We start from the raw sequence: 71,119 nt of genomic DNA, 5'->3' as shown, positions 1-71,119 counted from the left end.
TCCATATGAACCATAAGTCTGCATCTTTCAGGAGCCTGCTTTCCAAGCAAGGTTACAAAAAGGCACAGATTCAAAGTCAGAATAGCAAAGTTCATTAAAAAAAAAAAAGCAAAATTGAAATGCAACCAAACTAGAATGTGTCAATCAATGTTACTAATTATATAGAAAACAACCAGTTCCCAATATTCTCTCTCTTAGCATCACATCCCGTCTCTAGTATCACACTAGCCTGACTGAGAACCAGAAACTAACGTGGGACTATGTAGCTAGAGATGGAACTATGCAGATAAACATGACCTCAGCTACCAATAGCTCCCACTGAGTTCTATGGAAGAAAGAAAAAAGACTGCAGTCCATGATGATGTTGTGAAAGGGGCATAACAAGATCTGTTCTCTCATAACAAGAGAGTAGGATCACCAGGGGCCAGTTTAGTCTGCACCCCAATGATATCTTTGAGCACACATCTTTAGTTCTTCTTGTGTAAAATGCTTGCCTGCCCAGTGTCATTATGGGGCAAAACTGTAGGAGAAGAATGGCAGTTCAACTCCCATTAGCAAAGCAAAGCCAGTTTGGGGAGAATTCAGCCAAGCAAGAGGTCTGGAGAATTCTTTAAGTTTGAAGAACTACAAGGATTTGTTTAAAGAAAAGGTTACAAACTAATGTGAAAACGCCTGCAGCTTAATTTCAGCTGTAGCTCATGGCTGAAGAGAGAGACCAAAACAAACAGTCATTTTTGGAGAGACAAAATGGAGATTAAAACTGGAAGAACAAAGAGGTGAGGAGTCAAGCACTTTTATCCATGACCCTAACCCAGCCCCCCCCACCCCCAGTGGTCACTATGAGACCTTGCAGCAGTGAGCTGATGCTGCCAGGGTCCTAGCTCCAACAAAAACTTACCTCAACACTGTTGAAGATGGCCTGTTCTGAAAGGAACTGCTTAGAAAGTATGTGTGTGTGTACACAGAGCCAGAGAGAGCCCTGTTTTTATAAGCATCCCTCCCTGCATTTTGCTGATCTGGGTACTCAGTCCTATCTGCATCATAATGCTCATCTAAGCTCTATGGAATTGGCTGGATGCATCTTGTGATGCAGATGCGGGTCCTCATTCAGAGCCAACAGGATGAATGACTAGTTGCCCATGATCCAGCTGGATTGGGGACCAAGGAGAACAAATGGCACCATTATATTGGTCACTAGAAATTGTTAAGAGAGAGGTGAAAGAACACAGAAAAGCTACAGAGGAGAGGAGAGGAGAGATTTACAACAATGATAACATTCTCCTTGAAGTTTTTGTCATTTATTTTCATTAAGCCAACTTGTAGAAGGGAATCTTCAGAACACCTGTACTTCCTATCAGTTCTTTTTCTAATGAGCAGTTGCAAAAAGGCCAGGCCCCAGGGGGTACGTGAATGTCTGAGGGTACGTAATCCAGCCACCTTGCTGAAGCTTAGCAGGTGTGGGTCTGTTCAGTACCTGAATGGGAAACCCCTTGGGAAATCAATTTAAGCTGCTTTAAGCTCCAACATGGACGAAAAGCAGGAGATCAGTATAAACCGACATATACATTAAAAACAGGATCCAAAAAAGATTTCCTTAAGACATAACAAGCAGATCGTGGTCATATAATCCAGGAATGAGGAAGACTAACCCAGGACATGAAATGTATGCAGACTTCCAGCCCAGTCAAAATGTAGGCACATAAGCATATGCCTGTGCATCATTTGATGATTGCAGCAAATGTGATCACTTGTGAATGTATCACCACAGATCAAACTCTATATCATCAGATGAGACTTACATATCCTCTCACAACCAAAAGTCTTTTCATCAGAGTCAGTTCACACATTCTGCAAAGAGGTTTTGAATGATAAAGGAATGGAGAGGCATGTGTGAACGAGCCCTGAAGGTGTCCTAAAAAACAGAAAGGTTTTATCACTTCCTGGAATGGGTGAGCAACAGAAACATACGGAACCCAGAGTACTGTACATGGGTTTGTTTATTCTCACCACAACCCTGTGAGGCAGGTTAGGCTGAGAGGTAGTTCACTGGCCCAGAGTCAACCAGTGAGTTATATGGCTGAATGGAGATTTGGCCTTGGGTGCTGTAGCACTTGCTTGCTTGAATCGTGTTGCCACTGCCAGTATGGTACGCCGTGCAAGAGCTGGTTTCTGTGAGATTGTCGATTCTGTTTTAGGAGCAAACTAGATGGCCTGTTCCACAATGTGTGATTATATGGATCCCTGCCTTGAATTGTACTCTTTTTTAGGTTGCCATGCAACCAACATCCAGTACCAGGTGTGGTGCAGGTACTGATCTTCCGAAACGTTTTGTTTTACCTGCAGCAAAACTGAAGAGGTAGCATTAGCAAGAGCCAGGAGGAAGTTTCAGGGCTGTGCATGGAAAGAAAGCGAGAAAGACCTTCAGAGGTGCACCTAAGTAATTTTGGAACCTGGACCCAAAGGCCTTTGGAGCCCCCCCTCCCACCTGCTGGAGGCTCACACACACACACACACACACACTGCAAGTTAAGCATCATCCCCCCACACACTCACTGTGATACACGCAGTATTTTTAACACGTGGGTTCTTGAGGGAACAAACAGCAACAGAACTCACAAGAATGTAAGAATACAAAACTGGTATATTTATGCAAATATGCATTAGCGGAAACGTTTCAACATACAACTTAACGTATTTCCATCCTGCATATTTATTCCTCCTCCTCCTCTGCCTCTAAAGCAGAGGTCACGCTTGGCCACCCAGCGCCTTGCGGGCCAGCAGCACAGGATAGCGACCAGAACACCTGGGACAAAGAGGATTGGGGGGGCCCCCAGGGGGTGTGGAGGCCCTCGACTTTGGCCCCAAAGTCCAGCGGTAAGAGTGCCTTTGAGGACCATTATAGACCCACTCTTGTACATCGGTTATTATTGATGTTATTTATCATCATTTATACCCTGCCTTTCTCAAAAAACAGTACAAAGCAATGAACAATAAAATCTCTGCAAACATTACAATATCAAACCATAAAAACAGGTATCATGAGTTTAAAACGCTTTATTAAAACAAAACCTTCAAAAAACAATGAAAATGATTAAAACGATGACATGTTTTACATATTTCATCGCATATTTCTAATGCAATAAGTGTATCAGAGAGCGAATATTAGTGCTATTCTTCTTCTTTTAAAAAAAGTATAATGCCATCAGATAATGGTTGTGTCACAATGATGTCACAACCATTATCTGCTGGCACCACACACCATGCCCCCCAAATGCATTTAAAGATTGTGCCGTTGAGTCGGTGTTGACTCCAGGTAACCACTGAGCTCTGTGGTTTTCTTGGTAGAATACAGGAGAGGTTTACCATTGCCTCCTCCCATGCAGTATGAGATGATGCCTTTCAGCACCTTCCTAGATCGCTGCTGCCTGATATAGGTGTTTCTCATTGTCTGGGAAACATACCAGCGGGGATTTGAACTGACAGCCTCTTGCTCCCTAGGCAAGTTTGTTTGTTTGTTTATCACATTTTTATACTGCCCCAAATGCAAGTTCTTTGTTGCTTCCCTGCTGCACCATTAGGTGGCTTAAACCACATTTAGACACTGGTTATTCAATGCAAAGCCACCTAATGGCACAGCGTGGAAGTAACTTGCCTAGCAAGCAAAAGGTTGCTGGTTCAAATCCTCATTGGTATGGGAAACACCTATATCGGGCAGCAGAGATATAGGAAGATGCTGAAAAGCATTTATCTCATACTGTGTGGGAGGAGGCAATGATAAACCCCTCCTGTGTTCTACCAAAGAAAACCGTGGTCGCCAGGGGTCAACACCTACTCAGCAGCACAACTTTTATTCAATGCAAAGAAGAACCACCATGCTCAGAAGGTTGATTCAGCCTCACAATCCTGTGGGTTCATTCATTAAAAAATGACACATGCATTAAAAGGGAAGGGTGATCAGTTTGAGTTTGGTTGAAGTATGATGTTACACTCATGTTTGTTTCCCCAGCCCAATCATTCAATACGTCGTATGATGCCAATACATCTGTTTCCTTGGTTTCCTCCTCTTGTTCACAAGATCTCCCATTTTCCTTTTTTTTTTTTTTTGGCCTGCTCTCCTCCATTTCCGTCTCTACTGTCCCAATCTGTTGGTTATTTTCTGTGCTTTTTTGTTTTCTTCTGTTTGCAGGCCACACTTGCCCACTAGGGTTGCCTGTTTTTCTTGGCAGAGCTTCTTTGCCTTTAACACTTACAAAGAGACAAAAATTCAGCAGATATATTTAGAAGTACATGGTCGTTGATATGACTGCATATTGGATCTGTGTATAATTTGAATGACATTGTTGCTGGAACATGGAAAGGGGATAGATGTGTGGATGGAAGAGTGAGGGATGGGTGGGAGTGAGAGACTATAAGATTGCATTTTTGAGGTATCTTGTCTATATGCTTGGAAATTGTTACGCTCTGGAAGTTAAAAAAAATGTTATCAATAACAAACATAAAATGTATCTTTAAAAGTCAGCAACATTTCAATTAAATTGACTGGCAATAGATGCAGGAACGGTAAGAGAAATTACTACTTCAAATAAAGCATAATTAATTTATGAAATGCACTGTCACACAATCTGGTTAAAAGCCTTGGCTAAAATGGTTTTAAAGGGTTAGTCCAATTCACGGAGGACAAGTCTATCAGTGACTACTCTAGTCATGATGGCTAAATAGGACCACAGGCTGAATGCCAGATATTACCTTCAAGCCTTGCTGTGGGCTTCTTGGAGTCATCTCGCTGGCCACTATTGGAAACTTGGTCTGATCCAGCAGGACTCAGCTTTTGAGCTTATTATGCCTTCCATGCTTTTTTAAAGGCACAGTGGCCTTACCAGAAAAAAGCAGGCAACCCTACCACCTTCCCTGGTCCTCCGCTTTCTCTAATGTAAAACACACTCTCTCTCTCTCTCCCCCCCTCTCCCTCTCTCCATACACTCTCAGTAGCCATTCAGTGGGGTGTTATGATACATGTGACCTACTTATAGGGCAGGGAGGTCTGTCCTAAAAGGATATATTGGGACAAGAGTGAGGAAAAGGTTTTTAAAAATGACAGATATATTTTTATGAGTAGATGCCTGTTCTGTATGAATGTTCTGTATGTAGATGCCTGTTCTGTATGTCTATTCACCACTGTCACTGTTGTCTCCCTTACAAGGAATATATAAGAAAGTTGTTAGAGCAGGATTGATTTTGTCCCATTGCAAAGGGCACAGCCTAATATGGCTACACAACCTGGGCCTTTTAGCAGGGGAACATCCCTCCCCCCTCCATATCTCTCTCTCTCTCTCTCTCTCTCTCTCTCTCTCTCACTCACACACACACACACACACACACACACACAGCCTGAGCTGTGTACTGTAGAGAGAGACTGAAAAGAAAATAGAGTCTGTGGTGATGGCAGGTAGAAGGTGCACAGGACAGTTGTTTATCTGAATCCATCCATACTCCAAGAGAAGAGCACCAGGTTTCTATCTGAAGCACCAGGAACCTAAATGAAAATGTTACAGGCTCAGCAGCAGTGATGGTAAGATAGTGTAGCAGCCTGAATTAGGAATGAGAATTCCAGATCAGGAATAGAGTCTATTATTGATTTGGGACAGAAATGGATTCCTTGAACAGGGTCCCTTGATTGATTCACTTGGCCACTAACAGCCCCTAAGATTTAGCAATCTAACTTTCAAGGACAAGGATCTCAGACTGATGAACAACAACTTCTTAAAAGTCACAACATGATCTTTGCAGCAACAGCTCATCCACTGAACAAATGGGCTGTTTGCCCCAGGCCACAGTTCTGCAGTTACAGTGAGAAGCCAGTTTCCAGATGCTGTCCTTGGTTAGACTTCAAGCTATGCTGCAGCCAAACATTGTTTTAAATTTAAAGGAGGAAAAATTGAAACATCGGGAAACTAGACAGACAAACAAACAGACACACCCACACACCCCTCAAGTTGTCTCAACTACTTCCACATTAGCCTGGAGTGGAGGGTAGGAAGTTAGGTGGCAAGGTCCCAAGGGGTGGGGAAGCAGATTGAGGCAGGAATCATTAAATCAGGTACTCTCTGCATAGAGTTGATCCTGGATGTCAGAACTGTGGGAATCAGGGCTCCTGGGGTATTTTCACATACCAGGAAATCAATGGCTGACATTCTGACTAATGAAGCACCAGGGCTTCTGAAGAGTTCCACGAACAGTTCTACTGCTCATGCAGTGGGGGACAGGTCAAAAATTTAGACAACCTTCCCTTCCTCCATAAGCACTCTGTGATACTCAGAAATATGTCCCTGAGGGTTGCACAGTTCAGAGACATATTTTTGCATGACAGAACACTTCTGGAGGAAGGGAAGGTTGTCAAGATGCCGGTTCTGAGGCAACCACCCAGAATCCAGTATTCCTGAGACTTCAAATGGGACTATGAAAGATGGAGCTAGACAGACCACAAACGCTATAAATTAAAAAGATGGAGTTGGAAGCCCAAAGGGCCAAGAGAGAGCTGGAAGTCCAAAAGCTAGAGAGGGCTGAGAGAGAGAGAGAGAGAGAGACAGACAGACAGACAGACAGACAGACAGAGACAGAGAGAAATGGAGATCAGAAGGATGGAACTTGCCCATGAGGCTGAACTGGCCCAGATAAATAAAGGGCAAACAGAACCAGCTACCTTGGCCAATTCTGCTACCTCAACCACTCCAGGGGGAAAACTCAAATTTCCAGAATTCAAGGAAGGTGAGGATCCAGACAATTCCCTCTCCAATTTTGAAAGGACCTGCCAGGGTTATAGCATTAAAGAGGACTTGTATATGAGGCACTTGAGACCTCGCTTGACTGGTTCCCTTCTGGTAGGGTCAACAGAAATGTGAGTCAGTGACATGGAGGACTATGTGCTGTTCAAATGCATGGTTAAGTTCAGGCTAGGACTTACCCCCAGAAAATGCCAGGCATTAGTTCAGGAGTCTGAGGAAGAAAGTTGCAGAGTCTTATCAGACCTATGCCAACAAGTTAAAGAGGGCACTGTTTTCATGGTTGGAATGGGCGGGGGAGAAGACAGTTGAGGAAATCACGGAGTTGGTCCAAATTGAGCAATTCCTGACCTAACTGCCAGATCATCTCTTTGAGCAGGTCTTTGTTCAGGGGCCCAAGACCATTGAGGAAGCTGGAGAGCTGGCACAGAAAATGGCTGACTAAGACTAGAGGGACAGCAGAGTCTCAACAGGATCAGCTCAAGTTTGTCCCTAGGTGGGAGGAGCCTCAGTGTTTGCCCAAGGAGGAGTCCAGGAGTCCTACCAAGGTGAGCCCAGGAGACGCAAGTCACACCCCACCTGCTACACTACAAGGGGACAGATGGACTGAGCAGGCCAGCCCCAGATGTTTTTAGTGTGGGGAAGTGGGATCTTTAAAGAGGGACTGCCCCAAGCCTAGGGCCCTAATGAACCTAGTCCTCATTAGGAGCCCAGAGATGGCGACAGTGCCCCCTCCTTGTTTTGATGTGGAGACTGTTCTCCCCAAGAGGCGAGAGAGTGTATTGGTCAATGGCCAGCAAGACACTGCATGGTAGGACACAGGCGCTACAATCTCAGCCATACACCCTTCGCTTGTCAAGGCCCAGCAACTTGTCCAGGCCTCGTTAGTGCAGACTACCTGCTCCAAAGGCCGGGCAGAAATGCCCCTGGTGAAACTACCTGTCCGGTGGGCCAGCTGTAAAGAAGAATGGGAGTTTGTAGTGATAGGAGTGCATCCTTGTACCATGCTGATCGGAGAAGATTTAGCTGACCATGTTTGACAGACTTTCCACCTGGGTGAGAAGGAGCCAGTAATGGTGGAGTGGGAGAGGCTGATCCAAGCTACCGGCACCCAGCCAGCCCTAATTATTCAGACTGGAGGCACACCAGCAGACAGCACCATCGGCAGGGAGAGGCCAGGATCCAGCCCAAGTGCTGAGGGGCCCAGTAGAGGAGAAGTCCAGCTACGCTCAGGAGCAGAGGCTGATGCCCCCATCCCAGACCACCTGCAGCAGGCAAATGACCAGGAGGGAGGCACTGAGGAGGAGGAACTGGACCCAGCGGAGATGCCAGGAGTAGCCCCTAGCAGCACAGCTGAGGAGTTCCAGAGACAGCAGGAGGCAGCCCCAAGTTTGGTGCGGCTGCAAAAGGAGGGGAACCCCAACTCACCACCTCTCAGCGAACCGCTGAGTTCCCGGATTGTCATCCGAAAGGGGCTGCTGTATCATGAGTATATCCCTAAAAGTCACAGGGAAGGATGCAAACCTCAGAGGCAACTTGTAGTGCCTAAGAAACACTGCTTGTGCATCTTAAAGGTGGTGCATGCCCACCCAAATGGACACACATGGGAGGTGGGGAAAACCAAGAGAGTTAGGTCAAACATTTAATGGAATGGATTTGGCCAGGATATGGCTGAGTATGTTAAGTCATGTGATGTTTGCCAGCAGGTGGGGAAGAGCCGGGACAAGGGTTGTAACCCTTGTCTAGCCTAGGTACACAATTTCACAAAGTGGCCATAGACATCCAACCCAAGACCCCTCGGATAAAGCAATACATACTGACTCTAGGGGACTGTGCCACTAGGTGGCCAGAGGGGATTGCCCTGAGCCAGAAAGATACAAAGACTGTAAGTCAGGCTCTGCTGGACATGTTTGCCAGGATTGGTTGGCCAGGGGAAGTCCTAACTGATTCAGAGGCCAAGTTCATACATGGGGTGATGGAGAAACCTTGAAGCATCAATGGAGTAGAGCATCTCATCTCTGTGTCTGGCCAGCACCTGACAAGCGGATCAGTAGGAGAGGCCCAAGGGACTCTGGGGGCCATGATCCAGAAGTTCATTAAGGAACGTTCCAAGGTCTGGGACTTGGGGCTGCCACAGCTGTTGGATGCCTACAGAGCTGTGCCAGGAGCCATGCAGGAGCCAGCAAGGAAGTTTATTTCATGAAATAACTCTGAAGATTCTTGAGAGACAGGATTGCAGGAAGCTTGATTCTCATCAGGAGTTGTGTGAGTTTTCAAGGAAAAGGGAATTCAACATAGGAAACAGTTTGTTAGTCAGATTTTGCATTATATTTCTTATATTTCTTTGCATATGTGCTTTGCACATTCCTGATACTGTTCTATTATTGTTTACCTGCAATGAAATTAAAATAAGATACACTAGCCTATGCTCAACCCACCTAGGACGTTGCAAAAGACTCTGTAACCTTTTAAGCATGCCTAAATGCAACCTGAAACTGAAGCTTAAGACAACCTATTTTTGTAACCTACTAAGTATCTTTTTAGTGTATTTAAAACCTAAAAGCCTCAGACGGAAGCAGTCTGTTGTAATTGTATAAAACTGGGTTGTTTTGTTCTTTTTCTTTTTACAAGCCTTTCAAAGTTGGCTTTTAATTCAAGAAAAAGGGAGGGGATTTCTCTGGTGCAAAAGCATCCTCAAGCGCTCAGCAGCTATCAGTTTTCTCATCATGTGTGGGTCTACACATGGAAGGTTTTTGTACTTATCCAATAGCAAAATAAAGAGAGTTTTCCCTGTGGTTCCACCCTAAGCCCAGGGAGGTTCAAGCTCTGTCGATAAGAGGGGTGGTGGTGGCAGCATTTAAATTCTACTGGAAATATAGACTAGTTTTATGAGAAGCCCTGCCAGGCAGCTCGCCAGGGATGATTCAGCATTTCTCTCCCTCACATGAGCTGCTCTGAGACAAAGGCTTTAATCCGCTACAGGTGGTAAAAGAAGACATAATGTAACATGGCACCAACACTTGTATCAATCAAATTATCTCTGTGTACTTGCTTAATAACACACCCTCTTTTCTTCCTTGAGCGGTTCAAGATTCTTTATTGACAGCTATTGATGCCTAGTTTTGGACCTTTTAGGTACAATTAATTCTATTGTATTTTTCTTATGTCTTGGTTTTGATGTATAAGATCTTGTTTGTAAACTTGTATGGTTTTGTTGGACTCTCAGCGATGTAACCTTTCTGTTTCTATTTATAATACTAATAAAAATATATATATTTTAAAAAAAACCACCCTGGATGGATGTTATTAATTGATGAGGCATTGCCTCCTTTTGCAGAAGTTACATTACTATCCTTCAACGTCATGTTCATTTGCACTTTTAATAGTTCTATTATGGATTTTTTTAAAAAACCTAGTTTACCTGGGACAGAGGAGAGAGTGACAAGCCTGAACACCTCTTCTTGAGGACAACCTTTTTGAAAATTAGCTTCCAAGGGGAGAGCTGCTGTTGCTCCTGATACTACGGTCTTGCAGCACCTTGTTAATTCCAAGAGTTAGCTACAACTCTTGTTTTATCTTCTTCTTCTGAAAATCAGTTTTACATGGGCTATCTTACAGTCATAAGTTTATCATAAAGTTATGAAGTTAACTTTAATTATAACATACATCTTTTTGTAATTAGCTCTGCAGTTTTGCATTTGATCACCTAAAGGGATGTTATCTTATTATTTCATTTCTGAGTACATAATAGAGTATCCTTAACCATAGAGATAGACTACCAGATGTTGGGCAGCTAACAAGAGAAGATAGATATTACCATCATCCCCTGCTTCTAAACTGCCCTGTGGCACCTGATTGGCCAATGGTGGGAGATTAAACACTCAGCTAGAATGGCCGTTGGTCTGAGGCAGCATGGTGATCCTTATGACTTTGCTTTCAGGCCAGCAAGAAGAGCTTGAGGGAAACCATTTCCAATACTGTGTATGAGCAGACAAAGGCCTTCTTCTTCTTCTTCTTTTGCTTCAGAGTTATATCTGGCTGAGCAGTTGTGCAGCTATACTTAAAGATGGCCTCCTTTATGCTCCAAGTGAATACATAACATGGCTCAAACCTTCTAGAGGCACTTTAGAAAATGAAAAATATGATTTCTTTTGTGTGTGTTGGGGGGGGGGGTAATCTTGTCACAAAGATATCACCTGAACTATACACTAGTTTGGTACTACACTGTTGTGGCAATATCCAGTGGATAGTTTGGGAATATTTATCCGAATTTGATTGACATTATGCATGTTATGTTCTTCAAGCCCTATGTCTTCTTTAGCCTTCCATGAGAATGTGCTTTACCAACCTAACAATGTACATGAAGTTATTTGAGTCTTTTACTCCTCACCCCCATAAATGCCCCTTCCTTGTAGAAACTGCATCGGGGGATATCACTGCTTTCCCCAGGTGCACAAAGCTACTATTAGCAGCAATTGCACCAGTCCCCACCTCATCCCAGGCCAGGGGAGAGGAAAGTACAACATCGGTTCCCATAGAGACCAGCTCTGGCCTGTGAGGACTGTTGGAGCAGCCCCTCCCTCTCCTTCCCAGGAGAATGAAAAGACCTGTGTGTGTCCTGAGAGGCAGGCAAGAAAGGAGGCACCTAGGCCAGAGAGCTCTTGGCCTCAGCTCCTGAAAAGACCAACAGCCTGAGACAATGTTTTATTAATCTTCTGTAATTTGCTCCTTTTAATACTGTAAACCACTGTGGGTGCCTTTGTCAAGGCAGAAAGGTGGTGTTAAAATGTCGCAAATAAATAAATCTCAGACCTATTTGCATCCCTTGCAACTAGGATTGCCATGTCAGGTGCATTTCAAAACCTGAGCTTTCTGAGGCGGGGCCTGGTGACGTCACAAGACTGCAAACTTCTGAAAAAGGAGCAAGAAGGGAAAAGGTGTCAAGGCAAGGCCCAGCTGTAAAGCAGTGGGAGCCAGTAGAGTGCCCCCCCCCCAAAAAAAATGGCTGGAGATGCATCTTTGTTCCCCATCCACCTGAGAAAAAAACAAACTGCAAAAACAATGGTCATTCCTGTCAATCTGGCAAGAACAAAACAGAACACACCCCGCTCCAGCAATTAGCTATTTGTCCGCTTAGTTTTACCTTACCCTATAAAAGGGAGAGTCTGCTATGGCTGGCATTAGAATGAATGTGGATGCAAGACAGATGAGGAACAACCAACACATCTACTCCATATACATTCTCTCATTTTGAAAGTTGCATACAAGATGCAGAATAATTCAGGGTAAGGACTAGAACTTTCTTTGGGTAGGCTTGGGCTGGAGCAATATATTCCCTGACTAGTTAGTTGTGGGTAAGGATACAGCAACAGACATCACGCTCTTTCTATATCCAGTAGCTACAGTGAGTTATATTAGCAGTAGCCATTTGTGGATCCATAGGCCACATACAAGCAGTCCTCTAGCTGCCAAGGGATCATGGGTGGCAGGTTTCCTGCCCCACCTTAGAATGCTTAATGAGAAGTGAAAGTCATAAAGCCAAGTGTCTACCTTCTAATTACAGCTACAAGACAGAAAGCTGCTCACTAGTGCAGGATGGTTATGTTCAGACAGCCTGCAATTGCAAAAACAAGACTCCATTGCAATCGTAACATGGAGTCTTGAGTGTCAGTAGCCAAACTAGTTTTTGAAATAAAGTGTTCAAAGCAATCGGAACTGACTAAAAATGGTGTTAGCAAGAGATGGAAGCTAGCCTTCTGAAACCACATCAAGAATCTGTAACCTGTGTTCTTCAAGTGATCTGCTGTGCAGTTATGGGAACTGTGCTTGTACGGAGCTACCTTTAGAGTTTTCTAGAGCTTAAGCCCAAGAATTTTGTTGTGAGCCATACTCCCATATAAAGTTGGTGCCTGTCTAAGTTGACGTGGTCTTCTCGCTCTTCTTCAGTTCAAACAGAGCTTCAGCAAAAGATCAAGAAGGCAACAACAGAAAGAAACTGCTGTAGCGAGGAGTGAGGAGGAGGAATGAGTGTATGATTGCACAGATGACTATTCAAAGAACGCCAGTTACAGGTAAGCAACATGTTCTTCTTCATGATCTTTGTGCATTCACATCTATGGGATCCTTGCAAGCTGGCTGACCTGGAAGGAGAGTGCAGCTGTAGCAGGCAAACAGCAGAGAACAGCCCGGCTGAAGGTGGCATTGGAGCAGGAAGGCACATTGAGGGTATAGTGCCAAAGCTATGCAGGTGGCCGCTCAGCAGCATTCTGGGACCAGGACACCCTGTCAAACACTGTGGAGGCTGCTACTGTTCAACCAGTTGGTACTGGGCAATGGAAAAGTTGTTATGTGAGCTTGAGGGCAGATGAGACACAACATGAGGGGATACATGGCATCATCCCTAGCAGGCTCCGAGTGACAACGGAAAAGAAACAGCATCTGACAAAAGGGGAATGTCCTGTGTCTATAGAAGAACAGGCTTCACAAATGGTAAAAGGATGAAACCTCTTCTCTGTCTGAGGTTGGTGGAGGGGAGCATACAAGGAGGCCAGTGTTTTGTGCAACATGGAAAATAGAAACACGGACAGGAGATGCTGGACTGGAAGATTACTTTGCCCCAAAGAAATATGAGAAATGGAAGGTCAGATTACAGTGCTCCAAGCTCTCTGATGTGATGGGCTGAGGAGATAGGAGGGACATAACTATAATAGGGCAAGGGGAGACAGTTGCCTGGGAGGGCCACTGCCTTGCCCCCCCCCCCCGAGGCAAGTCACATGACGGACTCCCCCAGCTGCACACCTGCCCGGGCTTCCTGCAGTTGTATTCATGTGAGTATTAAGAACTGGAGCTACCAGAACAGCATGTCTTTCTCTACTACCATTAAATGATTTGCATCGTCCACAATTTACAAAACCTACTATGATTTTTGTTACCACTCTTCAGCCTCATTTAAGATTTCTTTACTTCATGAGCTGAGCTTCAATGAGGGGCTGCATTTTAAAATCTTGTCTCTGGGCCCACTCCAACCTTGCTACGTCCCTGGGAGATAGCAAAGAGAAAGGAGACTTTGAATGACAGAAGTCAGACATTTTGGGAAGCCAAAGGCTTAGACATAAGCTGGGTAAGAACTAGGAGTAGGTTCCAAGAGGGGAGTAGCTTCTGGACTGATAAGCAGAGGCAAGACAGACCCCTGAAGGAACACTTGATAACAGGGCAGGAAAAGAGAGAGCATGATGGCAGCAGCTGGTGAAATGCTGAGATGGTGGCTACTAGGTGGCCTTGGAGAGAGGATACTAAGCTCAGAATTTTTAGGGCAAGGAAGAAAGATAGGATAAGAGGTACAGGAGCTATGTCAGGAATGGCACCCTGGGCAGATTCAAAGGTCAAGAATCTAGACCAGTTATGGTCACAAGAGCAAAGAGTGAAGGTTTTCTGAACTCTAGAAACACTCATGGGAGATAGGTCAGTAGGGTGGTTAGTTTAAGATCCTCTATGCAGTGAGATAGCGCACAAAGCCATCTGGCTGTAGAATTTGGCCATTGTTTCTGGTGAGCAGGCATGGAACCAAGGAGTTATGTACACACTTCTTTTGAGAGATGAAGAACCATGGTGAACCAGGATTAGTGAGGGCACCATGGCACAATCAAGATGCAGTTTGTTTTGTCAGTGAGGGACTTCTTTTGGAGAACCCAAGGCAGGAGAGGAAATGGAAGGAAGAGAAAGAGGATACCTTGGCAGGGGCACTGGGGTGGAGGAAGGTCAACTGGAGAGAGAGGAGACTGTGCCCAACTCAGCTGCAAAAGTTGGCACTGAGAGTTGTTCCATCACTGTCACAAAGAGGTCAACTGGTGGAGTGCACCAGACTTGGAAGACGGGACATAAAGGGCAAAACCACCCACTCGTGCGGGGGGGAGATACCTGCTTAGCAAATCTGCAAAGATAGTCGTGTGCCTCAATGTGGATCACCAAGGGGGAAATGTCATGAGTGAGGCCCAGAAGAACTGGGTGAAGCAGGAGTAGGATCCTGAACCTCCTTGACAGTTTATCTAGCATTTAGTTGCTACCTTATCTGTCACAATTTGTATCACCCTTAACTTGAAGAGGGGGCAAAGGTGCACAGGGATCTGAAGACTGCCAGAAGTTCCAGGTAGTTGATGTGCTATCTAGATTCCAGTGGGGCACTGATCCTGAGGACAAGTAGAGAAGGAGGCATCAGTGATGACTGATAGGAGAGTCATTGGTTTGAAGGAGTTGCCAAAGGTATGTGGGAGTGAAATTGCCTCCAGTAGAGTGGAATGGATGTTCAGGGGAATGTGGAGGATTGGAGATTGTGGTTGAAGGGCCATTCAGAGGATTTCCAGGAACCACTGGTGTAGGGACTGCATTTAGAGGCAGGCAAGTGAACTGCAGCCAAGGTGGCCAACATGAGGCAAAGGAGGCATTGTACTGTGAGGGCAGAATAGTGAGGAGAGCTAATGACTTGAGTTGCAAGGCTCGCTGGCTGGCCACCATGAGGTCACATCCCATGGGAGGAATGCCTTTGTGGCAATTAAGTAGAGAACTCTCCTATGAACTGGATGCATTTGGCAGGGACAAAGAAAGTATCTTTCTGATTCACAAAGAGGCGAAGATAGTGAAGGTGGTGTAAGGTCTTTTTGATGTAGATACTGAGAAAGTGGTGTGATGGGAAACCAACAGCCAATTGCGATGTAGGAAAAGACCATAATAGTTATGATGGAGGTAGGGAACAACTATGGCCATACACCTGGTAAAGTTGTTGGGAACAGCGGAGATGCTAAAAAGCAGAGTCTTGTATTGAAAAGTGTTGGAGCTCACCCAGAAGTGTAGATATTTTTGGTGTTGGGTCTAAACAAGTATATGAAAGTAGGGTTGGTAAAATCAATGGATGACCCAGGCATCTAGGCGGAGGAAAGGGAGGATGGTGAGAGTTGAGATAAGCTGGAATTGGCAGTGGGAAATGAAAATTGACATCCTGGTGGATAAGAATGGGCTGAAGACCTCTGGAACCATGAAATAGCCTTGACCAAGTTGTAATTGGGGAACTGGTACAGCAAGATCCTTGTGTAACAGGGTGGTAATTTAATTTTAAAAAGCGCTAGTTTGAGGTGGTGTGGATCACATTTTGGGGAGGAATAGAACTCTGCCACATAACCAAGGCAATTAATTGTCAAGGGCCAGCTTTTAAGGTGACATTTTGCCAGCCTTGGAAAAATGAAGGAGTTTGTAACTGAAAGGGGTATGGCAGAGAGTCATGTTCATTTGGAGAAACCGGAGGGTCTGGGTCTTGAGGGGACAGACCATGATTTGGTAAGAGAGAATTGCTTCCTAGAGGTCAGGGATTAAAGGAGTGGTGCTCCCCACTGCAGTGATGTGAGTCCTGGGTTCCAACAGGCTGAAATAAGGGGTTTAGGCTTGGATGGAAGCTGGCACAGTCCCATAGAGCAAGGGGTGGATATTCACTTTTGGATGCATGCCACAGTGGTGTTTGTTTTAGCGCCAAAGAAAGCTTTTCCACTGAAGTGAAGATCTTCAATATGGGATCAGGCTTCTGGAGCCAGACCTGAAGAATGAAGCCAAACATGGCAACACCCGGCGGGGAGCACACATGGGGGCATAGCTCACACCAAATCCCATTTCTGGTGGGGGCTAAAAGTGCTCGAAGATTCCAGACAAAGCTCTGCCCAGGCTCAGTTCCCCCATAGGTGTGACTGCAGAGAGACCCTAAGGAAGAACCCATCTCCTGTGTTCAGAGACTGGATGGTGGCACAGGCAGGAGAGGGAGGTTCCCAGACAAATTCAACTCTATTGCCATTGATTTTTGTTTTTCATGATCCTACTTGCGTTATTGTTTGGTTTTTATGATGTTTGTAACCTCCATTGGGTATTACTTTAATAACGGAAAGGTGGGATACAAATGTCTATAAGAAAGAAACAAACTCTGCCCTAGAATTAAAGCCAAGGTTAGATGTGCGTTTAAATCTTAGCTTCACTACACTCCTGAGGATGCCTTTAGACAAGACTGTTTCCACCAGAGTCTCTTCTGCAAAATGGAAAGTGGGGGGGGACATGTTTGCTTGGAGATTCAGAGGGAAAGCGCAGCAAGTAAGAGTGGTAAGGCAGACTGCTTGCCACACAGTATAAAGGTGCCAATTCAAGTCTGCTCTGTTAGGCAACGCCCACCTCCCCTTCTCTTAACAATGCAACACGATGGCATTTTTTATAGTCTACATATACTGGCAAACAAGACCACCACTTATAATGCTCTCCACCCAATTCTTCTCAGCACTTTGAAACTAGCAGTATTCGTTAAAAACAGAAGCTAATTTAAAATGTCCAATAAGACTTTAGACACTTCTTACTGAAACTAGATTTCTGCTGCATACATGTCATTAATACACTGGGTGCCATTTCTTGGGCTTGCAGTTAGATAAATTAGAGTGTCTAATTCGCCCACCTCATACAGTTTGATATTTGGGACAACAATCCTAAATGAGTGATTTTTGTTCATAGGTACACAGAGGCTGCTTTATATTGAGTCAGACCATTGGTCCATTTGGCTCTATATTGCCCTCACCACTGGCTCCCAACCTGGGGGGGGGGGGCTGCAGATGTTGCTGAACCACAACTCCCATAATTCCAAGCTATAATTTATTGCAGCTGGGGATGATGGGAGTTGTAGTTCAGCAACATCTGCAGCCACCCCCCGCCCCAGGTTGGGAGCCACTGATCTACACTGTCCAATAGTGGTTCTCCAAGGTTTCAGCCAGGTTCCCGTCCCATCCCCTCAACACACACACCACTAACTGCAGATGCTGGGAATTGAAGCTGGGACCTTCTACATGCAAAGGATGTGCTCTTCTATTGAGCTATGGCCTCTCCCTGCTCCTCACCACTCAGCTTCCCTTATGAGTCTACAGCATACTTCATGTTAGAGTATTTTATAAAAAAAATTAAAAGGGAGGTTTCATTCAAGTCACTCATTGAAAATGTTTTGTTGGAATTCTTAGCATACATATGGTTGAGCACCTGGTTTGCAACCTTCACATGGGAGCAGTAAGTAGTTTTACAGATGAATTCACGAAAGGATGCTTCTAAAGCTTAACTGCATGCAGCTGACACTAGGGCCGGACTGGGGGCACTGAGAGGGCGTTGGAATGTACGTGGGGAGAGCGCCGAGCTTTGAGCAGAATAGGTAATTAAGGGTGGGAGTTGGGGCACAGGGGCGCCACATGGCTGGGGCGCACCAGGAATAGACCCTGTTGCCCTGTGGGCCAGTCTGAGCCTGCCTGACACAGCTAGTTAAATACCTTACGCATTCTGCCAAGGCACTTCAGAATGCAGCAGTTTCTCATTTGATACTGCTTTTTTGCTGTTCTTTTGTGTCGTGTTCTAGGTTTCCGTTTTTATGTGCTGGGATCATAGAGGGAGGCGATTTGTAGGCCATTTAATCAAACCTGCTCCTCAATGCAAGAAATCCAGAGAGGGAGCATCTCCAACCGATCCAGTCCATTCAAAGACCTCCAGGGAGGAGAGCTGGTTGTGTGGGAGCAAGCATGAATTGTCCCCTTTGCTAAGCAGGGTCCATCCTGCTTTGCATTTGAATAGGAGACTGCATGTGTGAACACTGCAAGATAGTCCCCTTAGGAGATGGGGCCACTCTGGGAAGAGCGCCTGCATGCTTGCGTGCGGGGAGAAGGTTCCAAGTTCTCTCCAAGATAGAGCTGAGAGAGACTCCTGCCTGCAACTTTGGAGAAGCTGCTGCCAGTCTGTGTAGACAATACTGAGCAAGATGGACTAATGGTCTGACTCACTATATGGCAGCTTCCTATGCTCCATGTAATTCGTCCTATTGTTGAACAGCTCTTGCCATTAAGACGTTTCTCCTAGTATTCAGTCAAACCCTACCCTCCTGTAACTTAAACCCATTTGTTCTAGTTTTGCCCTCTGGGCCAGCAGAGAACAAGACTTTGCCCTCTTCAATAAATTAATAGCAATAGATTACAGCTGGGGATGATGGGAGTTGTAGTTCAGCAACACAACCTCTCACATATTTGAAGAGTGCCATCATGTTCCTCTTTAGTCTTCTTCTGTGCAGGCTAAACATACCGAGACCTTTCCTCATAGGTCTGGTTTTCCAAATCCCTGGCCATCTTAATTGCCCTCCTCCCAACCCATTGACTACCTCACTCTTAAAAAGAGGCACCCAGAATTGGACATAGTACTCCAGATGAGAGGAACTAGTGCAGATTAAAGAGGAACTATTACTTCTCATGACTTGGAAACCATGGTTCTTTTAATGCAGTCTAAAATCATGTTACTTTTTTTGTTTTGTTTTACAGCTGTATCACACTGCTGACAAGTCCGCTATCTCCATCCTATAACTCCATCCTACAAATGTATGTGTTTGTTTATTCTGCCTCACCGTAGAACCGTTTGTTTAGTCTAGCTTTTCGTTCTGACAGGGTCATTTTGATTTTTATTCCCATCTTCTGAGGTGTAAGCTATCGCTCCCAGTTTTGGGCATCTGCATATCTGATGAGGAGGATCTCCTCCACTCCTTCATCACTGATAGAAATGTTGCAGCGCTACATGGGCCCTGGACAAAGCCCTACGACACTTGAAACCTCCCTCCCATTTGACAAAGAGCCACTTATAAGCGTCATTCAAATAATTTCCCAAACAGTTGTGAATCTATGTCACTACCCTGCATTTTACCAGTTTTGTATCACAGATAGCTTTGCAAAAATCTGTACTGAAATCAAGATAAATTATCTCAAGATCATTCTTACAGTGATCTCTAAGCTAGAAACCCAAAGAGAAGATTAGCTCAGCAGGATGAGTTTTTGACAAATCCATGCTGGCTTCTACTAATCACTGCATTATCAAGATGCTTACAGATTGACTCCTTTATGATCTGTTTTAGTATCTCCTCTGCTATCAGTCAGATTGATCACAACCTAACACATTAAACTAATGCCTTGATCATTTGTTTAACCACCTTGGAGGCCCCTTCTGATGAGGCAAAAAGGCTGGATATAAAAAGTTGAAGTAAATTTAAAGAGGGGCTTCTGGCAAGGCATAACATTTTGATATAAGGAAACAGCTTTGGGATACTGTACTCCTGATCAAATTACTGTAGTGTTTCATTTTTCTATACTAGGTTTTAGAGCACCACCTCCTGGAAAATGGCAGTAGTGCACACTGCAATACCCTATTAACAAGAAATTGAGAAAATAATATGGAAGTCTTGGATTTTGTTATCGTTCAGATTTATCTTCATAAAATCTAAAATAGGGTGAGGTGGACTGAGGAAATGATTACAAAACTAGCCACTAAGCATGCAGTTACTACACAGGAACTGTAACCCTTTAACAAATTTAGTCAGTACCTCATCACTACATTACCTATGTTGAGTTGCTTCCACGGTAATTTGCAGTTTGTGCCTTTAATTTCCATTGAAGTTACAACAGGGTAAAAAAAAATGAAAAGCCACGAATATGGATGGTTAATCTAAAGGGGGAAGTGGGCAGAGAGGCATTAGCTAAACAAGTGGGGAAAGCCTTATCAAACTCACAGCAAGTCCCAGACCTGAGACCTCGAAGCACAAAGAGAACCCATTTACTAGCACTGAGCATTGACCAAGGAAAGGAATATCAGGGAGACAAGCAGACTTGCAGGATCTCTCCAAGAGGCGAGAACAGGTCATGTGGCAAGTTCTCAAAGAACTTGCAAGTGAAACCTAGGGGTTTTTGTTTTTTGTTTTAGATTGAACAACCTAGGGATTATGCTGCTTTACCATCTTCTCCCTTGGATCCTTTCACTAACCACTTCCTGCATCCCAAGAAACCAGGATAAGATAGCCTGAGTTGCAGGCCAGGATGCATGATGGTTCAGACAGAGCTGCATGGCCAAGGAGAACTCCAGAGCAGTGACAGAGATTTGCAAATAACAGGATGTGCTGTAGTTCTGAAGGAAAATTCTGGTGAAGACACCTGATGGAAGCTTAAGCACACACTAGGTGATAGCAGGCTGCTGTTCTATGGAGAGCACCAGAGAACTGCGCATGGGGAAAATTAGCTAGTCTTTTCATCGGCATAGTGTTATGATTAAGTCACCTGCACTCCTCCCTCATGGGCTGTGGAAACCAGTTCCTACACCCTAAATGATGGAAACAGTAGTTAACAACTGCTGGAGAGCCAAGGTTCCCTACCCCCAACCTAAAGCAAGCAGGAAAGTATGATGGACAACTGGACTTCAACAGGACCCTTACGGAAGGAGCTGCATTGGTTTCACTCCTCATTGCCATGCAATCTACATGGGAATAAGAATCTCCCAGTGATCAAGAGGTGGCAAAATCCCACTTTGCACTTAGGTTTCCCTTTTAACTGCCCTAAACAAGACCTTTGCCGATGCACTAGGGTTCACAATCCTTGTCTTAACAGTTAAAACGCATAAGGTGCTGGTGATCATGCATGTTCTTAGATATACACAAACCACTGAGAGCGCAGTTTCAGTCACTGGGGTTTTTAACCATTTTAAGTAGCAAGCATCCCTGTGAAGGAGCTACAATCTGAATTGGAATTTGAGAAAACGATTCCAATTCCAACCCACCTTCCAAGTGAGTGGGCAAATGTTTTGAGGCAGTTGGAAGAGGGGGTGGAACTTCCAAGGAGTGAGTATAAAAAGGGGGGGGGGGACTTTTAAGTTGTTTAATAGTCTAGGAATCAACTATTATTGCTCATTGATTAAGACGACAATGTCCGTTAACCATTCAGTCAATAATCACAATGTTTTAAAAATGAGAACCAACTGTGCTTTTTCTATATTTCTGGAGGACAATTACTATAAAGTGTCCCTCAGGTTTGACAACTGAAGCTGAGGGAGCATGAAGACCCTAGACAGCCAACACCCACTAGAAAAGGGACAGCTGTGTAAAGGTTTCTAGAAGGGTATTATCCTTACCAGTATTATGTCTCATATTTAAATCTAATTGGATCTGGAATTCAGTATGGTGATACAAACAGCCTCATCTGTCCATTACATTAAATGCAGGGCTAACACTAACCCTATTAACAATAACCCTTACAATGTCAGGGGGGAAAGGAGGAAGCAAGGAATTCCTAAATCATGTACTTGTGTTGTGCGTAGAATAGATAAGAAAGAAGCCATAGGCCAGGCTTTCCAAGGCATTTGTATGCATTTATAGAAAGAGGAATACACATGGTATTAAATATATGTATGTACATACAAATATTAACTTTTTAAAAAAATTAACCTTCAATAAAACAGGTTGGGTGGTTACAGAGCTGACCACCCATGCTAAACCTTGGGGCCTAAACTGCCAGTTAATCTTAACTGATTTGATCTGTGAAAAAGTCCTGGGACATGTAGGCAAGCAGTGGGTGCTTGCCAAGATCAAGGAAGAGCAAACCAAGCACCATAGAAAGAAAGGAACTTGGAACTGATCTCTCAGAAAGAGTCCATTTGCATTCAGAGCCACAAGTGGCTGTTTGCTCGTTAAAGAAGGGGTGGTGCAGAATGTCTCCTCTCAGTAGTCTTGCAATGGAACCAGGGAACATCCAGGATTCAAAGTAGGAGGGGAAAGCCTGCTCGGCATAATCCTGAGTATCTGCACTGTCTTTGTGCAGCCCCTGTTAACAATAACTAGGGTGTATCTTCACCTCTTAACATTACTGCATTTGGAGTCTAGATGGGCCCTTTGCACATTTTCAGCAAGGATGCTGTACGTGGGGGAGAAGGGTACCTTAACCTCTTCTCATACAACTGTAGGACACCAAGCTTGGGGTGAAAGGATCCCTGCTGATCTTGCACAGCAACAAGGGGCTCCTTTCCTGCACACCTTGAAATTACCACAGGCCAAGGCAAGTCTGTTTCTGGGTGGCTAGCCACCCTATAAGGGCCCAGCTTTTACCGTAGCCCCAGCTGAGCTAAGGGCCTTTGATAGCAGGATAAGTAGGGCAACGCAGAAGAGGCTCCAATCCAAGCATCTTTGTGAAGAAGACTAACACCTTGGGTCCTAGCCATATTCCTGCTGAAGAGGGAATGCTGGACAATTCTAGAAGCATCCCTTGGAGGAAAAATTCACCTTACAGAGAGATCCCATGGTTCTGTATGGTCTGCACTGCCACCCTGCACCTGGCCATGTGTGCCATGTCTTCATGATGTCACTTCCAGGAAGCCATTCACGGGAGTTCTTTGGTATAATGGGATCTGTGTCAACAATTGCAGTGAAGAGGAAAATGGCTTTTTCCAGCCAGAACTTGCTGGATGATCCAGAGGTGCCTGAATCATCTGGATTTTTGACACTAGCAAGAATACACTTCCCCCTTTTTGAAACAGCCCTTTTACTACCTGACAAAAAGCCTGGCATCCAGCAGGCCTGGGAGATTTAACTCCCACTCAGTCACATTCTCAGCGCTGAAAGGGGCGTCGCACTTTTCTCCGACGTTTCTGTTTGGAATCTCCCTTCTGGGAGGTACTGTCCACTTTTGACGAAGGGGCAGGAGGGGTTGGCACACCCCCTGGTGATGGCGGCTGGGGCGTGCTGAAGAGGTTTTCGTTCGGCATCTGCCCAGGGTTCCCTTGGAAGATGCGACTGAAGAAGTCTTGCAGCTCTGCAGCTGAAGCAGGGCTTCTGTCTGGAGCAGCTCTTGATGGTGCAGAGGAAGGGGAGGAGAGAGAAAAGCATTAGAGCCAGCCATTAACTGCAGCAGAAAGAGATGGCAGGCCCAAGGGAAGAGTGGGAGCTGGAAGTTAGGCTTCAGAGCTCTTCACAATTGAGAAAGCCTCTGGGATCTGGCCTCTAGGTAGCTATATCACCCTTCTCTCTGGCAGACATAGGAATATATTCTACATTTCTCCAGGATCACATACTTTCAGATTCAAGTACTACCCTGAGCCCCAGATGTACCAGCCAGTCAACAAGGACACAGCTAGTCCACCATTCATGCACAAGAGTCAGACACAAGTTATCTGGAATCCTTTGTGACGATGCCTGACCAAGACAGTGTTCCTATTCTGAATGTTCAAATTAAAAGGGGGGCGGGAGAAGGGATGTTGGAGGAGTGTTCTTAGCACTCATGGCTGCAAAGAGACTGAGAACAGACCACAGATGGGTGAACTCTGCTAAATGCTTAAGATGAAGAGTGGTTCACTATGTGGGTGGGTGCATGCACGGGTATGTCATTTTACCACAACCATTACTACAAGGCCTGTTGTGGTCACACTTGCTGATCCCAACTCACAAATGCACAGTGCATCAGAGCCTAGATCCCCTATTAATTCCACACACAAGCGCTCTGATGCACGCCCTGGGCTTCCCAAGCCAGAATGGATCCTCCATTTATTTCAAGGACAAGGGCAAACCCGCATGTTATTCTTCTGCATGCACAGATCAGATTCCCCCCATGAAACCAACTGGAAATCTCAACGCGCACAAGGGCTCTGCAAATGTGCATGGACCTCTGGACTGGGGTGAACGGAGACGAGACACACTTCCGAGCTCAGACAGGACCCATCTGGGCCCACACAGCAGGGCAGGGTTTTTTGAAAAAGGGGCAGCATCACTCAGTACCAACCTCTGGCGTCCTCTGGAACCTCTTGATCCAAAAGTGATGTGATACGGAACCCGATGTGTATCTGGGGAGATTCCCACTCGCTGACAGCCAGCCCATTCTGCACAGTAAGACACACAGTCAGCCACGAGGTGGCAAGAGAGATACCTGCCTCTCCCAGAAGAGAGTATTTAGAATTGCAGCTCCCTCCCAGACAGTGGCAGGGACAGTCTGCAATCTTTGCAGTAGTGTGATTTATTATTCACATGACACTAAGTTGTATTTCAAATATCTTCTTTCCTCAGTTGTACACATGATGCAGCAAACATATTAACCAAGTAGACACTGGTGTTTCCTGATGCAAACACCTGTGGATATGTATCTGAAAACCTCAATTGGCTCCAAGTTCCTAGATACTTGCACACCGATATCGGAAGAGACATGTACACTGCCAACATTATTTATTGTGGGAAATGCCAGAGAACATGCAGCCATCACACTTGCTGCACAAGAATGGAGCTACCCAGCTTTGCCTTGAGGCCCAAAAACATATGCAGCCAGCCACTCAGGCTAAACACAATAGAAGAGGCCTCTTCAGACATCAGCACCTATTCTCTGAATGGTAAGTAACCAAGTTTATTGGAAGAAAAAAGTAGGAGAATTTCATTTGAAATCAGATGAAGGGATGAATGTCTTTCCCCCTCGCCCGGAAACATGAGGATTACAATACCTGTAATGTCATAAACCTTTCCATCCATCATGGCAAAATAGGTGATCTTCAGCCCGAGCATGCTGGATTCGGCCCAGAAATCACCTTCCTCAGCAGCATGAAGCTTGCTGCATTCTGCACAGTAGCGGGCATTCAGTGGGGCACGGTCCATCTCAAACCGCCTGCAGCAGCAGCAGCAGCAGAGAATTTATCAGATACCAGAGAACAGCAGTATATATATAACTACCAGAACTGGAACCCTAACTTTTTTCTACATATGCAGTTGCTTAATTCCAAAGGGGATTGTGGATTCTATGGCAAAAATGAATTACTGATACACAAAAAAGTTATTTGCTTAAATAAGACCCTAAGAGTTGAGTAACTACAGGCCTGTCTCCAACCTTCTGTGGCTGGGCAAGGTAACTGAGAGGGAGGTGGCCTCCCAGCTCCAGACAGTCTTGGAGGAAACTTATTATCTTGACCCATTTCAGACTGGCTTTCGGGCTGGCTATGGGGTGGAGACTGCCTTGGTTGGCCTGATGGATGATCTCCAATTGGGAATTGACAGAGGAAGTGTGACTCTGTTGGTCCTTTTGGACCTCTCAGCAGCTTTTGATACTGAGAGGGTTGGGAGTGGGAGGCACTGTTTTGCAGTGGTTCCGCTCCTACCTCTCGGGCAGGTTCCAGATTGTGTCCCTTGGACATTGCTGTTCTTCAAAATCTGAACTTTTGTATGGTGTCCCTCAGGGCTCCATATTGTCTCCGATATTGTTTAACATCTACATGAAACCGTTGGGAGAGACCATCAGGAGATTTGGTGCAGGGTGCTATCAGTATGCTGATGACACCCAAATCTATTTCTCCAAGTCAGCATCATCGGGAGAGGGCATAACCTTCCTAAATGCCTGCCAAGAGGCAGTAATGGGCTGGATGAGGGATAACAAACTGAGACTGAATCCAGATAAGATGGAAGTACTCATTGTGCGGGGATGGAACTCGAGAGACGATTTTGATCTGCCTGTTCTGGATGGGGTCACACTTCCCCAGAAGGAACAGGTTCGCAGTCCAGGGGTGCTTCTGGATATGAGCCTCTGCCTGGTCTCCCAAGTTGAGGTGATGGCCAGAAATGCCTTCTATCAGCTTTGGCTGATACGCCAGCTGCGTCTGTTTCTTGAGGTGAACGACCTCAAAACAATGGTACATCTGCTGGTAACCTCCAGACTGCATTACTGCAATATGCTCTATGTGGGACTGCCCTTGTATGTAGTCCAGAAACTACAGTTGGTCCAGAATGAGGTAGCCAGGTTGGTCTCTGGGTCATCTCGGAGAGACCATATAACTCCTGTACTGAAGAAGCTTCACCCGCTGCCGATAAGTTTCCGGGCAAAATACAAGGCGTTGGTTATAACCTATAAAGCCCTAAATGGCTTGGGCCCTGGGTATTTAAGAGAACATCTTCTTTGTCATGAACCCCACTGCCCATGGAGATCATCATCAGATGTCTGTCTACAGTTGCCACCAGCTTGTCTGGTGGCTACTCAGGGACAGGCCTTCTCCGCTATTGCCCCGAGGCTTTGGAATGCACTCCCTACTGAAATAAGAGCCTCCCCATCTCTGACAGCTTTTAAAAAGTCTTTGAATATGCATCTGTTCACCCAGGCTTTTAATTAATATTGTTTTAATGGTTTTAATGCTGTTTTAAAATATTCTTTTAAAATTTTTAAATTGTTGTAATGTTTTGGACTTTTTGTTTTTGTTTTGCCTAATGTTTTGCTTTCTGTTTTTATTTTGTTGTAAACCGCCCGGAGACGTAAGTTTTGGGCAGTATAAAAATATGTTAATAAATTTTTAAAAATAAAATAAATAAGTTATGTCATTTGTACATATTTTATCTCAAAAAATTTAACTTGGTTGGCAAGTAAAGTACCAGAAGGCAAGCTAGAGAGAGGCATGAATCAGAAGCCAATAGAAAGGGAAGATAACTAAGTCCCATACTAAAGCCTCGCCAATTAGAGTACTGGACACTCTGCCCAGCTGCTTTCTGCTGTCTTCGCAGATACTGCCCACATTTCCAAATTTTTCCATCAAACCACAACACTTAGGAACATTTTTCTTCAATACAAAGAGTGAAGCCTCAGTTCTCCAGCTACCAGTATTGAATGATATACTAGATGTTGTGCTTGTGTAGTAAACCTACCAAGGCCTAGGCACAACAGTTTGAAGCCTGGACTACAGATAACTGGTTTGGCCTTCCCCAGAAATAGATATCCACTCATCAACTGTCAAGACATCTCAAGGGGAGAAGGGTCTCTGCACTGGAGCCATCCTCAGAAGAACAAATGGCATAAACACAGGGCTGGTGACCAGCCCTTTGACTGCAAGGCATCCTAGAAGAAACAGCCAAGAGGCACTGGGATTCTGCAAATGCTGGAAAACTGACACACTCATACTATTACTGTCCTCAGGCTGACAGAAGAGCAGTGCCAGCGAAGAGCTAATGGCAGCTGGCCACCTACTTGTGCTTCCCCTGGCATTTGTTACACATCATTGTGTTCATGGCTTCTTTCAGGTCATCCTGCAGTTTGGAAAGGAATTCGTTCATTGACTTCAGCTCTGTCTGCGCCATACGCTTTCTGAAACAGAAATAAGGGAAGCCAGTGGTGCCAATATAAGAACAGAAGAGATCTAGGCAACGCCAGACTAAGGCTGCAGTGCCATGTACATTTACTTGAAATCAACCTTGTTTCTGTTTTTTTGAAAGAGCTAGAAATGTTATGATCCTTGTGAACACATAACCGGAGCACCTGCAAGCAAGAAGGAAGTAGCAGCAGACTCAGGCTAACCTGCAGATATGTCAGTTTCACAAAAATCTGAAAGAAAAAAAGCCTGGGGGCCAAACTCCCCACCACCACAAAAAACAAAACAAAACACCTGCCCCAGTGCAACTCAATAGAGCAGGATGTTTGTGAACTCAGAGGGTACTTAACAGACAACCAGGAAGGTGGAACTAATGGAACTCAGTGGTGAAGGGGAGAAGGAAAGCTTAAACAAGATGACAAAACTGGTGACCTGGTTTGGTCCCAGCCTCTCCCTTTAGGGTCCTGTTGACGAGCAGGTGAAAAGATGTGGGCAGGGAGATAGAGTGGCTGTGTTCTATAAGAGTATCATCTCCCTTACCATGATCCCTGTCAGAGAATGTGACTCTCTCAAGAGTGTGTGTACTTGAGTCTGGGGTTCAAGGATAGACTGGGACTTTTGTTGGTATACCAATAACCCTGCTGCACAACAGAGTCCCTAACTGAGCTGATGGACTTGGTTGCACAGTTGGCATTGGAGTCTCCCAGGTTTATGATGGTGGGGGACTTCAATGTTCATATGAGGAGCAATCTGTCTGGGGTGGCTCAGGAGTTCATAGCAGCCATGACAATGATGGGCCTATCCCAAGTGGACTTGGGACCAACACACATGGCAGGTCACATGCTCAATCTGGTCTATTACTCTGATCAAGGGGGTATTTCATGAGTGGGGACAATGTGATTTCCCCATTGTCATGGACAGCCCACCATCTGGTTAAGGCTGGACTTAAAATATATCCCATCTCTGCAGGGGTGAGGGGCCTATTAGAATGATGAGCCTAAGAAGGTCATTGAATCCAAAAAAATTCCAAGAAGCTTTGGAAGGATTTAGTGTTGGCTCTGCCCGTGATTCTGTTGACACCCTGATGGACAACTGAACTAGTGGACTCACCAGTAGATTTGATCACTCCTAAGCATATTCTTACTTCAAAATTGGCTCCATAATACTCAGAAGCATTGTGGGAGCTGAAGTGGCAAGGTAGACAGCTGGAGTGCAAGTGGAGAAAGACTTGACCCAAATGCGACAGATTACAACACAGAGCACATTCAAAGACCTATGCTCAGGTAATGCATGCAAAGAAGCAATTCCTTTCTGCCCACATTGCATCCGCAAGCTCACGTCCAGCAAAGTTGTCCAGGGTTGTAAAAGGGCTACATGCCCCTCCTGCCCTGAATCTGGAACCATTGGTTACCGGTTGTGATGTTTTAAATGAGTTTGTGTGTGTATAAAATATCTTGTATTCGGGCCGACCTGGATTCCATAATTACCACAGAGACTATCATGGAGGTATCCAACAACTCCTCTTATATGATGAGGTTGGATCAGTTTCAGTCTGTGACTCCCAAGAATGTGGACAAGCTGTTCGGGGCGGTGCAGTCCACCGTGTGTTCTCTTGACCTTTTCTGACATGGTTTTGGGTGGGCTTTGAGGTGGAGACTGACCTGGTCAGCCTGATGGATGATCTCCAACTGGGAACTGACAGAGGGAGTGTGACTCTGTTGGTCCTTTTGGATCTCTCAGCAGCTTTTGATACCATCAACCATGGAAGAAGCTGGGAGTAGGGTAGGAGGCACTACTTTGCAATTGTTCTACACCTGCCTCTCAGGCAGATTCCAGATGGTGTCATTTGGAGACTATTGCTCTTCAAAACAAGAGCTTCTGTCTGTCTCCAAAACTTTTTAACATCTACATGAAACTGCTGGGAGAGATAATCAGGATATTTGGTGCAGGGTGTTATCAGTATGGTGATGACACCTAAATCTATTTCTACATGTCAATGTTATCAAGAGGCATAACCTCCCTAAATGCTTGCCTCAAGGTGGTAATGGGCTGGATCAGGGATAGGAACATAGGAAGCTGCCTCAAACAGAGTAATACCATTGGTCCATCTAGCTCATTATCGTCTACAGACTGGCAGGGGCTTCTCCAAGGCTGCAGGCAGGAGTCTCTCTCAGCCATATCTGGAGATGTCAGGGAGGGAATTTGGAACCTTCTGCATGCAAGTGCTCTTCCCAGAGCAGCCCGATCCCCTAAGGGGAACATCTTACAGTGCTCACATGTAGTCTCTCATTCAAATGCAAATCAGGGTGGACCCTGCATTGCAAAGGGGACAATTTATGCTTGCTACACCAAGACCAGCTCTCCTCCCCTATAACAGACTGAGACTGAATCAAAATAAGACAGAGGTACTTATTGAGTGGTGTTGGAACTCAGGAAGAGAGCTGGTCTTCTGGTAGGAGGCATGAATTGTCCCCTTTGCTAAGCAGGGTACACCCTGGTTATATTTGAATGGGAGACTACATGTGTGAGCACGTAAGATATTCCCCTTAGGGGATGAGGCTACTCTGGGAAGAGCATCTGAATGCTTGCATGCAGAAGTTCCCAAGTTCCCTTCCTGGCATCTCCAAGATAGGGCTGAGGGAGAGTTCTGCCTGCAGCCTTGGAGAAGCCACTGCCAGCCTGTGTAGACAATACTAAGCTAGATGGACCAATGGATTGACTCAGTAGAAGGAAGCTTCCTATGAGACAACTTCGATCTGCCTGTCCTGGATGGGGTTACACTCCCTCAGAAGGAACAGGTATGCAGTCTCACAGTGCATTTGGATCCAAACCTCTCTCGTGTCTCGGGTAGAGGCAGTGGCCAGAAGTGCTTTTTATCAGCTTTGGCCGATACGCTAGCTGCATTCTTTTCTTGAGATAACTACTACCTCAGAACAGTAGTGAATATTCTGGTAACCTCCAGACATGACTCCTGCAATGTACTCTATGTGGGGCTGCTATTGTATGTAGTGCGGAAACTGCAACTGGTGCAAAATGAGGCTGCCAGGTTGGTCTCCAGGTTACCTCAGAGAGACCATATCACACCTATATTAAAATAATTACACTATCTACCAATGTGTTGCCAGGCAAAATACAAAGCACTGGTTATAATCTATAAAGCCCTAAACAGCTTAGGTCCAGGGTATTTAAGAGAACGCCTTCTCCATTATGAGCCCCACCACCTACTGACATCATCTGAAGAGGTCTGTCTGCAGTTACCACCAGCTCATCTGGTGGCTGCTCAGAGATGGGCCTTCTCTGTTGCCGCCCCGAGGCTTTGGAATGCACACCCTCAGAAATAAGAGCAGAGATGGACAACAGGGATGTGAACAAATGTTCTGGTGGGGCGGAGAGGGGTAAAGCAGGTCCTTACCTGATCCTCTGTCACCCCACCACTTTTCCAGGTGCACTGCTGCACCGCTCAGAAGTCTGCACATGGCTGCAGGGCTTCACCCAGCAGCCTGCATGCAGTGGTGGGATGCACATGGCCACCGCGCATGTGCGGTGGACATGTGCGCCCCGCACCCATACGCAGGCTGCTGGGTGAAGCCCCATGGCCACACATGCTTCTGAGTAGCACAGTGCCGTGTTTGGAAAAGCAGCAGGGTAGTGGCAGAGCAGGTAAGGACCTGCTTTACTTGTACTTAAAAAGGTATCACTCCCTGCCCCACCGAAATGATTTGGCAGGCCGCATTGAATCAATTCAGCACATCCCTACTGGACACGCCAAATTGATTTGCGCACATCCCTAGTGGACAAACCTGGCCCTTCAGCTGTGGTTGAACTACAACTACCATCATCCTCAGTCTCAGTGGCCAATAGTGAGGAATGATGGGAGTTGTAGTTTAACAACAGATGCAAGGCCAAGTTTGCCCATCCATAAATAAAAGCCTTCCCTTTTCTAACAGCTTTTAAAAAGGCTGTGAAGACACATTTATGCATCCAGGCTTTTAATTAGATGTATAGAATCTGTTATTGTTCTAAACTGTTTTAAGCCTTAATATTTTAATTTATATTATTTTATTGTAAACTGTCCAGTGATGCAAGTTTGGGGTGGTATATAAATATGCTAAATAAATAGTGGAAAGTCTCTCAGCTTGAAGAATTCTCCCTCAAGACAGTCACAATCCCTTCTATTGTTTTTATTCTGCTTCAGAGGGGGAAAGGTATCTAAAACTTTCATCTCGTAGAACTTAATGCCAAAGAGCCATGGTTAGGATCAGGCTGCAGGAAACACAGGCATCATATACTAAACCAAAATACCAGGACTCCACACCAACAAAGGTAAGCCCTTTGTTACCTGTAATCCCTTGAGTCTCCTCTCCTGAACACCTTTGGGCCAAGACCACAGTTTGGTCCCTACTGTTTTCTAATATTCTTCCATTATTGTTTTTGTTAAAGCCCTTGCCTAACAGCTGAGTGGCTTGGAGTTCTCTTTATTTTACTTACATTTCTTCACTACAATCCTCAAGGAACAGGCATAAGATTTACTTTATTAAAATACTTATATACTTCCTTTTGGTTTTCAAAATAAGCAGTCAAAATATACAACAAAAACAAAGCAGCAATAGCTAAGAGGCACATCCAAAAACCATAAGATGAATGTTTTAACCATGCCCCCCCAAAGTCAAATGGGTACCCTCAGGGAAGGAAGCTCCACAGCCTGGGTACTGCAACTGAAAAGGCCCCATGATGTGTCCCCACAAACTAGATCTCCCTCCAATGGCATCACAACATGGAGCGGGGCCTCTGCCAGTGACCAAAATGAGCAGACAGGCCCACATGACAGGAGGTGGCCTTTCCAATATCCTGCTCCCAAACTGCTTAGGGCTTCAGAGTCCATAACAAGTGCTGAATAATGCTGAGAAATGTACTAGAAACCTAAGAAGATTAAGCCATATTGGAGTGACCTGTTCCAAGAAGCAGGAACCAGAACCACCACCCACCACCCCACACCAGCTGCAACATTTTGCACCTGCTGAAGTTTCCAAACACTTTTCAAAGGCAGCCCCAAGATGCTTCTTTAAAGGAAGAGAAAAGAAGGAAACCACCACACTATTTGCCTTTACCTCCAATTACTGCAAGGACAGAAGGAGATAAAAAACATTGTGCCCAGTTAGAGGTATAGGCTCCTTTTTATAGAGCATGTATCCCTAACCTTTATGGCCACAGGATTGATTTGATTTAAATCAAATCGATTTCGATTTAAATTGCTTCACAGAAGGACTCAATTTTAATGATTAAAATCACAATTAAAATCACTGGTCAGTAAGATTCTATTTAATCCTCATTTTCTATTAAAGTACATTCTTATTGTCTAATATAACTTTTATACATATTCTGAGATAGATTTAGGTTTCATTTTTAGAAAACAGACACACACTATAATAGGTATACACTTCTCATAATGCTGTCTCATTCTGCCAACTAGGCCTTGCATTTCTTTGTTGCTCTGTTTGCATTTCACACACATGCTTATCTTATACACAGGTACAGGAACTTCATAAAAATATTCCCAAATAGGGCCTCTTTAACAGCAGGCTGCCATAATAGGCGTTCCCCTCCTACAAAGGGAGGATACACTTGGAAAATGTCTCCTCAAGACTGCATAAATACATTCTGTTCACTTTCTTTCCCCTCCCCTATCCCTTGCACTTATATGCAGATTTCTCCTCAGATCTATTCCATTCCCCCTCAACTCTCTATTCATTCATTAGGCTTCTTTAGCCAGATTCAGAAATTATGCTGTATGAGTGTACAGATATCTGTACACTTGTATGAGTGACTGCACTTGTGTTCATTTTAAAAGTGAACTGGATACAGGCCATTCAAATGCACGGCACAGATAGGAAGCGTACTGCTGTACCTGTGTTCAACATAACATGTGAATGATTGTACCTGTGTACATTGTGCTCTTATTGTATGAGTGCTGAACAGAACTTGTGAATGGGCCTTATGTATTTGTATTTTTAGGGGGAGGGCAAGGGCTTGACTGTGTGTGCACTGCCTGTATACCACCTGCAGAGTAGGATTGATCAGGTCTGTTACTCTCAGCCATTTTTACAACTGTTAACAAGTTCCTAGAATATAATTAGAAGTTATTAACATTCATGATTATATCTTTGACCTAGGTTCTTTTTTTATATATGGTTTAAGAAAAAATTAAAATCCAATTTAAAAATCCAATTTTTATTTTTAAAAACTTTTTTTAATCAACCCTGATCAGTCAGCTGTGAATAAGTGTGTTCCTGTACATAGGATGAGGATGGAACCAAGATACTGGTTCCCAGATAAACTTTAGAAGGACAGATGTGCCTTTGCATGAAAGCAGACCTATGATTTGTGAAAGGTAAGTGTTTTAGAACATCTGGGACTGTCTCACAGAGCATTAAGAGGCTGGAACTCATGGCCTCATTTGCAATTTCCTTCCTTCCTCATCCTAAAATAGTGGCCTCATCCTAAGAGCTGCCCTCTAAGCCCCCTCCCAGTCCACAGATAAGACCTCATATATTCCGTACAGTTCTCATTCCAAAGCATCAGATGACCAATGGACGTCAACCTACTCACATTTCATATTCTTTCCTCCTCTCAGGGTTGCTGACGATATCCCAAGCTGCTCGCAATACCTTGAAGGCCTCCTCTGCCCGTGGATGCTTATTCTTGTCTGGATGAACCTGTGCAACATCCCCGCCCCCAACCAACAAGATGTCAGAAATACCCATACTGTGTTAATAGTATCCCAATAATGTTTCCCCCTCTCCAGGTGTTCAACACACAGCACATGCATTTTCACAGTAATTTGGACAGCCACCCTGTAACACTGACCAGCATTCTTATTTACATATTACATACAGGTTAGAGGGGTGAAAGAAAGAATGGTTTGTTTAAAGCAGGCCTGCACAACATAAGGCCCAGGGGCCAGATTCGGCCCACAGGGACTATTTCACTGGCCCTCAGGTATCCTGCAGCAACACAGGAGTGGGAAACTGCCTTATAGCGCCATCCTCTGCATGATTTCTCAGAAATATCCTCCATGGTGTGCCCAGTGAGGCTTACTCCCATGTAAGCAAGCCTAGCATTACAGCCTGAAAGCAACAACAACTTAGGGAGAGGAGAGGACTTGGCATTTGTTTGGGGCTGGCATGCACTCCAGGGGCCCCACTGGCTGAGCAGGGATGGGACCTATTCTCTGGCCACTATCCCTGGTTAAAACTTTGGGTCCATTGACAGGGGGAGTAGATCCACAAGTAACTAATAATATTTTTTTTTAATTTTAATGTAATCATGTGCTAAATGTCCAACCTTGGCCCCTGCACACCAAGTTGTGGGTGGTTCTGGCCCACCAGGGCATTTGAGTTGTGCAGCCCTGGTTTAGAGCAACAAGTTCGTGGTAGAGCAGGGACTTCAAGCTGATAATGCCAACCTATTTTCTGTTAAGGAGCTGAGACAGGAAATATGCACCTCCCCCAAGAATGTCTCTCCCTAAAATAACAGAGAAGGAAAGAGACAGGATCAACTTCTATCAAAAAAAAGTCTCAGCCACAAGAGTGGCTAACTTGTTCTAGTCAGTGGGAGATACAATCAGATCTCAGTCCAGGTAGGGCTCTGGAACAATTTTAGGTCCACCATGATGAGCAGCTCCTGTGTCTGCCCACACCAACATGGTACTACCGGAGGTCATTTACCCTTTCCCCTCATACTGAGATGGCTAGGGGGAGCAGAAAATAATTTGTCACACAGGTTATACTAGAATCTGGCAGTCCTAAAAACCAAAATAGAAACTCTCATGCTGAACATGCAAGCCAGACAGGTTCATCTGGGCCCCCAGGAGACTGTTCCTTGGTATCCCAAGAACAATTATTAGCACACTAATAGATTACTCTACACAATGGCACAGAGACAACCCAGGTTCTGACAGCGATAATGCTAACATGATAAAGGAAGGGATTAATAGTTGTTCTCCTCCCCCCACCCCACCCCTACAATCATCATAGGGTCACTAGGATGGGAGGCAGCATAAGCAAGATGGGACTGGAGAAAGCAGATTGCCAGTTGGGCACCACTGATCCTTCCTTCCACACAAAGCAGCTGACTGTGCCAGCTAGACACAGAGTATTCTCCTATACCACTGTGCATAGAGTTATACTACAAATAACTCGGTGAATCCATGTAGAATGCACAGCTGTGTCTGAAAATCACAAATATTTACCAGCACAAAGCAACAGAGAAATATGAAGGCACGTTTCTTAAATATCTGGCATTCACATCCATCAGCCTTCCCCAGTTCAAACATGCATGCTCACCAGTACTGCCAAGTGCCGATAAGCTCTCTTCAACTCTGCATCCGATGCTGTTGCTTCCAAGCCCAAGACCTGGAAAGGATTAAGCTCTTCTTCAGGAGTATGTGCCATAGTAAGCAGGCGGGCCACCTCTTCAGCAGGCTGGTACTGCCCAGATCCACCAGGAGCACAATTGTAAGCAGTTTCTCCAGGCTGGTTGGTCCTTAGTCCTTTGGGCATCCAAAGGAAGGCATGCCACTTAAGAAGCAGACCTACCGCCCACTTGCAAGTCCTGCTTTCTTTGAAGAGGGCCCAAATTTGGGGCAGGTCAACAGTTGAGAGGAGCCAGGCCCCATGGCTGGTGTGACTCCACCTGCCCAAGATGTTGAGCAGGCCTGATTTTAAGACCCGCCAGCAGAGTCTCAGGCTACCTATGAGAAGCATGAGCACCAAGAAGAACACAGCACAAAGCATCTTGAGCAGGCGGTAAGTCAGGCTCATCCACAGGCTGAGCTGTCGCATCAGTTTTCTGCAAGCCAATATGGCATGCTGGATCCAAGCCCACACACCAGTTCGAACAGTGTCTAGGTCACGTGGGCTGAAGCAGCAGCAAGAGTAGAGCAGCTTTCCACCAGCTTCCACACCTTCACCACACCTGTGGGTGACCTGCACAATTAGGCCAATGAAGAGTTTGAAGCAGGAGACACAGAAAGAGGTCAACCCCTCCAGGTGCTTGAACAGCTCGCCTCTGGCATGGTGCCGCCCACCACTGCTCCTCTTCCTAGTCTGCCGGTGCTTCCCCCCAGATAGTGCAAAACGCCCTTCAAACTTTTCTTTAGCAGCAGAACGGTGCCTTTGCTGCCGGGATACCTTCCTCCCAGAAGGAGCCCTAGTGCAGTCAGAGAGGTCCTCCTGGGCCTTTGCTGCCACGTCATCTTCAATATCTTCTTCCTGGCCTTGTAGTAACTTTGACATGTCCTTCTCCTTGAAGCCAGAAGGCCAGTGCTGGCAAGTGAAGCCACACAAGTCATTCTCTTTCTCTGAATAAGTTCCAGAGATCTCTCCCTGACAATTACAGGAGTCAGCTTCATAGCCAGAGGCATGCAAGCTGCTGTTCTCTTGTTCAGAGCTTTCATCCCAAGCAGTTTCAGTCTCCCTCATACTTCCCTCCTCACCTGGAACCTCCACCTTTTCAGGAGGCAGCCCACAAGCCTCTCTTGCTTCCAAAACCAACACCTCTCTGCTGGGCTAGGCTTTCCAGGCAGCATCCCCAAGAGTCCCGACCACCAGCCAACATGCTGCTTCCTGCATCGCCACCATCTGAGAAGGAGCACTCATCCGCCTCACAGTAGTTAGCAGTGTGCAGAACAGTCCTGCCCAAGTCAGAGTGCTCTGGTTTGGGTTCACACAGCCCTCCAGTCCCAAGTCGGAGGCTCTCCATGGCACTTGGGTTCCAGAATAGTTCTGGCCTTGACAAAGATTAAGTTACAGCCATCATCAATCCCTCTTCCTGCAAAAATAAGCGGAAACATTGAACACCAGCATGAAACGCCTCACTGTACTGTCCAGAACCACGCACACCCTCACTTGCACGCACGCACACCCACACCCATCTCCTCTTTGCTGGCTCTCTCCCCCACGGCCTCATCAGCCACAGTTTCCCCCCCCTTCCAATGGCTAACCGAAAGATCCCTGCAACCCACTTTTAGGGCCGGAGAGGGGAAGTGGGAGCAGCTCCAAACTGGACGGGGAGCAAGAGCAAGGGCGGCAAGCGTGGCTCCCCCAACCGAAGGGGAAAAAGACACTAGAAAGAAGGCGAGAGGGGAACTCACCTGGTGTTGTTGCCGTGGCAACGAGAGGGGGCGCTGCTCCTCTCTCCTGCTGCCCCCTCACTCTCTCTTTCGTTCTCTACAAGCCGCCACTTCCGACTTCCGCCCGCCTCTAGGTAACGGCGCTCTCCGCCTTCCACGTCCGGGTCAAGGGGGAGGGGAGCTTCCAGGACGTCGTTGGCCGCCCCGGCCGCCTCCTCCTCCTCCGTTCATTCATTCTTCATCCATTCATGTGTTTACTGGAAGCGCCGACACGTCACGCTTCTCTCGGGCGGCGCGTGTCCGACAATCTCCCGGTCTTGGCCACTGTCCGCTCCTCCCCGTCTATACCTGAATACGGCGGTGTAGCTGCACATTCAGAAGTGCAGGCGCGCTCCATGACAGCGCCCATAGCCATGCCCACCCCAACAGCCAGAGAAAACAAGTACCACCTTGGGCACTGTAAGATATTCCCCTCAGAGGATGGAGCCGCTCTGGGAAAAGCAGCTAGTTTCCAAGTTCCCTCCCTCCCTGGCAGCATCTCCAAGACAGGACAACAAGATTTTTTGATAGGGCTTCCAGCATGCTGTTTCCCACAATGGCCGAATGCCAGCCAGATGCCTCTAGAAGCCCCTCAAAGCAGGACAATGAAGGCAAAATTCCTTCGCTGCTATTGTCCCCTCAGCATGGAGTATTTAGAGGTGTAGGGGCTCTGAACACAGAAGTGCCATATCGCCGTCATGACTAACAGCTAGTGATAGATCTCTCCACCGTGATTTGTCGAATCCCCTTTTAAAGCCATCTAAACTAGTGGTCACCATCACATTTAGTGACAGCAAATTCCATATGTTAATTATGTGATAAAGTACTTTTCCATATCTGTCCATTTATTTATTTATTTATTTATTCTGGGCTGATCGGTGCTTAATTTTTAAAATAGGAGTTGTCCAAGGCTCAACTCTCCATCAAAGCCATCCTAAATGTGTGGGAATGGCTGTCATATTATAGTGAGGGCAATGAAAGGCATCATGTCATACTGTGCAGGAGATGGCAATGGTAAACTCCTCCTGTATCCTACCAAAGACAACCACAGGGCTCTGTGGTCACTAGGAGTCAGCACCCACTCGACAGCACACTTTACCTTTAATGCATTTTGCAGATTGACTGACTAGAGGCACTGTCCAGCCAGAAAACCCTATATAATTCTGATACAACAGATAATAACATAAACATAATGTCTATTGTTGAAAACAGGTCAGAGTATTGATCTCTTCTGGAGTTGGCTGGTGTGACAGAAGATATGGCACCTCTAAATTTGCTTAGAAATAATGCAGCCCACCCAATGCTACTTGTGTTTATTCAGGTCCACTGGATTCAATAAGCTTTACACCCAAATAAGGATTAGAATTAGGATTGAAGCCTTGGCTGAACTTCAAGAGTATCAAAGCAAATTAATACTGAATGGTTGGGAACAGATTGTGGTGATGAGCATATCGCCCTTGTAAGTTATACACTTCAAGTGGAACATCTGGCCTCAAATTTTAGGTTTCTAATAGCTCATTTATTGCTGCAGATTCCAAGGCAGATTTTAAATACAGAATTTCCTTTGGTATTGATCAGGTGTTGAGCAGGTACTCCCCCCCCCCCGTCTTGCTGTCTGCCATCACTCTTAAAAGGTAAAGTGTGCTGTCAGTCAGTTTCAACTCCTGGTGCCCACGGAGCCCTGTGGTTTTCTTTGGTAGAATACAGGAGGGGTTTACCATTTCCTCCTCCCGCACAGTACGAGATGATGCCTTTCAGCAACTTCCTATAGCGCTGCTGCCCAATATAGTACCAGCAGGGATTCAAACTGGCAACCTTCTGCTTGTTAGTCAAGCATTTCCCCACTGTGCCACTTAAGGTGACTGCCATCACTCTTAGGCAATAGAATATGATTGCCCCAGAACAGTTGGACAGCTACCCAGGAGAAATTAGACTAGGACTCCAAGCCTGGATCCATCATATCTAAGAAACTGGCATCTGTCTCTTATATCTCATCACAATCTCTATTATTAACTCCCTTTCCCCTGAAAAGCAGAAAATGTTTAGGGCGGCCTTTATAGGTCAGTTTCCTTTGATGGACAGAGTACAGGAGACATACTATGTCTGTTAAAAAGATACCAAATTATTTATAAGTAGAAGAGACATTATAGATAAGAGATAGAGTAAACTAAGCTAGTTCTCAGGGGGGTGGGGGGGTCAATGTAGTTCACCATCACAATCCCTGAATCCAACAAATTCTAGCTAGGCAGCTCCTTTCAGGTCTCTTTCCAGTTTATTATACATCTAGAACCAACTCTGGTTTCTCCTCTTGACTCCTGCACTCCTAAATTTAACTTCCAGGAAAGTCTTAGGTATTCAGTGAGCCTGGAGAGCAGCAACAGGATCTAAGGGCTTTTTTCTACAGCTAAGTGACTGCAGTCAAATCATTGATCATTGATAATTGCTCCAATTTATTGGGGGTCCCATCTTAGAACTGAAATGGGAAAGCAGTTTTCTCCACATAATGCATGACAATTGAACTTATTATTTATTTATTTATTTACACAGTCAGACAGGTGTTATTGACTGGTTTGTTTTATCCAGACATCGAGTACTTCCCAAGGACCTGGGATGGCTGAATTTTGTTATCAATGTTGTTGCTGTTATTATAGATATTGTTGCAGAATATAGGCTGTTCCCAGTAAAGTTGCTTTTTGTAATTGGCTGATGGTGATTTCTGTGGCCCCTATGGTTATAAATAATAATATTATTATTATGTCTTGTTTACACAGTCAGACAGGTGTTATTGACTGGTTTGTTCTATCCAGACATCAAGTCCTTCCCAAGGACCTGGGATGTCAGAATTTTGTTTATTAATATTGTTCTTGTTGTTGTTATAGATATTGTTGCAGAATATAGGCTGTTCCCAGTAAAGCTGCTTTTTGTGATTGGCTGATGGTGATTTCTGTGGCCCCTATGGTGTTGAGGTGCTCTTCAAGATCTTTTGGAATTGCACCTAGGGCGCCAATTACTACTGGGATTATTTTGGTCTTCTTCTGCCACAGCCTTTCAATTTCAATTTGTAGATCTTTGTATTTTGTTATTTTTTCTATTTCTTTTTCTTCTATTCTGCTATGCCCTGGTATTGCTCTGTCGATTATTTTGACTTGTTTTTTCTTTCTTCTTGACTACAGTTATATCTGATGTATTGTGTGGCAGATGTTTGTTTGTAGTCGGAAGTCCCATAATATTTTTGCATCTTCATTTTCTACCACTTTTTCAATTTTATGGTCCCACCATTTTTTGACTACAGGTAGCTTGTATTTTTTGCAGATGTCCCAGTGTATCATCCCTGCTACCTTGTCATGCCTTTGTTTGTAGTCAGTCTGTGCGATCTTTTTACAACAGCTGATTAGGTGGTCCACTGTTTCATCTGCTTCTTTACAAAGGCGGCACTTGCTGTTTGTTGTGGATTTTTTGACTTTTGCTCTTATTGCATTTGTTCTTAGTGCTTGTCCTTGTGCAGTCAGTATTAAACCCTCTGTTTCTTTCTTCAAGTTGCCATTCTTAAGCCATTGACAGGTCTTGCTGATGTCTGATTTTCCACTTATATTGTGCAAATATTGACCATGCAGTGGCTTATTTTTCCATTTTTCTGCTCGGTTCTTGACTTGTTCTTTCTTGTAGGCCTGCTTTGTTTCATTGGTGTTGAATAGTTTCTCGTTATTGACCATTTTAAGTGCATCTTCTTCACTGTCCTTGATATATTCTTCAAGGCCTCTTTTCTCCTCCTTTACTGTTTGATGGACTTGTAGCATTCCTCTTCCACCTGAGCTGCGAGGGAGGTATAGCCTATCTACATCACTGTGGGGGTGTAGAGCATGATTGATGGTCATTATTTTCCTGGTCTTACGATCTAGCATCTCTAGATCTGCCTGGGTCCAGTCTATTATCCCTGCAGTGTATCTGATAATAGGTATAGCCCAGGTGTTTATGGCTTGTATGGTGTTCCCGCCATTGAGTTTGGACTTGAGGATTTTTCTAACTCTCCTGATGTATTCACTTCCAATTTTTCTTTTAACTTCAGTATGTGCGATGTTATCTGCCTGGAGAATGCCCAAGTATTTGTAATGTTCTTTCTCTTCCAGGTTCTTGATGTTGCTTCCATTGGGCAGTTCTATTCCTTCTGTTTTTGTTATTTTTCCTCTGTTCATTATTAATGCAGCACACTTATCTTGTCCAAATTCCATTGCTATATCACTACTGAATATACAGACACTGTTTAGCAGTGATTTGATTTCTGACTGGGACTTTCCGTACAACTCCAGATCGTATTGTTGTTGTTGTTGTTGTTATTATTATTTCAATTTCTATACTGCCCTTCCAAAAATGGCTCAGGGTGGTTTACACAGAGAAATAACAAATAAATAAGATGGATCCCTGTCCCCAAAGGGCTCACAGTCTACAAAGAAACATGAGATACACACCAGCAACAGTCACTGGAGGTACTGTGCTGGGGGTGGATAGGGCCAGTTGCTCTCCCCCTGCTAAATAAAGAGGATCACCATGTTAAAAGGTGCCTCTTTGCCAAGTTATCAGGGGTTAACTTGGGACAATTCACCTTGTTTTCATTACCACCTGCAATCTTATCCACTCTTACATGGGAATACTTCTCCTTGATCTCAGTGGGACTTACTTTCAAGTAAGCATGCAAAGGATTGGGACTACAAGGATGCTCTCCTGATTTCACTGAGTTCCATGTAACGGAGGTCTGCAAAGTGTGGTTCTCGGGAACTACTCAAGCAGGTCTGGAGCTCCCTTCCCCTGGATGCTTGCCCAGAGCCTGGGAATCAATTGGAGGTGCCAAAGGACATTTTCAATTGAGCTGGCGTTTACCCAACTGGAGTCCTATGTCCAAGCAGAGTCTATAGAGGGAAATTGCTCTTTCAGGAAAAAACATTAGCTCATTCAAAGCTGCAAACATTTAATATAAAGGCTTACAAACCAAACTCCCTCTTCCAAAGTTTGGGTTAACCAGCAGAGGACAACAGATTCCCTTGAAACTCCCTTTGGGTCTTTGCTCAAGGCAACAGCTGGCACATGGGCTTGTTGCAAAACAAATTGGCCTGGGCCTGCCTTCACTGGCATCATGGCATCTGGAGAATGAGTCCTTTGAAGCTGATAGTATATGCTGTCACTTGAGGAAGCACAAGCTTGCTGAGAATGCAGATCCAAAGATTTGGGAGGGAGTCCAGGGCAGCAGCTTAGAAATCTGGCTGCCTTTGCAGCTCGAGGAGGAGTAATATTTCTGCTCTCTTGGCCGCAAATCCTCCCTAGTGCAACTCTGCCTGGAAGCATCACTCGATCAACCAGGTGTGTTTCCTCTGCCCCCAGGCAACCTATTTACTTCCACATGTTGGAGCTGTGTAGCAGAACCTTGGGACACAGCTGGATGAATCATTAGGTGGAGTATGCTATAGAGCTGGCAGTGCACATGTCTAAAGGAACCTCTGGCTGTTTTAAAATTTTCCTGGGAAAACACAGTTTTATGGGTTGTATTAACTAGTTGGAAAGGGGAGCATACTATGTGGTTGCTGAAGTAGTAAAATTAACCCAGGCTTTGGGGCATTATTCTTCTCACTTCCTATCACATTATCTATTCCTTGCTTTCACCAACTTCCAACTGGTGTTGCCAAGCCCTTGATGTCTGTGAGGCAAAATATACTTGAAGGGAGCATGCACAGGATCATCTTAATTAGTCACCCATAACACACTTCATTATTCTTCACTTGACAATCCAGTATGATGAACAGCAATGAAAATGTAGACTTTCCCCATTCTTCCCAAAAACGTTTGACATGTTGAATTATATCCAGGTTAGTGACGGTGGTGATTTGAGAAAGAAAGAAGCCCAGATTAATACTGGATTCTGAAAAAGCTCCCACATAAACTGACATTGCAGAAGAGAAAGAAAAAATCCTGTGACGGGGAAGAACTGACATGCCAAATCCTGTAGCCCCTCTGAATACACCCCTGTTGAGAGCAGAACTTTAAACCAGCGTCATACAGGCAGCAAGAGTCTGAAAACAAAGAGATAGCAGGGCCACAGCACAGGGAGGCTGAGTGAGAGTGGTGTCACCTGGTGTATACACAGGGCCTTGCTCTAGCCCCAGTTATTCTTCCTTGTAGGGGAACAAGTCCTTGTTCACATGTCCCTGGCAACACCACCAGTAGTCTGGTCCACTTGGGAGCCTTGTCAGCATGCTACTCTGGTAGTGTTGCTATGGACATGAGGGGAGTGGTTGGAGTTTCTTAGGGGTCTTTTGACTCTTCTTTTCTCTGTCATCTTGTGTTGGAATAGTCTAGGGATTCCAGCTACCTCTCACTAATATTAGGCTGGCATAACTGGGATGCTGGCATAATTGGAGTTTAGGATTGCCCAGTTCAGGCAAGTTCCTGTGAACAAGGATTTGTGACTACTCAAGTGTTAATATTCTTCTTGTGTTTACTGTGTGCTACGTTTTACCAATATTGTACAGGACTGTGGAACAGAACTTACAAACCAAGAGATCTATCAAAACTCAGCTATTCCACTATTATCTATATCCATTGTTCTCAAGCTTGAGTTCTCAGCATTGCTGGCTCTAAATGTGATGTTCTTCATAAAAAGCGGACATTTGCATACCGTCTTGGATCCTAATACAGGATGCCACAATTCCTGAAGCAACTTCTTGTTGAAATACTTGACTGGTGAAGGTTTTGTGGTAACAGTTACCCATCCCACTGGTATCTCAGGTGAGCTCCTACTTCTCCAAACTACAGCTCTTGATATCAGGACTCCCGTCCCACCCCAATTGTACTCAATTTCCCACCTTGATGATACTGAACTCCTACCATACTACTGAAAAAATGAAAAACTTACCAGCTTTTACCAGCTTTCTCTATGTGCCTAGGCTGTTTAAGAAGAACTTGAAAAAGAATTGCTGGGTCCATAGAGTCAGAGCCGCAAAGTTGACCAATTTGCCTCAGTACCACACCCAAAGAACCACACAAGGGTTTGGGAACATAAAAACAGTCCTGCTGCATCACCCCAAAAGTCCAGTTTCCTGCTTCCCACAGTGACCACCTCTGGGAAGCCCACAAACAGAACATGTAGGCATAGAGCTCCCACCATTGTGTTTCAGCAACTGGTTTCCACAGGCATCCTGCCTCTGAACCCAGAAATGGCATATAGTCAGCATGACTAGTAGCCGTGGACAGACTTGTCCTCCATTAATTTATCTCAGCTCCTTAAGGCTGCCTAGGCTAGTGCCCCTCACCACATATTCTGGCAGCAAATTCCATATATTAACTATGTTCTGTGTGAAAAAGTATTTCCTTTTTATTTGTTCTGAATCACCAATAATTATAATTGTGTCAAATTACAGCAAACCAAAAATATTTTGTTTAAAAAGAAGTTGGTTAGGCAATCTTCCTTCCAAAATAAATGGGAAAGGGGTTTAAAACGTCCAATCTCATATGAGGTAGGAGAAAATGTGGGTAAGAACTTGATTTAGGTCTATAAAATCATGCATGGTGTGGAGAAAGTGGAGAGAGATTCTTTTCCCTCTCACACAACACTAGAACCAGGGGTCACTCCATGAAATTGATTGCCAGAAGGTCTTGGACCAACAAACGGAAGTACTTTTTCACACAACACGTGATCCACTTGTGGAACGCTCTGCCTCAGGATGTGGTGACAGCCAACAACCTGGATGGCTTTAAGAGGGGTTTGGCTGACTTCATGGAGCAGAGGTCTATCAATGGCTACTAGTCGGAGGGCTGTAGGCCACCTCCTGCCTCAAGTGCAGGGTGCCTCTGAGTACCAGTTGCAGGGGAGTAGTGGCAGGTGAGAGGGCATGCCCTCAACTCCTGACTGTAGGCTCCCAATGGCATCTGGTGGGCCACTGTGCGAAACAGGATGCTGGACTAGATGGGCCTTGGGCCTGATCCAGCAGGGCTGTTCTTATGTTCTTAAGTTAAAAGAGAATTCTTTGAACATTATATCAAATAAACATATTTTGCACCATGTAAACTGAAAATAATATATAATTTACCTCATGATGTGGAGAACTACATGCAGATTATTTGCATATCTTTCGGACTTGTTGCTAAATCAAGCAATATTAGTGGTTAGAGTGCTGGACTAGGACCGAGTTCAAATCACCATTCAGCCATGAGACTTGCTGGGTGACTCTGGGCCAGTCACTTCTCTCTCAGCTTAACCTACTTCACAGGGTTGTTGTGAGGAAAAACCTAAGTATGTAGTACACTGCTCTGGGCTCCTTGGAGGAAGAGCGGGATATAAAACGTAAAATGTAAAATATTGGCAATTGATATTGTTCACTCTTAACCAAATAGCAGGCTATCCATTACCAAAGGATCCTTTAAGAATTTTCTTGAATTATTGAAAAGATGTTGTAGATAAAGATGATGTTGAAATGATTATCAACTTATTAATGGCTGCAAAAATTTCCATAGTAGCATACTGGGAAAAGAATATAAATCCTCCTCTGTCTGATTGGGTTTTTTTAGGATATGGGATATAGCTTTGCTGACAAAACTTACTTATTATATAAGAGCTAGAGACAATCAGATAGGTATATGACTCTTACTTTATTAAGAAATTGTCACTTTTTGTATCTTTTTGGAATGATAAATTCAGTGATGATGTATGTCCCTGCTCACTGTTTTCTTTAATATGAAATGTGAATGTACCATTGTGAGGTCTTCTTGGTTATAATTTTGGTTGGTTATAAGTTTATTTTAAAATTGATTTACATAATTTATGGCTGAAGCTTAGTTGGATCTTTCTTGGGTTTTTTAAAAAGAAAACTAATACAGTTAAATAACATAAATAAATAAAATGAAAAAGCAGATGGTTAGAGGGGGATGTGGGGCAAATGTGTGCAGTGAAACAAAATATAAACACAATTTGATTTCCTTGATTCTTAGTCTAAAAGATGCAGTAATGCTTGACTTTCAGGAAGTGGCTATCCTAAGTACTGCTTGCATAAAGAATCCCATGCAAGCCAATTTTTCTTCCCCATCCTCCCACTGGAGTCCCCAGCCCCCTTAAAGATCACTCCTGGGTGGGTGGTTCCTTCAGAGCAATGTGGTATGTGGTGTGAGAGTCTGTAGTGGGAGGGGGAATCCCTAGAAACCAGGCGAAGGTCCTTTGTAGGAGCAGGGTTCTACAACTCAGTCCTTGCCCCTGAGCGAAGTTTAGTTCTTATTGAAGCCAAGGGGAGTCAGTGCATTAGGAAAGAAAGATACATTTTGTGTCCAGTTGTTGTTGAATGAACTGAGAGTGATGTGCTTCCTGTTCTTCAGTTAGCTTAGAAACAAAATTTGCAAAGGTATTGTCCTATAATATTATAACACATATATACTATCCCATTATTCATGAAGTATATCAGCATTTCAGTAGGGAATCCTTTTTAATTGACCTATTTCATTTGCACCCTGCCATAGGCCTTTGGGATCAATCTAAATGCTCAGTTTTGTGCTCAGTTCCTGTATAATTTGACATAATTTTCAACATTCTCTGAGGCTATTGGGATTATTAGATGATAATTCAGAACCAAGTGGTAATGTAACAAAAACCAGCAGCTGCCGTTCTGGATTTGCATCAGACCAAATGTTCCAAGGTTTCACTTAAAATCACAGATACCCTGGAAAGAGAGTTCTTCAGGCAGCCATATCTTAATGCACACACAAATGTTTTCCCCCTCTTTCTTTTTCACCCACACCAGCCACAAAATGACCAACATTTACCATTTTCATGAGAACATAAGAAAAGCCCTGCTTGATCGGGCCATGGCTCATCCAGTTCAGCTTCCTTCCTGTCTCATGCAGTGGCCGACCAGGTGCACTCGGGAAGCCTTCAGGTGGGGAATAAAGGGAAACCACCCTCCTCCCTATGACCTTGTAGGTATTTAGAGGCATGCCACCTCTGATCCCGACAGAAGTATATCACTACCAAGGCTAGTAGCTGTTGATAGCCCTCTCTTCCATGACTTTGTCTAATCCCCTTTTAAACCGGTCTAGTTGTCTAATCCCCTTTTAAAACTGTTTACATTTCCGCATGTAAAATGTATTTTGGAATATAAGACAGTGTGGTGTCCTGCTCTGTAGTGTGTGTGTGTGTGTGTGTGTGTGTGTGTGTGTATCTCATGAGCTTGACACACTTGTTCAATGTGTCATGGTTATCTATTTCCCTCTGCAGCTTTTGGGGGCTATGCAAGGCCCCATTTACACCTGGTACTGAAATGTAAGTGGCCTTGGTATGGCTACAGGTGAAGAACTGGTTCAGATCTCAGAATGCAGAGGGTGAAGTCTTTTTGCTTGACAATGGTGGCTTTATAATATAGACAAAACCCAAGTGAAGTGCTCAGGTTCACACAGGAAGTAAGCCGTAGAGTCCTACTAAACACCAGCCTTTCCTACTTCTGCTACTATGGATATTTGTATACCACTTTTTGAATATATACTAGTGGTATATAAATATTCAGCTTCACTCCCTTCAGCTCATCCAGAGCTGACCAGAGAAGCCACATGTCCTCAGGCTTCAACTGTGAGATTCCTACTACCATTACATAGGCAGAAACAAGACAGTTCCCAGAAATCCCTGCTTCCAAATTTGCCTTGACCCATCCAACCCCTCTCAGATCAACATAGGACCTGTTCTGTTCTGCCTCCCAGTTCTCCCTTCTTTGCTATGACTCACTGAGTCACCCCCTTTCTCTGTTCTCCAAGAGCTGGGGCGAACTCAAAGTCCTGGCTTCCAGCCTGCTATCCTCTGTAAAGGGAACAGAATCGCAGGAGGGAGTTGGTGATGTGTGACCCAGCCACTGGGGGATAACCCCTCCTCCAGTGATCATGTGCCTAGTATCACAGCAGAGGGCCTTCTTGAGTGCAGAGAGTTGCCTCTGACACAAAGCCCCTTCTGTTTGTCAGAGCCTGTGCTTGAGAGAATCCAGTGTGCCGCTGAGGAAGGCGGGGGCAGAGGGCACATTGTTTGGAGACTTGCAGGGGATTGTAACAGTTGTACATGATTACCCGTCTCCAAAGGGAGGCGGGGGGCAGGGTGGGGTGGGGAGGGATGTCCTGCCATGGAGAATTAGAGCACAGTGGAAGGTGGGAATCAAGAGCCCCAAATTGTGTCCTTGGTAGAGTCTAGAAGGCAGCCTCTGTGAAAGTTGGGAGTATGCTGTTATCATAGGGAGCTCATTGAAAGCCACTGTGGTGTAGTGGTTAGCGTGAGGCAGGCTTGGAGCTTGCTGTGTGACCTTGGGCCAGTGAGCCATCTTATAAAAGTTGTTCACATGACTTTAGTTTACCTGGCCAGAGGAGGGCTTGGAGAAAGGCAGGAGCCATCCTGCCTTCCCCCACACAATCCATGCAGCTCTTGGGCTTAGCAGTGCCACATGCCCACACGCCCACAGTGTGGGAACAGGAGGAAAGCAGGCTGTGGCCTCCCACTTCCCACAATGCACTGTGTGATGAGTATGGTGCATTGAGGGTTTCCCCCTCAGCTGGGAGCTCTTGCCGCCCGGCTCTGTGTGTGCTTGGACTGCACAAGCCTAGATAGGGCTGCTCATGTCAATAGCCTTATAGGGTTGTCGTGAGAATAAAATGAGAGAGGGAGAACCATTAAGATCAACATTACAGTGATCTCCTTGGAGGAAGGGTGGAATAAAAAAGTAATAAATTATAAAATAGTGGATCCATTGGGTTGGAAACTGACTAGAAGGAAAGCAGAATCAAGTCTTGGAAGCCAAGACTCCAGGGGTACAAAATGGATCAGATTGTGCCTTTTGTTGGGTGGTGAGGGATAAGAATTCTGTGCAACTCAGAACACCTCTGTTACTAGCACAGTTGCATCCAAAAATGTATTGTCTAAACCATTTTTTATTCCTGGCTCCAAGGCTTCCACTTCTGTCCAACTGGACCTTGTTCCTCTCCATTTTTAGACCAAAATGGGAGTCATTTTTGAAAGATCTCCTGGAACCCAGGTTTGGAAGGAGAGGAAAATGGGTATCAGTGCAGGGCTGAAGGCTGAATGAAGGCACCAGAGCTGGGATCTCAGTGAGCCGCCCTGATCCCCATGTGGGAGTTGCCTTTTGGCAAGGTTTGTGGCTTGCAAGAAAATATTTTCAGGGGACCTGGGTGCTTTTATGTATTTGTGTACTACTTTAATTTAAGACCACTTCTCAAGCCCAAACACACACTGAGGCTATTCGCACACTGGGTTAACCCATGCAGCTCGTGTCCTCTGGAGTGCTGAGAGCCTTCTCGTTCCAGCAGTTCTAGACCAGCGTAGCCTGACTTTGCTACCTGGCTTTTAACCGAAGTAGACACACCGATGGTTTATTCTGCCTTGGCAGGCAATTTTGTGTGTGATTGCTGCCAGTGGGTAGCTGGGCTTCAGTCCAGCCCGTCGCCATTTTAGCCAGCAAGTCTGGAGGATGGGGGTGAGGAGTGGCCATGCAGAGCCAAGCAACTGCAATAATGAGAGCAGCCACTCCACTGCTCCTCCGGTGCACTCTGGGATGCGGGAGGACTTTCTCCTCCTAATCCTAGCTCAGGACTCCATTGCCATGCCAACCGTGTGGGTGCACAGCAAGGCGGAGTCCGAGGTGGCCACCACTCATTTGGGGGGAAGGCATGTAAGCCCCTTACTATGTTAAATGCAACATTGGTCTTGACATGTTTAATGCTCCTTTACTAAATAGCAGCCAGAGTGGGCCTGATTCAGACTGAGACTATGGCATGGGGGTGGGGCTTTAACCATTTGCCGTTGCCATGGTCCTCATCCAGACCAGGCCCCTCTGCAGCTGCAATTTGCCTAGCAAGGGAGGCACCCATTGACTCCTAGGGAAGCTCCCCTCCCAGCTGGGACCCTGTCCCCCACCATGACCTCCATCCAGATCCATTCAACTTAAGTGAAATGCATTTAAAGTAAAAAGAGCCAGCGTGGTGTAGTGGTTAGAGTGCTGGACTAGGACCAGGGAGACCTGAGTTCAAATCCCCATTTAGCCATGAGACTTGCTGGGTGACTCTGGGCCAGTCACTTTTCTCTCAGCCTAACCTACTTCACAGGGTTGTTGTGAGGAGAAACTTAAGTATGCAGTATACCGCTCTGGACTCCTTGGAGGAAGAGCGGGATATAAAATGTAAAAAATTTTAAACATTTTTTTTTAAAAAAAATTAAATTTAATTTAACTTAAGTGTAATTTGGCCTTGAGCAAGCACCCACAGTGGAGTTTTGGCTGGCACAATAAATAATTGGCAGACGGTGGTAAAGACAGTCCAAACTCCTAACGCCAGCATTCAGTTACTGGGTGGAGGGAGGACTTTACTTTGGCAAGGCTCAGCTGGTGAGAAAGTGGCAAGGAGCCTAGCTCAGCAGAGGGTGAGAAAATCTTGCTGGCAGCAGGCAGCAGGCCACTGGCAGGGTCTCAGAGTCCCACAGGCTGCAGCAACATAGCAGACCTTCCCCTGTGCTGGGCTTGGAGGGAGGACATCGGAGAGGAGAGGGAACCTGGCACATAAGTGACAGATGGACAGACAGTTGAGTGGTATGTTGGGAAGAGCTCTGATCTCAGATGGTCAGGGCAGGAAGAGTCAACTGCCACCACTCATTAGGGCTTTCTGTCAGCAACTAAAATGCGAGACCAAAATTAACTCGAGAGTGACCACGGCTGGAACCATCTGCTCCTGGCCTCCCTCTTTCCCACTAGTATAAGGGCTGTTGACATCACTACACGGTTTGAGGGGGAAACTGGGACATGGAGCAGGGATGGGAATTAACAGGAACATGAGAGTTGGAGGGCTACTAGTCGGAGGGCTAAAGGCCACCTCCAGCCTCAGAGGCAGGATGCCTCTGAGTACCAGTTGCAGGGGAGTAACAGCAAGAGAGAAGGCATGCCCTCAACTCCTGCCTGTTGGCTTCCAGCGGCGTCTGGTGGGCCACTGTGTGAAACAGGATGCTGGATTTGATGGGCCTTGGGCCTGATCCTGTTCTTATGAGATGCTGCATTATACTGAGCCTGACCATTAGTTTACCTTACTCAGTTTTGTCTACTCTGACTGGCAGTGGCTCTCCAAAGTTTCCAGCAGGAGTCTCTCCCAGTCCCGGCCCTACCTGCGGGTGCCAGGAGTTGGGCCTGACTTCTGCATGCAAAGCAGATACTCCACTCCTGAGTTAGGGGCCCCTCCCCTCAAGACAAAAGACAAGGGAATGGCAGAGCCCGATAACAGAACCCAGCAGCACCATATCTCCAGCCTTTCTCACCTACTTTCTGGCTCATAGTGGGCTCCAGCAGCAGATTAGATCTGGTGGGGTTGGCTCATCCCCAAAGCACCTTTTAGTCTTTTGCAATATTTGTGGACATGTGTGCAACATTAGGACGGGATAGGAGGAGAGCTCTGTTTTAAAATTGCACATGGCTGACCAATATTGGGCAGATGCAGGAAGAACAAGTCCTGTATGAGAAAGCTTTGAAACTCAGCGCTTCTCTTTTCAGCAGATCTGGGGACTCCTGAGTGAGGGCAGCCATGCGGTACGTGACCAACAGGGCTCCCAGGAAGCAGTATGTGGTACTGGGGGGGGGGCACCCTGCCCTCCATTGAAGACCCCCACCTCTGCCTTGTCTGCACCCAGCTGGAGCTTGGCCAGTTGCTGGGATGCTGGCTTTGCTTCAGGCACCTGCTCAGCCAGCTGGCCAACTCATGAGCCTGCAAAGAAAGCCTGAGCTGTTTGGGATGCTCAGGAAAGGGCCACCCTCAGTGCCCGCATTCCAGACACGGAAGGAGCGACCACAGCAAAGGCTGTTGGGCCAGCACCAAAGAAGCCTAGGCCGGAGAGGAAGCCCACACTGGTAGCCTGCTCCGACCTCTCTCCCCGAAAGGTAAGGCACGAAGTACATTTCTACGGGGCTGAGGCAGAATTCCCGGGTTCTTCTCTCTCACTTCCTCCCCCACCCCCCGGGACCTTTTGAAAGGGGGCAGGGGTGGCGTCAAGGCAGAATTCCAAGGCTTCAAATGTCCCCCGATCCCAGCTCTGGGAAGAATATTATGCTGCTGCCAAGTGGCTGATGATGACGGTGGGGGAGAGAGAGAGAGAGAGATGTTAGGAGGCAGGATTTTCTCCCTCCCCTCCGAGTCTTCAGCACGCCACATAAGACCAAGGACTCTATCGTCGACGCAGAATCTAGTTTAAATTGCCTCCTCCTTCTCTGCAAGACAATAACACAATTATCTGTAGCTGGAAGAAACCAACCTCATGGCACTGGGCGGGGGGGGGGCGCCCGGCGTATATGTACATAGTTTGCAATCGCTGCTTTTGCAGTCCCTGTAAGTGGCCGTCGCAAAACAACCGCCCAACAAAATTCAAGAGTCTCGCCTCGCTCTCCTCCCTTTGCCAGAAACCCACTCCTTACGGGGTGGGCGCGGGGAAGGAGAAGGTGATCTCTTCTTTCTCTGAACCTATTATCGTCCCCCCTCGGGTCGCCCAACTTCTTACTTGGCTCCTCCCAGTCCTTGATGAGGTCACTCTTCAGCTGTCGTAGGAAAAGATTATTTTGTAGAATTTTGAATTGGAGGAAAACGAGGGGGGTGGGTGGGAACTGTTTCTGGCAGGGAGGAGGAGATTGATCTTTTATTTCGGCAGCTCCCTGCATGGTCTTTCAGTTACCAGCAGTTGCTCTCTGGAGTGGGTGGAGCTGGAGGAATGTTGCTTTTGCAGACCAGTTCTCTGAAAGGGTGGTGGGAACCCTTTCCTAGACTGGTAAGTTATACCATGCCGTTTATTTGTACTTTATGTTGGTCTTCCGGAGACGTGGATCTACATTCCGATTGCCTTTATTCCTAGCATTAAAGGAAGAACGATCCCCCTCCCCTTAGTTTTCCCAAACATACTTTTGTTTTTAAAATTGTGTGTGTACAATCATGGAAAGAGCAGTGTTTTTTTCGGGGGGGGGAGGTTAAACATCATTTCGGATGAGTGCGTGTGTGGTACCTTTGCCAAGTTGGAGTTTGCAACAATTCAGATCAGTATGTCTGGGGGTGGGGTGGAGGAGTGATGTCCGGTGGAGATTAAAAGTGAAGGAAGAACTGTGGGTGGACCGGCAAGGTTTTTATCCGGAGGCTGCCCGTGACCAGTTTATACCAACTGTCTCTCTGAGCTTCCGTAGAACGCGTTCCTCGATTTGATATTTGGGGATCTAAGACATAGATGAAGCCGAGTGAAAAGGGCAACTAAGCGTTCTTCTAGCCCCGCCTCCTACCAAATAATCGCCCGTCTGTAGCACGGTTATTGTGTTGTATTTTTTGTGGCTCTCTCTGGAACTTCCTTACAAGTCGACAACGCGCTGTAGCAAACCTTCAGTGTTAGGGACTGCTTGCTAATCCTGCCACCCACCTCGGAGATTCGCAGCTGTGTCCTTTCTTCCCTTCCTCTAAACACAGGCTAACTATAGCGGTATTCTAAACCGATTCTAGCCCTCTGATCCCAAAGGGAATATTTCCGTTAAACTCAGCGTCGCTTTCCTGTCTGGGATCCAAGCCATGGTCGAGAGAAGAGGAGCCAGCAGCACCTCTGTAGCCAATAGTGTATGCACACACCAGTAGTCAGGCTCCGGTGATCCATTGCTGCAGCAGCAGCAGCAGCCCTAAACGTGGCACTCGTGCATCCATTGGAGTGGAAGATTATCTTCAAAAATACTTTGTAGGACAGGAAAAAGGGAAGGCGAGACCAAAGGACAGAGGTTTAAATTAGACCTCACTCAGGTCTGGAATTTCCTTCAGCCCGAAATCAGGGCTGGGAAAAGTAATAATGAAGAGTGCCCCTGAGCATGTGCAAAGTGCCTCCCCCCCCCGCCAAGTAACCAGCAGCTGTTCATATACATTTTAGATGAAGAAGCAGAGTTCCCAAAGTATGTGGGCACTGCTTCCAGCAGACTTGGGTTCAGACTTTTAAAAAATAAGTCGAGCAGTAAATTGGAGCTTAAATAATGTATGACTGGTAGCTTTGCTCTGCACAATGGCGGCTTTAAGCACAGGCAGAGTAGGCACTTGCCTATGGCAATTTTGCCGCTCCTCAGATTTTGCCACCCCTCTCTAGGGGTGAGGGGAAGCCCCCCTTTTAGTGAAGGCTGCTCAGCAGCGGCTTCGGCAAGGGGAGCAAAGGGAAAGTCCCCACCTTTACCTTTGAAGCACCGCACAGGTGACAGGGCTGCAGCAACTGCAGCAGAGAGGCTGGTAGTGGGGCAAGGGGAAAGTTCCCCCTTTTAGCAATGCCACTGCATGGATGGTGAGGGCAGTGAGGGAGATCTCCTTCCATCTCCCCTCCGCCCTCCCAAATGACTCCACGGCCCCTCTCCAGTCTGTTATGGGCCTTTCTCCGCACATGAAACACAGGCTTCAAATAAAAGGTTAGATAGCTTAAAGAAGAGCAAATGTACTAGATGGAAGCTTGACAAATCCCAGACACCAGGGAGCCATGGCACATAAAAATTTAACTGTAGCTCCTGGTCTAGAATATTCAGTTAGTTATTTACTAAAATGTTTTTCCCAGGAAGCCCTATTTCTGTTCCAAATATGTTAAATCTGGTAATTTTGCCAAGGGTCCATTGTCTAGCTCCTAAATTTGGGGGCTAGATCCTAGATCCAAAGAAAAATTTCCAGAGCGTGTGCTAGGTGATGCTAGGGTATATGTTCTGAGAATTTGCTGTTTTTAGGGCCACCTCACATAGCCTGTATTTTCCTACACAGAGGGAATTTCCATGGAGAAAATACAGTGAAACTCTTGTGTAGATCATTATGCACAACAGTTGCACATTTGTGTACACCCAATTGAGTGACTTGTTCCACTGCCAGTCACAGTTCCCCAGCAGATAAACACAGACCAATAAGCATGCTATGTGCCCATCACATCAACTGCCTACGTGTGAGTTTTACACTATTTCCTTGGTAGGAGCTGTGGGTGCCTTATAATGCAGCCCTATGAATAACTTAACATGGGTGACTTCTCTGTTTAATAGCCTGCATACCCTTGAAGTAATAAGTGGATAATATTATTAATAATAATCCCTTTCAGTGCATGGTTGTGGATTGACATTAGTGACCATGAGTACAAGATTCAAAGGAGGGACAGTCATACTGGATTAATTAAAACAAGAGTAATCTTAGCCCTATTCACACATTATGTTCAGCACATGTACATTCTTTGTACAGTGTACATACATACAGTTATTCACATATTATGCTGAAAGCACATACAATTCTTATTTACCAGCATTTGAGAGGTTTTCTGTGCCCAAGTGCAGTTTTAAAATGAACGCAGGTACTAATGGCGCAGCGGGAAATGACTTGCCTAGCAAGCATGAGGTTGCCAGTTCGAATCCCCCACTGATATGTTTCCCAGACTATGGGAAACACTATATTGGGCAGCAGCGATACAGGAAGATGCTGAAAGGCATCATGTCATACTGCACCAGAGGAGGCAATGGTAAACCCCTCCTGTATTCTACCAAAGACAACCACAGGGCTCTGTGGGCGCCAGGAGTTGGCACCGACTCGACGGCACACTTTACCTTTACCTTACAGTCATTAAAACAAAAACATGTGCAGACACCTGAACGTACACACAACAGAATGGCTGAGTAGGGCTACTGTGATGATGATGGTGGTGGTGGTGGTGGTGATGATGATGATTTATTTGATTTCTATACCGCCCTTCCAAAAATGGCTCAGGGCGGTTTACACAGGGAAATAATTAGAAAAATAAATTATTTTTATAATTAAAAATAAATAATAAATAATAAATAATAAATAAAATAAATTATTTTTATAAAGAGAAATAAAAGAATTGCAACCCTTCAAATATTCAGGACTGGTCTGTGCTATTTGTGTACCCTGCACATCTATGAGTCCCTCCCTGTGAATGCATCTCCTCTCGTTCGCTTTTAGTTCAGATCACCTCCTCTCACACCCACTATAACTTTCCAGTGCCATATTGCAAAGAGCTTTTCTTTTCCAGTTGCAGGGTAAGTGCAGCTGAATTAGGATCGTAGTCACACAAGAGTATTCTTATGAAGCTTGGTGGCTGGTTGTACAGTGCCCTTAAAGGGCACTCTGTCTTGGACAAATGCTCCGTTTGTCTGATATTGAGATACCTACATGGAGTTCTGATGGAAGTGTCAGTCTTCCATTCCAGCTTGGCACCAGCCTCCTTTTGAACTTTACTCATTGTTTTAGGAACTTCTCCATCTGTCAAGAGATGCTGCAACAGGAATAGTTGTCGGTGATAGGTGAGGTTGCAAAGTCTTTAAAAGTAAAAAAAAAACAAATGCTCTAGAGAAATAAAGGACAACTTGTTATGTTCTGAGAGATGGTGATGGGACAATTCTTAAAGAAAGTGGACACTTGGCAACCCTGGTTATAGGGAAGTCCTGGGGGTTGTCTGTACTTCTTTGCCCTTTGCACAGCTTGAAAGAGGACCCATGAAAAATGAGGAATACTTCCCTCCACCCCCACCCCGAAGCTGGGAAGGCAGCCCAAATTTGCTGGCTCCTCATTCCAGCTCCTGCTTCAATTCACTCAGCCTCCCCTTTCCCTCTGGCACTGGGAAGAGGACCCAGAAGTCCTGGCCCCTGACCAAGTTTAATTCGTTGTTGAATTTAGATTAAATTATGGACTTCCACCTCCCTGTGTCCCCCGTTAGCCCCTAAGCTGCCCCCCTTACATCCCACTCTGATGTGAGGGGACAGCTTATTGGTTTTACGCACAAGCCTTGCACTGAACTTGGTGTGATGGGGGCATTATTTATGTTGCTAACTCCAGCTGTTCTTGGGGGAGGGCCGGGCGGGGGGGGGGAGATTTGTCATGCTTTCCACTATTTGGATTATATACAGAGCTTAACTCTTGGGAAGTGGGATGGGTGGGGAGTCTTGGGGAATCAAGGGAGCGGGGTAAGCATGTGCATGTGTGTGAATGAAGTGCAGCCCGCAGGGTTGTCCACTTTACTCCTTATTTATTGTCAGTGGCTTAGGTTTGGGCTGGATAGAGTAGTGGAATATTCCCCCTCCCATTGCTGTTTTTTTCTGGTGAGAAAGGTGAAATCACATGCCCAACCCCAATTAAAAAAAAAGAAAATCTGGCTTCTGAATTGCAGCTATGCCACATTCCTCTTCTCCCATTCCTCGTACCCGGCCTTGTCATCAGACACTCCTGCACTTCTGTTCTTTGACAGTCTCAGCACCATGACTGTCAGCTTCTGACTTGTCATGTCTTCTTCCCTCACTGACTTGCTGTAACAGGAAGGTGGGGAAAGGATGGGTCTCTAAAGGAAGAGGAGATTGGTTGTCTATCTAAAATTCCCAGCTGTGATGTTGATGGTGATGGTGGTTGTCACAACTAAAGCCTAGGCAAACCTCTCCGCAGGCTCTCCCTCCTGCTTGAATGGCTCCTGACAACTGAATTGCATCTTGGCTGGCGAGGATGGATCCGACATCGTTACTTCCACTTGTTGTCACCCCTGACCCCCGGGGCTTTAATCAGGGGACCACAGAGCCCAGTGAACCTGCTTTGGACCCTTGCAGCCTCCTATCTGAAAGACACTATGAAGTTGTGCCCTGTGTGATCTGTGCTCTCTGCTGCATTTTTGGAGTTGTTTACTGCTGCTTTGGTGAGTAGAAGGAAAAGGAGAATGTGTGTTTGAAAGTTGCCTTTAGCTTTGCATCTCTTTCCCTTGCCTGTCCCTATCAAGTTGCCCTCATCATCTAATTGTAAACTTCTCCTACTTCTTCTGAAGTAGAAGAGAGTAGGTGCATTGCATGACATGAGCAGGTAACTTTCCATAGCTATGTGCAGAACAGGTGATGTGGAGAAGCCATTTCATAGCATCCAGTGGCACAATCCTGAAATATATTTTTAGAAGTTGACAGTTCCCAAGCCTTTAATTCCTTACAAACTCAAACTCTTTGACATCCAGATTCCTCCAACCTATGTATTGTTCAGTGTGCCATGCATATGTAGCTTCAAAGTCTTACAGTGTTCAGAATTCTAAAACTTCAGGACATCCTAGCACAACCTTGCAAATACATCTACAAAAGTGACTAGCCTGCTAGCCCATACATACCTGCTTAAGATATATTCACAGCTTGAAAAAGAGAGAAGATCTCACTGATTTTCCAAATTGCCGTTGTTTCCCTTCTGGTCATTTAGAGGCAATTCCTGCGTACCTCAGTTGAAGGGGTACATGACTGTTTGCAAACCTCTGTGAGCAATATTGTTGTATCAGTTTCCAAGCAAGAAAGCAGATACTCTTTCATCAAGTAGGCACAGTTGGACAGTATCGGGGGTGTAAGAAGTCTGGAGGCGGCCGCTCCCCATCGCCTTTGCAATCCGCTGCCCGCTACATGTTCAGGCTGAGTGCCATGTTTAGCCCCAATTCTGTGCCAGCCGCGCCCTTTATGCCAGTGTCAGAAATGTGAAGGAGAGAAAGGAAGCACCCAGCTGGTAGATGCAGGCACACGGGCTGGGAAGAGGGTGACAGGTGGTGCATCCGTGCCCTGATGCTGGCCCCGCCCCCTGTGTCAGTGTCAGGGGCATGGCCAGCATTGGAACATAGATGTGCCATCCATTGCCCTCTCCTAGCCAGTGAGCACTGCTTTCGCATTGGCTGAGTGCCCGGTGGGGGGAAGACACACTCAGGCAACCCCCAGACATTGTGGACCAGAAGATGTTTGTCCCTGCCCCAGTTCAATGGTGACTGCACCACTGGACAGTATACTCCATTATTAAATATAGATCTGGTATAAATCAGCAGCTGGTATGTGTAAATGGAACACATCACTTAAAATCAATATAATGTATCTCAGTTTACTCCTGTATTTAACTTTTCACCCAAACACCCATGCTTATTAGTTCAGTTATCTCAGTCTTTCCTTTGGTTGTGCCATGTGAATTGCAGAAGGGGGAAAAATGTGGCTATCCAATATGGATGTAAAGCAGAAACACACATTCCAACATTTGTGAAATGAACTCAGTGGGCAGGAAGCTGATGGAATGAGCAACTATTTCTGTGGGGTCTGGAGACTGGTGTGCTCCTCAACCTTGTCTTCAAAATACACAGTCCTGTGATATATTTAATGAATGTGCGCTAAACATTTTGACTGCAGCAAAACTGTATATATATATTTTTGCACATTATACAGATTTAGCCTTCAAATAAAGTACCCAGTTTATATAATAATTCTAATTCTGCCATTACTGGATATGTTGCAATAATGGGAGGTGTGGAAGGTGGAGATGGGAATCAGGTACACTCCAGCAATTGTTTTAGTGGGTAAAAAAGTGGATACTGTAGTTTCTTGATAATGTGCTTTTATTGATTAGGTACAATTTTAGGGCATGAAATATACCCCAGGCTAAACCCTAGTGTGTGTATCACTTGAAGCAGGGAATAAAAAGCTGCCCTGGTGAACTGTAATACTAATTACATTTTCGCTTTTTCCACATCAAGTGTGAACATTCCTGGGAAAGAGGAATCACTTATAGTGCTAAATTATTATTATTTATTATTATTTTTACATTTATATCCCGCTCTTCCTTCAAGGAGCCCAGAGCGGTGTACTACATACTTGAGTTTCTCTTTCACAACAACCCTGTGAAGTAGGTTAGGCTGAGAGAGAAGTGACTGGCCCAGAGTCACCCAGCTAGTTTCATGGCTGAACGGGGATTTGAACTCGGGTCTTCCCGCTCCTAGTCCAGCACTCTAACCACTACACCACGCTGGCTCTCCACACTTGGGGGAATACCACACTTGGGGGGGAAATTGCATTTGAACTGCCATGAATGCCGGCCTAGTAGGCTTGTGGGTTATGGGCTAATGAAAGAAGTTCATTTGAACAATTTGCTGCCCTCTGGCTTTCCCTTCTGGTGATGACCCCCAGTTCTAATCTACCACTTCCTCCTTGTCCTACTGAGGGAGGATTGGGCCCAACCAGCAACCAGTGGTTACCAGTTAGATGCTCCCCCTTACTTTGGCAGAAGATGTGGGCAAGAAATAGAAGCCCACATTTGCCTCTGCATCCACTACCAGCATAAGGGAAGGGGAAGTGCCAAGGTTGGAAGGGGTCTACCAGAGGGCACCTTGCTGAGGGATCCCTCCAATCTGGAATGGGCCCTGCTAGTATCCCAGGCTTCTCCTTCGTTTATGTCAGTTTGCATTTCTGAAACTATGAATGTGTGCACATGAAAAAGCAACTTAAACGGCTTCAGCCAGAGTCACATTAATGATAATAACCGCTGTTCCATTTCAAGCTGTCCCTGTGTCTTCTGTAAGTTGCCAGTTCACACTGAAGTTTCTCCAGATGGCTAAGTACCCATTTAAAAAGTCCCACCTGTCTGTGTGAACAGGCCTATAGAGAAAGCTTAATGAGCAGGAGAAGCAGGAGCATGGACTTTTGCAGAGGAGTATGTATTCCTGCTTCTGAGTGACTTGGGAAAAGTTAGCATTCAGAGAGCAGAGCCTGCTGCCCCTCTTCTTTGGACGCTTTGTGTCCAGCACCACAAGCAAGCCAGCTTCCTGTCAATAAAGTAGAACAAAGGTAGACAATGGGATATTTCACTGAAGACGATCTCTGAAAAACCCCTATAGGAATTCCTAACCTCAGCTGACCTACAGAACAAGGATGAGAGCAAGTAAGAGAGCAACCTATCCAAACTTCCAGTCTGACTGCACCAGTGCATTGAGGAGAGCTGGTCTTGTGGTAGCAAGCGTGACTTGTCCCCTTAAGCTAAGCAGGGCCCACTCTGGTTGCATTTGAATGGGAGACCACATATGAGTACTGTAAGATATTCCCCTCAGGGGATGGAGCCACTCTGGGAAGAGCAGAAGGTTCCAAGTTCCCTCGCTGGCATCTCCTGTCTCCAAGATAGGGCTGAGAGAGGTTCCTGCCTGCAACCTTGGAGAAGTCACTGCCAGTCTGTGTAGACAATACTGAGCTAGATAGACCAATAGTCTGACTTGGTATATGGCAGCTTCCTATGTTCCTATGAAGCAGCAATTTCTGACACCCTCCTCTTCCCTGAAAATATGTCCTTGAGGGTTGCACAGCCCTCAAGGGTATACTTTCAAGTGGCACATAGGGCTTCCTGGGGAAGGGGAGCTGTCAAAAATTGTGCTTCCTCACTGCACAGGTGCGGTTAGTTGGGAAGTTCTTTTCGGCTGCTCTTTCACTGCACTGGTGCGTCCTTGCTCTGTATTTCAGCCTTCATTTGCCATGACATGAATCCACCCATTAAAAGTCACAAATGATGATACCTTTCCCCTGAATACTCAACATAGACTTCAGTTTTACTAAATAGCCAAGAATCAATGGTTGCAACAAAAACAGTGGATTCATATTTGATCTGTTTAAAATAAAATCAAGTAACATGTTGTCTTTCAGTAAGAGTGATCATAAACTGCATGTAACATTGGTTCCAAATGATTATGTAAAGAAGGCTGATTTTCCACAAGGTAACTTCTCATGCTGTGTTCTCAGTGTTTCATATGAGCAGTTTGCTTCATAATGAGAACATGGATTGATTAGACCATTTGTCATAGGAAAGCTGCCTTCTACCAAGTCAGACCCTTGGTCCATCTAGCTCAGTATTGTCTACAGTGCCAGGCCTGCTCAACTTAGGCCCCCCAGCTGTTTTGGGACTACAATTCCCATAATCCCCACGCACAGTGGCCAGTAGCCAGGGATTATGGGAGTTGTAAGCCAACATCTGCAAGAGGGCCAGAGTTGAGCAGCCCTAGTTCTACACAGACAGGCAGCAGCTTCTCCAAGCTTGCAGGCAGGAGTCTCTTTCAGCCCTATCTTGGAGATGCCAGGGAGGGAACTTAGAACCTTCTTCATGCAGGTGCTCTTCCCAGAGTGGCCCCATCCCCTAAGGGAAATATCTCCAGTGCTCACACACGCAGTTTCCCATCCAGCTGCAAACCAGGGAAGGCCCTGCTTAGCAAAGCAGACAATTCATTCTTGCTACCACAAGGCCAACTCTCCTCCCATAGGCCAGCTATCAGCAGTGTCTGGCTTGACCAGGCCTCCCCTAGCAAAGTTGGCCACACATTACATTTCCTCTGCAGTGCTCACCTTGTTTCTTTTTCTGTCCGCAGGTTACCGCTGTTTCAAAGCCATCATGTTTCTCTCAGGTCTCCTCTTTGGCTCGGCTGTGATCTTCTTGCTCTGCTACAAGGAGCGCATCTTAGACACTCAGCTCAGCCTGGAGGTCAGCGCCGGCATTGCCCTGGGCATTGGAGTCCTGTGCGGCTTAGTCACTATGCTGGTGCACTCGGTTGGGTTGTTCCTGACTGGGCTTTTGCTTGGCTTGCTCGTGGCCACAGCTGGGCTGGTGGCCACTGAGCCTCTCTATGAACTGCCCAGCGTGTGGGTCCCTGCTGGATCTCTGCTGGGCTCAGCCCTCTTGGGTGCTGTGGTGGCCTTGCGCTGGCAAAAAGCCCTCACGGTGGTCTCCACAGCAGTGTTTGGGGGTGCTGTGCTCACCCTCTGCTTGGACTATGCTGTGGAGAGCCTGGCTTTGGGCCGCCACGTATATGACCGCCTACGCCTGGCGCCTTCTCCCCCGCTCTGCTGGTGCGGCTGGGCCGTGCTGGCCACCTGGCCTTTCCTGGCCGTGATGGGAGTGCTGCTGCAGTGGAAGGTGACTGCGGAAGGATTTTCCCACACGGATGGTGAGTGGAAGACTTTGGGTGTTTGGGGCCCCTACGGAGGGAGAGGCAAGGAAGGGGAGGAGACCCAGCTGTCTGGGCCTGTCGGTCCTAGGCTATAGCTTGCATGTGCTTTTTAAATATTTCACAGGTGAGTGGAGGTTGGAGGGGGAATAAGGAGGAGTCATGGGTCAGGAGAGGCCATAGAGTCATGGGGATGCACCAGGACAGATAGATGCGGGTTCCATCATTGAGACCTGAAGGCAAAGGGCTTCAAGGGTGTAAGAAGAGGCTTCCTATATCAGATGAAAGGTCCCTCTCATTCAGGGCTGCACAGCTCCCCCACTACACCCATCCGCAGCTCTTGTTGGACTTCAGTTTCCATCATCTCCAGCTGCGGCGGGCAGTAGTCAGAGATAATGGGAGTTGTAGTCCAACAACAGCTGGAAGGCTGATGTTGTGCAGCTCTGCTTTAGTCTAACTTGCTAGGGCCACTGAGATGCCTCTGGGAAGCTTTAAAAGGAAGGTATGGAGACAGCAACAGCCCTCCCTGTTTGTTCCCAGCATCTGGTATTTGGAGGTATACTGCCTCCAAACGTGGAGATCTGTCAACCTATCACAGCTAGTAGGCATTGCTCTGTCTTCCATGAACTTGATCCGCAAGGCAGAATTGAGCACTAAAAATGTTCCAAAGTATATGATCACAATTCTGTAATTACATTTTAACATACAAAGTTTTATATTTGTGCACAGAATTCAGGACCCTAAGAACCCTGTCTGTCTGTCTTTATCAGAGCCAGTTTCTAGCATCAAAGTTCTAGACTTGAAATCAATGCTTGATGAAATCTCATAATTTCTGTGTGCTTGAAGAGCGGGGGCAACAGTGGTTTCCTGCATAGTTTTGGGTCTCTTCCCTTGATTGGCAGAAGGAAAACATACTAGACAAAATTAGCCAATACAGGGAAACTTCACCATTCGCAGTCCCAACGTCCGTGGCTCTTCGTATCCGCGACTGGGTAATTGACACCTGACCTTGGCATATGCTGAAAACATAGAGTTAAGATCAGCAGTGTCAGGGTGGCCAGAAATGACCTCTGAGGTTATTTCCAACCACCATTTTGGGAACAAGGGCCATTTTGTGGCTTCCCCCCAACCCCAATTCCTTCTGTGATTTTTCATGGGAAAACTGGGGATGGGGGAGGGGGCATTCCTGGACAGCTGGAGACCCATGGAGCATGGTAGGGCACTTTATTTCCCTTTTGGGGAACTGATTTTTGGTGATTTTTTTCAGCATCCAGTAACCTAACCCCCCACCCACACCCCCATTCCTACTGCCTTAATGTCCCATTATCTGCAGTTTTGTTACCCGTGGAAATCTGCAGGAACGGCACCCCTGTGGAAAACAGGGTCCACTTGCATATGCACATTGTTTTAATTTGTATATGTTGTTTAGCTCATAAGGAATATAAACATCCCTGTGGATAAGGAGTGAACTGAAATTTTGTGATGGGGATACATTGTGCAGATTCAATGAATCCATGCACATTTGCTTTATAAGTGAAATTTATTCTGATTGCATCCCCTGCCCCATAACTATATGCTTATTTTATAAGGGACTTTAGTAGTGGAAGGGAGGTGACAGGATGATGATGGACAACAGGTTGTGAACAAACATGGAGGGACCATGAGAAGTGTGGCATCGCTGACCACCTTTCTGTCCTCCTCCTTCCCGAGAAGCCTCAAGAGTGAGTCATGTACCTCATTTCTGATTTAAAGGAGTTGAAGGAGATACCCCCTTCAACTCCTTACAAACAAACAAAAACAAACCTAATCCATAACATGAAAGCTGAGATTCTGAGGATTTGTGACATAAACAACTGTGCAGACTCTGCTACCTGTACATAAAGCTGAGGCAGGATGGTTTGAAGGAGTTGACAGAAAGGTTTGAAAAAGGGAGTGGCCAAGAGGCGGCCTGGTGTCAGCATGCAACATCCTCAAGCAGCTGCCCAGGTCCCACCGCACTTGGCACCTGCCTTCAGGGACACCCCTCAGGAAGGCTGGGCTTTGACCACAATTTGGCAAGCAGCCATTAAGTTCCCACCCTGCCCACAAGGCCCCAGATGTAGTGTTAGCCTTTGTGGTGGGGAAACTGGCAGTTGCCAGTGGAGACGGCCTGTACTTGTGGTGACTGCCGTACCCCCTACTCATGGCCTGGGCTGATGCAATGTCTGATGCATTGTGGGAGGGGGAAATGGTGGATTTCAGGAGACTTCTCCTTTAAGAAGGAAAAAGAAAGACATGAGATCAAGCGATCATGCTACGAAGTAAGCCCCTGAAGTGCATCTTAGTGGGCCCACCTTTCAGAGGACACTTTGCTGAGGACCTCCTCAAACCTGGAACTAGCCATGGCTGAGAGACAATATTGCAGTAAAGTAACTATCTCTCCCCCCCACCCCTCACTAAACCTTATCCTGAGGTCAGGGATGAAAGAAAGCCCTTGCTGCCTACCCTCTAGGGCAGGGCTGCTAAACTTCGACCCTCCTGCAGATGTTGGCCTACAATCCATCTTATTTGTTTATTTATTTGTTTGTTATTTCTCTGTGGAAACTGCCCTGAGCCATTTTTGGAAGGGCGGTATAGCAATCGAATGAATGAATGAATGAATTCCAAATAATCCCTGGCTTTTAACCACTGTGGCTGGGGGTTATGGAATTGTAGTCCAAAAACAACTTGGGGCGGGGGCCCTACACTAAGCAGGCCTGCTCTAGGGACTCTCTCCTGTGTCTTGGCTTTCCCCAAGGCTGAAGGGTTTTGCTGGGGCGGGGTGGGTGATTTCTCTTTCTCCCCTCCGGTTTCTCTGGGCTGGGCCGCCTCCTTGCGTGGTTTGGGTCAGCAAGCACTGTCTGATCTCCCACACCTGTTCTCTTGCCCTTAAGTGGTCCTCAATCGGAGACAGAAGCAGCTGCAGCTCTTGCGGATTCGGCAGCGCGAAGCCAAGAAGAGGCAGAGCCAGGCGCCGCAGGAGGGCTCGTACCGGCATAAGCCCAGTGCTGTCAAGCGCTGTGCAGGAGATGTCCTCGCACCAGTGAGTGTTGAACCAGCAGTTGTTTCTGCCACAGATATTCTCTGCATCCCGTTCACTACAATGCCAGCCCCACCACTGCATCTGCTTCCTCCTGCAAAAGCCTCTCCAACCATGCCTTCTTGGCCTTCCCCCAGTGCCATCTTAGATCTTCAGAGATCCAGAGGGACAATTGGCTACTATGGGAAGTGATGAGCAGGAGAGAACGATCCATAAAGCTGTTGGGGGGGACACGTGTTCCCTTGCCTTCTCCTCCTCCTGCTGCCTGTGCATGGCTGCCTCCTTGCTCTTATCATCCTGGAGCTGGCTGCATCCCTAGCCGCCCCCCCCCCCCCAACACACACTTAGAAAACATCTCTCTTTTCCGTGTATTGATGCCTTTCTGTGCAGAGGAATTACATCCCTAACCCATTAATCCTGTTAGCCAATGGTAAACAAGGATTGTTGGAATCCATCTTGACTTAATAGAACCATACAGTTCTATGAGGCAGAAGGCAATCAAGAGGCAGAAGGCAATCTAGTCTGATCTCTGTCCAAAAGCAGCAGAATCATCTCTCCCCCCCCCCCCCACTCCACATGTTCCATTCTTAGATGAATTTGTTGAATGTCGGCTCCACAGCCCGAGCAGACGCACGACTGGGGACTGGGGTGCAAGGGATGCGCTGACGCCCTTCTCCCTCGGCAATAGCCCGGGTACATGACTCAGGCTACCTGGTGGGGCAGCACCGGCCTTGGGCCCAATCCCAGCACTCCACACAAGCAGCCCTACCTGGGTAGGACTGTGCAAGGCTGGGTTGGGCTGCTCGTGTGAACAGCCTCAGAGACTTCTGTGCAGCTTTATAGCTCAGAAGGACTTTCAAAGCCGTTTACAAGAGAGCCTAGCAATAAAACCAAATGGCCAGGAATAGAAATAAATGTAATTTATGGTGCCCAGATTATTTAGCCAGAGTGTCCTGCCCTCATTCTTGGTCTTCTCTGGTCACCATTTGGTGTCCTCCTTCCATCATGGCCTTATAGAGAGCTTGCTAAGGGCCTCTGATGCCAAGGAATATGGCTGAGCAGCTGGAACACGAGCCCTATTCAGACCATACACTGTGCGTGCATTCAGGTGTTTGTACACATGTAAGTGCTTTTGTGTGAATGACTATACACATGTTCATTTCAGAAATGGACCTGGGTACAGACCCTCTCAAATGCAGGGCACGGATGTGTACTGCTGTCCATGCATTGAGCATAATGTGTGTATAACTGTGCACGCATACACAGTACACCAATTGCACGTGCATTGAACATAGCATGTGAATAAGGCTTTTCTCAGTCTTTGATGGAGGCAAGTCTTCCCTTGTTGACCGTCACATCTGCTACAGTACACCAGTGTTTGTATGCAAAGCCTGAATGTTTGGAATGCAGGTTGTTCTCTTGGAAACAATGCTGGACACATGGCCGGTGGTAGCTCTGGCAGGCACAACATCCTTGCATGTGTCCACTGTGTGTTTGGAGGTGCACTTCACAGCAAAGACAAGTGCTATGTTAACTTCAGTTGCCTCTGACTGTGAGGAAAACTCCAGGTACCAGCTTATTGCAAGAAAATATCTTACTGTTTGCCTGTTCATGAGCTGAACCCTCTCTCTCTCTCTCTCCCTCTCTCTCCACCCCCACTTCTCCATTCCACACTCTGAAGAGTTACATCCAGAGCCTGCGTGACCGCCAGCAGCTGGGGACCGGCACATCGCTAAGCAGCCTGAGCGCCAATGCTCATACCACCGTGGACCTGGATTATGACTGTGGTTCCACGGTTCCCCTCACCACACCCCGTGGCTGCCTCTGAAAGGGATGGTTTCTCCTTCCACTTGTGCCTTAACTAGAGATGTAGGCAAGAGCTCAGCTCTGCTCTAGATATTTTATCCTGTGCAGCCGCTGGTATGCAAACACCCTCGGCTAGTCTGCTATTTTTTTAGTCTGTTTTAATGTTCAAAACAAGTGGCTCCAATTCCCTGCTCCGTTGGCAGGACAGGGCTCCAGGCCATGATGACTGTCTCAAAGCAGGAGAAAAGGGATTAAAAACAAAAACAAAACACCACACATTAATTTATTGCCAATTAAGTCAAATGAAGGAAGAAAATCACCTTCCTCTGCAGGGTACCCACAGCTGCCTTCCAAACAATGCTGGCATGAACTGGCTACTCTTGGGTGGCTGACCTTAACTTTTAAGCTACTTTAGTGCCAGCCCTTTCCTGGGCGAAATTAAGCCATAGACTTGCCCCCTTCTTGGATAATGGGATTCTTTGCCCCAGTTTGCAGCAGATCTAGACCACACAGTGCCAAGTGCCTGTGGGTCTAGGTAAACTCCCCATTTAGAGCCTTTACCTCTGGGGCAAGTCAGCTAGGAGGTAACTTGATGTTGTTCTTTGCACTACAAATGGATGTGGCAAAATGCTCTGGTTTGTGGTGCCTTTGCAACATTTTGCACCTTTTTTTTTTTTGTCCCATAAAAGACAGGCCCTTGTGAGGATATTCACAATTTAGTTCCCTTGTCTGTCTTCCTGGAGCAATGTGGTTTGCTTTACTTATATAGGGAAGTTAAGTTCTTGGGCTTTCTCCCTTAATCCAAGTTAGTATGCATACTCCTAATTGTCATTCAAAGTGCCTTTTTCTAGTCTGTAGAGAGCCTTATCTGCACTGAAGTGGTTTTCAGCTTAATTTGACAATGGTGCTTTTAAGACTATGTAGACGATGATTTAAACTGATCCTCCCCGCCCACCCTCCCTCCCACTCACACTCCTAACTGTAGGCTAACTACCCAAATTCCAAATCCTGAACTATTAATCTGAATTCAGTGTGTATGCACTGGGTTAGAATCTTGTCCAAGAGGTCACTCTCTTTGTTATAGTAGATTGTTTTCCTGTGGATTTTTTGGTTACTGTTCATAACTTCTGTTTATAATACTTAACACAGATACATTTGTGCAATGCGCTGTGTGTGTGTCATATTGAGCACACTGGAGGAGCTGGGGGCAGGCTTCCTTTTGAGGAGATCTTTTCTGTGTGGTGCTCAACACAGCATGTGCTCCCTTTTCTTTAGAATTGTAGGGCAAACTATGCACAGAAACAGATGAGTTTTATGGCTAATTGAAAGGCCATGATAGATAGATCCCTGCCTGTTGTGTAATGTCCCTTGGCTACACACACCTTCTGTTGCAAGCTTCTACTGGCTCTCCTATGAGCTGGGCCACCAAAAATGGCGAATTTTAGTCATCTGTGGTTAGTGGCTGACATCCTGACTACTGAAGCGCACCTATAAAAAGGAACTGCGGGGATGCGACGGGAGCTCACCTGCCTCTCCTCCAGTCCTTCTACATGTGAACTGTGGTAGAAATGCTCGCAGTCTGACCACACTCTGGAAGAGAGGAAATACATTGCTGACCCTCAGCAATGTGTTCCAGATCACTTCTGAAACACAGGCAGACCAGAAACGTTTTTCATACAGCAGGCTTTACCGCGAGTTTACTGTGCATTCAAAGGTGCCCGCCAAAACAGATGCAAAAAGTGGATTTTTTGACCCTGGATATAAATCAGGCTACAATCTTAACACCCCATCAAAAACCCGAATTGTGTGTGAAGTGCTCTTCTTTACACATGTGCTTTGGCAGCCAAGATGTCAGCCAGGGATTTTTAACAAGCTCTGTGTTCCAAGTCATAGGAATAGGTGGTAGACTTGCAGTAGTCAACAATTTTGCATGTAAACAAGTGGGGGAAATCATTAGTTTTACATTGATTTCAGTGAAGAGCCACCTTGTCTTCTGATGCCCATATAACTCTGGTATTTTTCAACCAAACTGCATGAAATTACCAGGTGTTGTATGCATAGAGATTGGTATGAGGAACTCTGGGCAATTTTTAAAAGGTATCCCATCAAAATAAGAACTCCCAGCTCAAAACATCAGTAACATAATAAAATCTTCTTCATCACAGCAGAGAACTTAAAAGGAGTGGTTAGCTCAGTGCCATGTTTCAAATGGAACACACTTCACATTCATTTCAGTGGAAAAGATCCAACAGTTTTTCTGCTTGCATCTAACTGCCGTGTTTCCCATGCTATTGACATGATACTTCTAGGCATTCTGTGACCCCTCTAAAGGATCAGATCTTCCACATTTCAAACACAGGGGACAGCATTTTAAAAGGGCATACAACTAGCACAAATTGTGTGGTGTTGACATGAGAGCAGCAGTGGGCACAGGCAGAGTATCTACAGAGGAAAAGAGTATCAGTGTGTGTGTGTGCCAAGGAAGAGGAGGAGGTTCCAGCCAGCCAATGAAGGGGGCTGCACCAGTATACAGGAGGAGAAGCAGCAGAGTGGTGAATGTAACAGTAGCAGCACAGAGCGAAGTGCTTTGCTTTTTA

General features: G+C 45.9%; 2 protein-coding genes across 4 annotated transcripts; one reads left to right on the top strand and one right to left on the bottom strand.

Annotated features, from left to right (window-relative positions):
- Window positions 1–21,977: 21,977 nt before the first annotated feature.
- Window positions 21,978–38,060, bottom strand: DNAJC14 (DnaJ heat shock protein family (Hsp40) member C14). Of its 2 annotated transcripts, none has more exons than XM_053298637.1 (7): window positions 37,870–38,060; window positions 36,062–37,547; window positions 34,326–34,432; window positions 27,599–27,715; window positions 25,104–25,264; window positions 24,398–24,494; window positions 21,978–23,469 (listed from the first exon to the last, which is right to left on the bottom strand). In XM_053298637.1, exons 2-7 carry the CDS (start codon window positions 37,196–37,198, stop codon window positions 23,232–23,234), a joined length of 1,857 nt encoding a protein of 618 aa, XP_053154612.1. In that variant the 5' UTR covers window positions 37,199–37,547; window positions 37,870–38,060; the 3' UTR covers window positions 21,978–23,231. The 2 variants fall into 2 exon arrangements, with proteins under 2 accessions (XP_053154612.1, XP_053154613.1); XM_053298638.1 differs by lacking the exon at window positions 37,870–38,060 and adding an exon at window positions 37,741–37,865.
- Window positions 38,061–52,630: 14,570 nt separating this feature from the next.
- LOC128346690 (transmembrane protein 198-like) lies at window positions 52,631–69,685 on the top strand. Of its 2 annotated transcripts, none has more exons than XM_053300233.1 (5): window positions 52,631–52,820; window positions 58,354–58,597; window positions 63,083–63,658; window positions 66,571–66,719; window positions 68,398–69,685. In XM_053300233.1, exons 2-5 carry the CDS (start codon window positions 58,411–58,413, stop codon window positions 68,542–68,544), a joined length of 1,059 nt encoding a protein of 352 aa, XP_053156208.1. In that variant the 5' UTR covers window positions 52,631–52,820; window positions 58,354–58,410; the 3' UTR covers window positions 68,545–69,685. The 2 variants fall into 2 exon arrangements, with proteins under 2 accessions (XP_053156208.1, XP_053156207.1); XM_053300232.1 differs by lacking the exon at window positions 52,631–52,820 and adding an exon at window positions 53,540–53,698.
- The last annotated feature ends 1,434 nt before the right edge of the window (window positions 69,686–71,119 follow it).

This window comes from Hemicordylus capensis, chromosome 2 (genome assembly GCF_027244095.1).
Source record: "Hemicordylus capensis ecotype Gifberg chromosome 2, rHemCap1.1.pri, whole genome shotgun sequence".
Lineage (NCBI taxonomy): Eukaryota > Metazoa > Chordata > Lepidosauria > Squamata > Cordylidae > Hemicordylus > Hemicordylus capensis.
This window is presented reverse-complemented; position numbering and strand designations above follow the sequence as displayed.

Bases quoted from the DNA above. Each gene is read 5' to 3' on its own strand.
- DNAJC14 (XM_053298637.1), bottom strand. From the start codon at position 37,198: ATGAGGGAGACTGAAACTGCTTGGGATGAAAGCTCTGAACAAGAGAAC. The intron at 25,265-27,598 runs GTAGGTGGCCAG...CTGCTGCTGCAG, and splicing joins AAATGCCAGGGGAAGCACAA to GCGGTTTGAGATGGACCGTG. The intron at 23,470-24,397 runs GTTGGTACTGAG...TGCACCATCAAG, and splicing joins GGTTCCAGAGGACGCCAGAG to AGCTGCTCCAGACAGAAGCC.
- LOC128346690 (XM_053300233.1), top strand. From the start codon at position 58,411: ATGGATCCGACATCGTTACTTCCACTTGTTGTCACCCCTGACCCCCGG. The intron at 63,659-66,570 runs GTGAGTGGAAGA...CTTGCCCTTAAG, and splicing joins AGGATTTTCCCACACGGATG to TGGTCCTCAATCGGAGACAG. The intron at 66,720-68,397 runs GTGAGTGTTGAA...CACACTCTGAAG, and splicing joins CAGGAGATGTCCTCGCACCA to AGTTACATCCAGAGCCTGCG.